General features: G+C 32.1%; 5 protein-coding genes across 5 annotated transcripts; 3 read left to right on the top strand and 2 right to left on the bottom strand.

Annotated features, from left to right (window-relative positions):
* Positions 1-17,324: 17,324 nt before the first annotated feature.
* LOC108328597 (WUSCHEL-related homeobox 3) lies at positions 17,325-18,849 on the top strand. The gene is made up of 2 exons (XM_017562478.2): positions 17,325-17,826; positions 18,245-18,849. Exons 1-2 carry the CDS (start codon positions 17,464-17,466, stop codon positions 18,488-18,490), a joined length of 609 nt encoding a protein of 202 aa, XP_017417967.1. The 5' UTR covers positions 17,325-17,463; the 3' UTR covers positions 18,491-18,849.
* A 3,678-nt stretch (positions 18,850-22,527) lies between these two features.
* On the bottom strand, positions 22,528-27,161 carry LOC108328293 (putative respiratory burst oxidase homolog protein H). The gene is made up of 14 exons (XM_017562139.2): positions 26,664-27,161; positions 26,238-26,403; positions 26,098-26,146; positions 25,888-26,001; positions 24,983-25,795; positions 24,586-24,681; positions 24,397-24,512; positions 24,212-24,314; positions 24,012-24,100; positions 23,775-23,940; positions 23,493-23,630; positions 23,259-23,387; positions 22,913-22,991; positions 22,528-22,825 (listed from the first exon to the last, which is right to left on the bottom strand). The coding sequence occupies exons 1-14, from the start codon at positions 27,028-27,030 to the stop codon at positions 22,716-22,718; spliced, it is 2,535 nt and encodes an 844-aa protein (XP_017417628.1). The 5' UTR covers positions 27,031-27,161; the 3' UTR covers positions 22,528-22,715.
* Positions 27,162-37,260: 10,099 nt separating this feature from the next.
* On the top strand, positions 37,261-37,893 carry LOC108327422 (centromere-binding protein 1-like). Its single transcript, XM_017561126.1, has one exon. The coding sequence runs from the start codon at positions 37,261-37,263 to the stop codon at positions 37,891-37,893; it is 633 nt and encodes a 210-aa protein (XP_017416615.1).
* Positions 37,894-41,743: 3,850 nt separating this feature from the next.
* Positions 41,744-44,267, top strand: LOC128193298 (laccase-17-like). Its single transcript, XM_017556252.2, has 6 exons — positions 41,744-41,899; positions 42,005-42,156; positions 42,235-42,479; positions 42,563-42,691; positions 42,789-43,763; positions 43,877-44,267. The coding sequence occupies exons 1-6, from the start codon at positions 41,795-41,797 to the stop codon at positions 44,005-44,007; spliced, it is 1,737 nt and encodes a 578-aa protein (XP_017411741.1). The 5' UTR covers positions 41,744-41,794; the 3' UTR covers positions 44,008-44,267.
* A 22,415-nt stretch (positions 44,268-66,682) lies between these two features.
* Positions 66,683-69,208, bottom strand: LOC108318708 (laccase-17). The gene is made up of 6 exons (XM_052873984.1): positions 69,051-69,208; positions 68,794-68,945; positions 68,471-68,715; positions 68,259-68,387; positions 67,187-68,161; positions 66,683-67,073 (listed from the first exon to the last, which is right to left on the bottom strand). Exons 1-6 carry the CDS (start codon positions 69,153-69,155, stop codon positions 66,943-66,945), a joined length of 1,737 nt encoding a protein of 578 aa, XP_052729944.1. The 5' UTR covers positions 69,156-69,208; the 3' UTR covers positions 66,683-66,942.
* Between the last annotated feature and the right edge of the window lie 2,881 nt (positions 69,209-72,089).

Genomic DNA, 72,089 nt, shown 5'->3' with positions numbered 1-72,089 from the left:
TGTGTTGTTGTGCCTTTGGGAGGCATAATTATAAACCTTCATTTTATTTTTTTGTTAGTTTTGTTATTGAATGTTGAGTAATTGAAGGTGTTTTTGTCATGTGTGTTTCAATTTGATTATCTTAGAGTGTTTAAGTTTGTTTTGTATTTGTTTTGTTGTGTTTATTTGTTTGTTAGAGTGATTGGTGTATTTTGTGTTTTTGATTGTCTTAGTGTGCTTTGGTGTGAGTTGGTATACTTTAGTGTGTTTTCAAGTGCTTAAATCTGTTTTGACATGTTATGGTATGCTTTAGGATGTTTTGGTGTGATCTGAAATGCTTAAATATGATTTGAATGCATAAGCGTAGTTTTGAGTTTTAGAATAAAAAGCTTTGGAAATGTGCATTCAACTTACCATTCATGCATTCAATTTCATTTATTATGGTTTTAACATGTTTCTTTAATGCAAACATGATATTTTGGATTGATTTGAGTGTGAATAAGGGTCATATACCAAAAATCCGAACGTGAGAGGCAAAATTTTGTGCTGCAGAATGACGCCCAAGCACCCGTGGATCAGGCCAACATTTTCCCACTTTTGGCTGAGTAGCGCTTAAGCACCCATACCATAAGGGCGCCCAAGCATAGTTTAAGGACCATTTTCTTTTGCTTTTTGTTTTGAGTGTTTTGTTTCTTTGCTTTCTTTTGCACATTTCTTTTAGTGTGTTTTTGAAATTTTCTCTTCAATTGTTGACTATGAGATACTAATTTTACTTTGAGCTTTCTTGTTACAGTATAAGATATTATGAGGACTTAACAAGTTCAAAACCACGATTGGTCAACCTTTGAGGGATGTGTAAGCTGAGCAACCTGTGATTTGAAGATTTTGTTGCTCGTGTAGCATGGCTTGGGGGCCAGGCCCCTACTGATGGAGGAGGTGGAGTAGTTACGGAGTATAAGCTACTAGAGGAGGAAGATGTTTCAGATGAAAAGTGAAGCTAGTGTCCTACACCACTGAAGCTGCAAAGAGTCCATTTTGATCAGTTTTTTAGTTTTAATTTCAAGTTTGATTTGATTTTAGCTTTTAGTAATTGGATTTCTTTTTGACTTGCCTAGTGGACAGTTCTTGTGCAATTGGTTTGATGATTTAAGTGAATCATATGTTGTGCTTAAATTGAATGTAAATCTCTTGTGGTTGAGCTTGTTGAACAGAGATTGTGGTTGCTTTCATCTGTTTAGATAGATGCTTGGTTTTAAAGTTGATCATTACTCATAGCATGATCTTTATCAAAATTGGAACCTTGAGTAAACCAGTGAGATGTTGTGCCTCAAAGTTTATTGTTGAATGTTATTACATTGGAATCATAGTTGATTTTGTCTGAGTTTCTTTATTTGAACTAGTTGCTTGCTTGTTACAAATGATCAAGGTGATCTTGTTCTTCAACCTCTTCTACATTTTCTAGCCTAAAAGCCAATGCATAACCTTTGAACCTTAAAAATAAAACTTTCTCATTCCTAGAACCTTAATCCTATTGAAAAACCATTAACCTCCTTTCCTTGAGTTAAGATGAACATATTTGTTAGGATGAGGAGAATGGTTTAAGTTTGCAGAAGTTATGACATAAAGAAGCATTGAGAAAATAACAAGTTGAGTTAAAAAAGAATGAAAAAGAAGAAAAAAGAAAAGGAGAAATAAACATGAGTTCAATGAATAAAAGTTGGGATATAAGTTGAGAAGTGGTCTATCCAATTGTGAAGCAAAAAGAGAGACTAATGCTATATCATGAAGTAAATTGTTTGCTCTCTTAGCTCAAGGTGCCTTGTTATCTAGAAAAACCAATTTTCTTCTTAGCCCAGCCACAATACAAGCCCTAAAAAGTCCTTGTGATGTTAACTTGCTTGTGAATGTGTTTGATATTATTGAAACGAAAGACAAAGTTGATTTGTGTAACATTGTGATAGTTGACAGTAAGACACTCATCCTTATACACCATTGTGCTTAAGTGAAACACTTTCCTTGGTGAGGATTGGTTCCATGCATTCAATGAAAACATTTTGTCATGTTTGTTGATCTATCATTTGCATCTATCTTATGCTTTTTGAAGTGAGCACCATGGTTGAAGTTTAGCTTGCTAAAACCGTATCATCTCTTGAATGTAATTTCCAAGTTGAGCAAGCATGATTGATTTTGTTTATTTAATTTAAAACTGTGTTTGAGTTGCTAGACCATTGTAATTAAATTGTTTGCTAGATGAAGTATTTTTGCTTGAGGACAAGCAAGGTTGTAAGTTTGGGGCAGTTTGATAATGTTAATTCTTACCATTATCTAAGGTTCATTTTAGAGACAAAATCAGCTCCCTTTTAGCTTATTACTTGCTTAAATCCTCTTTTTTATCTTATTTTTTAGTGTTTATTTATATTCTGAGCTACACTAGTATAAATTCATCACTAATCCTCTTATTTTATAGCTAATATTGTGCTTGGAAGAACCTCCACCAATGTATAGAGCTTAACCAACCATAAGATCAAGCAAATCTGCAAAAAAAAAAATAGGAGAAAGATGCAATGCTGCTAGTATCTGGCGCCTAGGCACCCCTCAAGGGGCGCTTGGGCGCCCCTTTAGGGGCGTTGAGCACCATTAGCTTTAGAAATCTCGCGCCTGGGCTCCCTTGTAGGGGCGCTGAGCGCCACTTTCACTGGCAGATTGAGCTTATTTAACCCTAAAATGCGAAGAGGTTTGGGTCTTTGGTGGTTTGGAGGCGCGATTTCACTCAAATGAGAGCTTGAAGGGCTGCTACGGTTTATGGGAACACTCCCTTCTTCCTTTTTGGGTTCTTGTTCTTCTTTTAAGACCATTTTGTAAGCTTAAAGGCTCTCCATGGAAATGGAGAGCCAAACCCATCTTGTTGGGGATAGATGTAATCTTTAAATTCTTGTGTATTTGTTGAATGACTTGAATATATATTTGCCTTTTCTATCAATTGCTAGTATTCGTGTTTCCATTCTTAAAGCTTGCATGTAATAGGAATGTTCATGACTTGATTCTAGGGTTTCATGGGTTATGGGGACATAAGATAAAACCTAGAACTGAAATAAGAGTCCTTGTGGTTCATTGATTCTACGAATGAAAGATGATTCACATGTTGTTTTAAGATCCTATCTCATTAATGCGAATTTTGCTTATTAGATTTTCCATGGGATTAGAGTTTAATAAGAAAATATAGGCTCTTTCACCTAAGGGATTACAGTTAGAGTAATTTATTTGATTGACTTTAGTAAATTGATGGAGATGAGATTAAATTGGGTATACATAAGAGTGAATTGGTGAAAACTAACCTTAACAATGACATTTCATACCATTTCTAGTCTATTCCATATTCAAGTGTCTTCAAACATCAAAGTCCAACCTTGTAATTATTTGTGAAAATTTATCTTCTTTGCACTTGTTTGTCAATTGATGTGTTTCTTGAGTCTAAATGAGCTGCTAATCGTGCAATTAACTAGTGTTAGACGAATCTCTTGGGAAACGATACCTAGTCTTACAATTTTATATTACTTGAACGATTTGGTACGCTTGTCAATGAGTTAACAATCATCATCAAAATCTCTCAAGGCTTCAATCCTTCTAAATGGTAACAATCTCCTCCTTTTTTTATGATGATCAAAACATTCTTTGTTATGGGCTTTTTGTTGATACCTGCATGATTTTTACTTAGACATAACCAATATCATTAGTTTAAATCAGATCATAAAAAACATGTGTTGAAGTTTGTTTCTCTTTATTTTTTATCATAAGCAAAAAGGTTGTAGAGACTCCCCTAATAAGGATCTCCTCCTCAATTTAATCAATAAGCATAGTTTTGTTGACATTGAAAACAACATTACAAGAACTAAAATTCTACACTAGGGGAATCATCAAACTCATCATCTAAGAGACTTTCAATGTTTGTAAGTCTATAATATAAATTAGAAATAAGGACACAAAGATGATTATGTTGAGTTACTTGAAGATCAAGCAACTCTTGATGTCTTATTTGCTGAAGATTACACATTTCCACCTTTTAGCATGTGATGTTTGCAAGATGTTCTTCCACTGAGAAAGAAGAAATTAGAGGAGCATGGGAAGGACCATCATGAGATGAACCAGCTACATTAACAGGTTCAACCATCTCAGTATCTTTATCATCTTCATCATTATTGGCATCTTCTTTGTGAACGAAGATGTTGTCCCGCGGAACAAAACCCATTTACTTCAAGGTGTCTTCCCCAATCTCGTGTGCAGGCAAGACATGGGAGACTTTTTCGCTAGTAACATCTACGCCTTTAAACTCACTAATTTTTGAGACAAGGATGTCATATGGTAAAATGTAGACCAGGTATCTTTTGGCCTTCATCATCGTATTGATGATCAAAACAGGCCAATCTTTAGTGATGTTGTTGAGGAGCCCGTAAATTATGAGGAGGTCTTTTTCGTAGCTTAGCTTAGCTTTTCACACTCAATTGTATTAGTGAATTGTGCTTAATTCTCCATTATTGTCTCATTTTTACTATTTGGGCTTAATTTCAAGAGTAATTCTTATTTTCATTAATTTGAATTATTTGGGCTTAATTATTTCAATTACTATTTGCAGGACAATCACTGTTTGAAAGGTTGACAAAAGGTTTGAACATATTGCTGTTGACCGAACGGTCTGTCAAAGGCCTAACCGAACAGCTGCTGAGAACCTGCACTAAATGGCTGAGCACTACAGAACCGAACGGTCTGCCCATGTCACTACGAAACGAGTGCGAGAATGTATGACCGAACAGTCTGTGGAACTCGAGCTCAACTGTTGAACCGTATGGCATAGCCTTAGTGCATGAGTTTCCCTAAACCAGTCTGCATTGCTACACCGAACGATTTGTTTAATACTTGACCGAACGGTTTGTTGAAGACTTGACCGAACGGTTTGTGGATATCTACCGAATGGTCAAAGAGAGCCTGCACCGAACAATAGAGTGCTATTGTCTGAGAACGCATGACCGAACGGTCTTGTAATGACCGCACACCAGTTCGTGAACCTGCAGAACAGTGCTTAACCGATCGGTCTGAGCCCATAAGGACCGAACGGTCAGATGTAGTAACTACAGGAACAACAACAATGTTAAAAGCATATTCTGTACTTTTAGAGTGTGGCCACGTCATTTTCCTTTTTCCACAACAACATTGTATTTCAATCTCATTTTTTAGTGTAGCTTTGGGATCATTTTTTTAGCCATCTTTGGTAGAAGCCCATTAGAAGGGCATTTTTGTAATTTGGGGTATATATACCTTAAAATCACTTTCACTTTACCTAATTCTCCCAGTCGCCACTTACATTATCTGTCTTTGGGGAGCTTTCTTTCCTTCCAGCCACCACTTGCACGTTTCTTCTTTTAGGGTTGGGTGCTTCTTCTTCTTCCTCCCCTTGGGGAGGTTTTAGGTTTTGCTTTTACTCTTCATGTATTGAACTCATTCTCTTTACAATTTCAAAGTTCAAATTTGTTGCTGCAGTCAAGTTTCTTCTTCGTTTACATTTTCTGCATTTAATGTTCATCTGGTTTTCAATTGTTGTGCTGCTTTTTTACTGTTCTACGTTTTACTGTTCATTCGTTTTAATGTGTTGTTTCATTATCATTTGCAATTCTAGATTTGAGTTTTATGTTTGAGTTCATTTGGTGCATTTTAATTCACTACAATTTCGTTTCTGCCTGAGCGTTTACTGTTCCAGCGTTTTGTTTCTGCAACTTCGTTTCTACTGCTTTTTGATTATGCACATTTACTGTTTCTACAACTTTTATAGACCATTCGTTTTTAAATTAATATCGTTCAGTCTCTAACATGCTTCATCGTTAGAGACCGTTCGGATTTGTCTTGTGCATTTGTTTAGTTTTCATCTCAGTTCCATTCAGTCTTGCTTTAATACTGTTCAGCTTGTTCTTGTGTTGTTCAGCTTTAGTTTTCATTTTACTGTTTTAATAGCCTTCGTCTTTACTACTTGTAGAACCATTCGATTACTGTAGAACCGTTCGGCCTTGTTTGTATTGTTCAGTTTGCTTTTACCGTTCGGTTTCCAGCTTTTCCTTCATGCATTTCCATTTCCTTTCTTTAGAGACCATTCGGTCTCCACTTTAGAACCGTTCGGTCATGTAGGACCGTTCGGTCTGCATGTTTTTCACATCTCTTTCATGATTTTTAATTATATTTGGTTGTCTTCAATTTCCAGTTTTAATTTAGTTTAATTTTCATTGCAAAAACACTTTCAAACCCCCACTACGTGTTTAACCTAAGTCTCAAACAATATTTGGTCCTTGAGAGACGACCTAGGAGTCACTTCCTACTCTATACTGCATACTTAATTGCATATCAAATTTGTATGGGGTGCGACACCCATCACACTGTATTGAATACAAACTTCTTTTAGCCTTAGTGTTATACAGGAGATAGACTTTTGTTTGTATCATACGCTAGCTTCTTTTGCAAATCTAGTCTATTAGATGATTTTAAAGACAAATACTTTCTTTCAGACACTATTTATGATTTTCTAATTCATTTAGACACCTTGGTCAAGAAAATGTTATTCATAAACTTAACTTCAGACGTTATTAGTCTTTTTTTTAAAACATCATTGCTTTAAAAAGTTTTACATACACAACAATATTTAGTTTAATGTCCTTTGTTAAATTTTAAAACCTGAGTTGCTTAGATGGTCTACTATCTAGACGATCTTATCTTAACATTTTACAATTTTATAATTTTTTAAATTTTATAATTTTATAATTTCATAATTTCATAATTTCATAATTTCATAAAATAATTTCATAATTTCATAATTTTATAATTTTATATTTGAGAATTTTAGAATTGTAGAATTTTACAATTTTACAATTTTAGAATTTTAGAATTTTAGAAATTTAGAATTTTAGAATTTTAGAATTTTAGAATTTTATAATTTTACAATTTTATAATTTTACAATTTTATAATTTTATAATTTTATAATTTTATAATTTTATAATTTTATAATTTTATAATTTTATAATTTTATAATTTTATAATTTTATAATTTTATAATTTTATAATTTTATAATTTTATAATTTTATAATTTTATAATTTTATAATTTTATAATTTTATAATTTTATAATTTTATAATTTTATAATTTTATAATTTTATAATTTTATAATTTTATAATTTTATAATTTTATAATTTTATAATTTTATAATTTTATAATTTTATAATTTTATAATTTTATAATTTTATAATTTTATAATTTTATAATTTTATAATTTTATAATTTTATAATTTTATAATTTTATAATTTTATAATTTTATAATTTTATAATTTTATAATTTTATAATTTTATAATTTTATAATTTTATAATTTTATAATTTTATAATTTTATAATTTTATAATTTTATAATTTTATAATTTTATAATTTTATAATTTTATAATTTTATAATTTTATAATTTTATAATTTTATAATTTTATAATTTTATAATTTTATAATTTTATAATTTTATAATTTTATAATTTTATAATTTTATAATTTTATAATTTTATAATTTTATAATTTTATAATTTTATAATTTTATAATTTTATAATTTTATAATTTTATAATTTTATAATTTTATAATTTTATAATTTTATAATTTTATAATTTTATAATTTTATAATTTTATAATTTTATAATTTTATAATTTTATAATTTTATAATTTTATAATTTTATAATTTTATAATTTTATAATTTTATAATTTTATAATTTTATAATTTTATAATTTTATAATTTTATAATTTTATAATTTTATAATTTTATAATTTTATAATTTTATAATTTTATAATTTTATAATTTTATAATTTTATAATTTTATAATTTTATAATTTTATAATTTTATAATTTTATAATTTTATAATTTTATAATTTTATAATTTTATAATTTTATAATTTTATAATTTTATAATTTTATAATTTTATAATTTTATAATTTTATAATTTTATAATTTTATAATTTTATAATTTTATAATTTTATAATTTTATAATTTTATAATTTTATAATTTTATAATTTTATAATTTTATAATTTTATAATTTTATAATTTTATAATTTTATAATTTTATAATTTTATAATTTTATAATTTTATAATTTTATAATTTTATAATTTTATAATTTTATAATTTTATAATTTTATAATTTTATAATTTTATAATTTTATAATTTTATAATTTTATAATTTTATAATTTTATAATTTTATAATTTTATAATTTTATAATTTTATAATTTTATAATTTTATAATTTTATAATTTTATAATTTTATAATTTTATAATTTTATAATTTTATAATTTTATAATTTTATAATTTTATAATTTTATAATTTTATAATTTTATAATTTTATAATTTTATAATTTTATAATTTTATAATTTTATAATTTTATAATTTTATAATTTTATAATTTTATAATTTTATAATTTTATAATTTTATAATTTTATAATTTTATAATTTTATAATTTTATAATTTTATAATTTTATAATTTTATAATTTTATAATTTTATAATTTTATAATTTTATAATTTTATAATTTTATAATTTTATAATTTTATAATTTTATAATTTTATAATTTTATAATTTTATAATTTTATAATTTTATAATTTTATAATTTTATAATTTTATAATTTTATAATTTTATAATTTTATAATTTTATAATTTTATAATTTTATAATTTTATAATTTTATAATTTTATAATTTTATAATTTTATAATTTTATAATTTTATAATTTTATAATTTTATAATTTTATAATTTTATAATTTTATAATTTTATAATTTTATAATTTTATAATTTTATAATTTTATAATTTTATAATTTTATAATTTTATAATTTTATAATTTTATAATTTTATAATTTTATAATTTTATAATTTTATAATTCTATAATTGTATAAATCTATAATTTTATAATTCTATAATTCTATAATTGTATAAATCTATAATTTATAATTCTATAATTCTATAATTCTATAATTCTATAATTCTATAATTCTATAATTCTATAATTCTATAGAATTCTACAATTTTACAATTGTACAATTTTACAATTTTACAATTTTACAATTTTACAATTTTACAGTTTTACAATTTTACAATTTTACAGTTTTACAGTTTTACAATTTTACAATTTTACAATTTTACAATTTTACAATTTTACAATTTTACAATTTTACAATTTTACAATTTTACAATTTTACAATTTTACAATTTTACAATTTTACAATTTTACAATTTTACAATTTTACAATTTTACAATTTTACAATTTTACAATTTTACAATTTTACAATTTTACAATTTTACAATTTTACAATTTTACAATTTTACAATTTTATAATTTTATAATTTTCTAATTTTGTAATTTTGTAATTTTGTAATTTTGTAATTTTGTAATTTTGTAATTTTTTAATTTTGTAATTTTGTAATTTTATAATTTTGTAATTTTATCATTTTATAATTTTATGATTTTATGATTTTATGATTTTATGATTTTATGATTTTATGATTTTATGATTTTATGATTTTATGATTTTATAATTTTATGATTTTATAATTTTATAATTTTATAATTTTATAATTTTATAATTTTATAATTTTATAATTTTATAATTTTATAATTTTATAATTTTATAATTTTATAATTTTATAATTTTATAATTTTATAATTTTATAATTTTATAATTTTATAATTTTATAATTTTATAATTTTATAATTTTATAATTATAAAACATATTATCCTTGTGTTATACTAATGTGAAGAAACTACAACATCCTTTAATTTGAAAAGTTAAAACTTTAGTAAAAAAGTAATCCTATCTAGGTCTATAACATCCAAAATTTTATATATTCAATTATCATGAGATTTGTCAAATCTTACAAAACAATCAACTCAAAAAGAACTTATAAGTTGTTATTATAGATATCTATAAATACCTTATAAAAATATATACAAGATGTTACACAACTATGAGATATTACATGAACCAAAAGTGTAATAGGTTATCCAAAAACAAATGAAACTAAAACACAACATCCTACTTTATGCCTTAACTTCATCTCCTCCCAACACCTGCTCTCCAGAAAGACATCACTCTAAGCTCACTAGGTGATCATTTCAAAAGAGAATAAATAAAACAGATGAAACTAAAACACAACATCCTACTTTATGCCTTAACTCCATCTCCTCCCAACACCTGCTCACCAGAAAGACATCACTCTAAGCTCACTAGGTGATCATTTCAAAAGAGAATAAATAAAACAGATAAACAAACACAGATAAGAAAGGATAAGCTAACATACCAAAAGTTCTTTCATACAATAAATACAAAAGTTAACATATATACAAGTTATATAAATCCATCTTGAGGCATACAACCATGTATTCTAATTACATCCTCAATTCAACCCAAAGCATAAATAGATTTATAACACTTAGCTTGACCATCTAGATATGTGTAGTGATGTCAGACTATGACAAGTTTTTGCACTTGTATTGGTGGAACAACTGACCCATCCCAAGCTACCACACAAGGCTAGTCCGTCTACCACCTATGACTAAAGAACACCAAACCATATATTAGGATCTTCTGCTACTCCTTACCACATAATTCATCCTTTTCTACTTGAGATTGGATAGTTATTGAAGTGTCAGGGTAATTTCCAAGATTGAGTCTTTACATAAATACATCACATTACTTTAATCATCCACGAGAACTTCCCCTTGGAATCCTCTTCACATCATACTTTAATCATATAATTAATTGTGTTGCCATCCAAAATAAATCGTTACATTTCACTCAATAAGTATTCAATCATTACAACATATCATGTATAAACAAGAAATCAAAAGCAAAGAAAATAAACATGACATGCGTCTAGGCGCCCAATGCCTAGTTCTGGTGCCCAACGCCAACCTAGCTCGCCATGCGAGGCATCTCCTCGCCTAACAAATTAAAAAGGATTAAAGTGCAGACCTAAAGTGGAGAGTTGGCACTCAGCGCCTACTTCCACCGTTTAGTGCCCCTAAGTGCATTTGCTCTCGGGTTTTGGTCTACTCAGTGCTCAAAGAGAGTACTCAGCGCTCTGAAGCCCAGTGACTCATTGTTTTGGCAACGCTAAGCTCCATATAGGGCCACTCAGTGCTATACCAGATGACATCAACTTTGAAACTAGCTTTGGTTGTCCCCAATACTCATCCAAATGACCAAAATGGCATCATAGACATTAAAATTTATCCAAAAACAAGTTTATAATTTAAATTGGATATCAATTTGGTGATTTGACCAGGAAACAAGGTTCAACTGATCAACCAATAACTTAAAACTCTGTATCACATTTTTCATGCTTTAAACCAAAATTCTAATGTTCAAAGTAGCCAACTAAGTGTTAAATAACTTCAAAGCTAACATCAAACATCAAATTTACATGGTTAATCATTCTTCCAAACTTTCACCTGTGACAACCCCTTTTTTCTTGACTATAACTGACAATTACACTAAAGTATTGACAAACCAAAAACATAAAACCTAATAAATTCATCAAAACAATAGCTCATGAATCATAGCTCATAAAAACTCAAACCAAAAACCCTTAATCTTGCAACTTAAGTGTTTCTTTCCATCAAAGTACAATTCAATAGCCTATTAATCCACTGTACAACAAATGTATCACACAAAATATCAAGGATCAATATCATTCAGCAAACATACCCTCATATCAACAATCAATTTACATTCATAAATCATCCAACAACAAAACCAGTGCATATCATCAAAATTAATCAAATTAAACATCAATTTCACCCCATTTCAAGCATGAACACAAACTCAAAACCTATAGACAAATTTAAAAAAAGATATTGGTTAGCTTCCCTTACCTTACAAAGGACCTAACTGATATACAAGAGCTAAGATGACTCTACTAGCTCAAAGACTCTATCTGCACCTACTACTTATAGAAATATAATCAGGGTATACCATCAGAACTACTGATCAATAGAGAGTCTCATAGAAGACTTAAATGACACATGCAAAAACACTACGACTTGCATGCAAAGGAAACGAGACAGACCAAAGAAAAAGAGTAGAAATCAACTTACTATTTTGGAGAAACTGATTGGGGATAGACTTGAAAATCTTGTCGCTGTGATCACTCAGCCGGTCTTTGATTTTCAAACAAATGAATGTAGAAGAAGAACTTTTAAAAAGAAGTAAAAAAACTCTAAAAAACTATTTTTTATAAAAATGATGTGTTTTAAAATAACAAAACTCATTTATAATGTATTAAAAAATGTTAGTTTTTTTCAAATGAATCTCAATGTTCTAAGGATTAATACTTAAGTATATCATTTGAAGATGGGTGAACACTTACACAAAAATCATGAAAATGAAAGAGACATGCTTAGCAAATATGTCCATTCATACAAAATATATAGAAATTCGGATCAGAAAAGTAAAATTTTAATAAAGTATATATATTTTACTTTTACATAAAAAATATAAATATATTTATTTATATTTTTAACTTATATTTTAAAAACAAATCTTCTAATTTTACTTCTATTTCATTAAAAAAGAAATTGTACGAAACAGTAAAATAATTTGGGTGGGAATTTTCTTTATCTTACCTACTATTAATAATTCTAATAAGAGAAGTTGCTTTTTTTCACATTACTTTTTATTTCTTTCATTTATGCTTATCTAACGATATACAGATTGCATATTTATTAGTTTTCTTATTGTATAAATTTGCCCTTAATTTTTAAATTTCATATACCCTGATAACTCTGTAATTAATTTTTCTTTATACAAATTGTAGAGTTTCAATTATTTAGCACACTACAGTTGAAATCACCACTTACTTAATATTTCAAAAACATACTATTGAACCACAGAAACTGGATAATTGGTAGGAATCGGACACTTTAACTGTAGTTCATATAATGTTGGTCGATATAACTCTTCATAAAACAAGTTTTGAGCCATTATTATAAACAGATATTGAGAAAAATTGTCATTTTTTTACAATTATTAATAAAAATAAATCAATTAAATATAATATTGCTATATAAATTAAATAACAAAATATAAAAGATTACAAAGAAAATATGCCAAAGTTAAGCTAAAGATAATGTTTAGAAGTGATATATTTCTCATTCACTTGAATTTTGGTTATCTGTCTCTATAGATCCTTCTATTTTCACTCAGCAAAAATAAAAAAATCAATGTATTTTTACTTACATAGATTTTAATTACTTTGTATCACTTATATTTACTTCTCATTTTTTTCGTACCTATAGAAACCCATACACACAGCTTTTACTTATTCAGACATTGTTCTCACAAGATCCAAAAAAATATAATGCCAAATACAGTGATGAACATGAAAAGGAACTTCCATAGTTCTCACATTAGAAATTTATCTCAGAAGATAAAAAAAATGTTAAAAGCATTTATGGACATGAAAAAGAACAAAATTTAGAAAACTTTACAATATTTGAAGAAATTCAAAACCATTCTTTTATACTTCTCATTCAAAATTGTTTATTTTTTTTAATATTTAATTCGGATAAAGAAATTTATTTGATTTTAAAATAAAATATTTCAATAAACATTACTTCAACTATCGAGAAATTGACCAAAATAATAACCATATACTTTAACATAAAAGGTTGAGTTGACATCCATAAATATAAAAGTAGTTCTATCGATATTGATTGACAAAAATTCTAACATTAAGAAATAGTTTTAGTTTATATATTCACAAATAAACAATTTCAACAAGGTCAATACAAATTCATATAAACTTCGACCAACATTAGTCAAATGCTTTTATTGACGTTGATAAAATGTTGTAGATAATACAAGATGAAACATAACCTCACATTATTAGTTGAGAAAATCCATATTTATGTTGATAATAGACAATATTATATTACATTAATTGAAAATAACATATGTTGATATTATTAACAAGAAAATTATTTTTTGGCAAAAGAATAATATGTTTACAATAACAAGAAAAATCAATTTAGAAAAGGTGTTGAAATTGATAAAAAAATTAATATCAAAACATTGACTTATACATATAAAAATATAATTTTGATGACAAGGATTTAAGTAATTACAATCAACTAACTTAAAAGATATGTTCATCAACATTGATCGAGAAAATGATGTTATTATGACAATATTTCTACTAACAACAAGTCGTAAGGTGATTATAAAGAAGAACACAATATTTTAAAAGGAGAAAGTATGAATATTTTCAATTTTTTAAGCTTATAATTTTGAAATCATCTAATTTGATTAATTACTTTTATAAATTCTTATAATTTTAATTTTTTTAATTACTTTTTAAGAAAATACATTTTTTCAGAAAATATTATATATATATATATAAAAGCTATTCCTTACATATTCTACATCTAAAGATAAGGTAAAACTTAAATCAACAATATTTGTAAACAAAATGATATATTGACAACAATTATTTTTATACTCCCACATGATAAGTAATGAAAAATTATATTTTTAATAATAAAAATGTATGATAATTGATCGTAAGCGAAAAAGGTACCACTCTTGATAATAATATAATACTGTATATTGACATTTTAAATCAAAAAATAAAATAAATATGATTAAAATATTATTATATAGAATATTAAGTGGAAGTATTTTATAGGTATTCTCATCAAAAATTATAGTTATAAAGTAATTTTGAGTACGACAATAATATATTTTTTTTGGACACTCAAACAGCTTATACTTTTATTTGACACATTTTTATTCTACTTTTTTATAAATACAAATACTTAGTGATAGTATCATTTTATTTTTATAACGAATTATTAAATAATATTCTTTAATACTAATAATTATCATTTGACAACTCCTTATAGAAATAAAATCATCTTAAAATTGTTGTATTTGAAAAGAAAAAAAGAAAGAAAAGAAAGTAAAGGAGAGAGTTGAAAACTTTTCAGACATCTTAGTACCCAGTTAGAACGAAAGTTACCTGATAAACACATTAGAAAAGTAATACTAAAGTGGGTGCATGAGATATAGAAAATGATTAGAAGTGACATTGCATAAGAAGAAAGGAAAAGAGTATATGAAGATGTATGTAAAAGGTAAAAGTATGGATTGGAAAAAGGTTTAGAATCTGATAACCGAAGAAACTAAAAAAAAATCAGAAACGGACAAGTACAGACTTTTGCCTGATCAATCATTTTCAAAATTCATGAAAGATTTAATGGCCCACATTGATTCATCATGTTGATTTAAAGCCATAAGACTGTGTAAGTTGAGCCAAGATATGGAATAGTAATAAATTAAAAAGCATTGACATTTCACAAAACAATAGTACACAACAACTCTGTAGCACAAGTAACGAAATACGTAATGAAGTATCTATCATGGTGAAAGAAGAAGAGGAAGAAGAAGAAGATGATGACGATGACGATGTTGTATGAGTTTTGTGGTTGACTTGGGTGATGCGGAGAGAGAATGATGACGAGAGGGAATGGAAAATGGACGGTGGAGATGGAGAGGAATGTTGACAGAGATGACAAGTCACCTTCTGAGACCAAAATGGGACAAGGCATTGGACACTCTGAAACATGCATTTATGGAGTCATAACTGTTGCATGCTTGCGTTTTCAAAATGTCAGCACTAAGGACGAAGCATGCATATGCACACAATGGGAGACCCCACTTCAGTGACTTGCCATTTTGCCAAGTCTCACCTTTGGTACCCCTGTCCCTAACACTGTCTTCATATCATAAATATATATACTATATATTTCCTTATCACACATTTCAAACCTCATTAATATCACTGTTACATTATTCTACCTTAATCACAAAACACAACATAAATTATTAAGAATTTAAGTATAAGTTTAAGTTTCACATTAGATATAAATAAAAAAGTAAAATATTGTATAAAAGTAAAAAATTTATTAATCCATTACTTTAAGATTTTGGATAGAAAATAATATGAATCTGTTATATAATTAGACTCATATCTCATTGATATTTGTGTTTCTTCGATAAACCTTCGATATGAAACTAACAGAAATCATAAAATTAAATCATATATAAAAGAAAGGATCTCTATAGATCCAACAAAAATCATAAAATTAAATCATATATAAAAAAAGGATCTATGAATCAATTTTCTTAAAATTTTAAACTAAAAGTGATACGAGAATTAAAACTTGGTATCATAATCTCTTCCTTACTACATCCTTTCAAAAAAATAAATAAACCAGTTCAATATTAGTAATAAAATTGGTTCGAAATAATCTAAATATAAATTTAAATGCCACGTTGAATAAAAATGTCAAATATATACACGGTATAAAAGAAATCCATAAACTTGATGTATTGAGATTGTGAATTAAAAATGATATAAATTCATCTCTCAAAAAACCATCAAAGTTATTTGTCTCTTCTGGCAAACTTTGGACAGGTGGCATCAACCATACAACCCAAACAGGAGGCTTTTTCTTTTTGGGTTTTAGTCTAGATATCAAACATAGCTATTTGGGCCATCAAATTGCAAAATGCTTGAGCCATGTTAAGAGATATGTTTCTGAACAAAACATTGAAGTTTATTTAAGATATTGAATTACAAGTGAGAGTTGAAACATGTGTGATTTATGGAAAAGTAGTATATTTTGTGGTCTTAATGAATGATGGATGTAATTATTGTATGTATTAGTTTAAGATTAGTTGGTTGTTGGTGCAAAAGAAAATATTTATTGCAACATTGTAGAGGTGAATAAATTAGTATTTTCACAGAATCCTAGAATAGATGGAAATAAACATGTGATGGGAGATGAGAGAGATAAAAGGTAACAATGTGTGTGTTATTTTTTGGTTTTTCCAAAGACAGTTAAATTTGTTTTGGCACAGTAATAACAGGCTAGAGCAACAGTGTTAAAGGAGGGACAAATGTGATTTGGAAGGAGAATTAATGGTGGTTAATTAGAAGGAGATAGAAGGGGCAATTTGTCCAAGATAAGAGTGTTCCTATATAGTACTGAATTAGCCTTACTTGGGAAGAATCTGGTTGATTCTGTTAAAAAATGTTAATAATAAGGTCATGATGAGTCACACAGCCAGAATGAGTAGTTCTCTCTTCATTCACTCATCTCTTTTCACACACTCTCTCTCTGCATGGTTTGAAGCCTCACTTGAATGCTCCTCTAAAAGGAACATGAGCATGAGACTATAGTACTTTTTACCCATCTAATTCACCACTCCCTTTTATACCTGTTCAACCTCTTTCCTTTTTGTCTCTTTCTCTCCTCTTTACTGTATCTTTCTCTCTGTCCCTCTATTTATACATCCCTCTCCTGTCTCAAGAAACTCATCAAAGAGAGAAAGAAAAGATGTCTCCAGCAGGTTCTTCAAGATGGAGCCCTACCACAGAACAACTCATGATCTTAGAGGAGCTCTACAGGAGTGGCATTAGAACTCCTAGTGCCTCACAAATTCAGCAAATAACCACACACCTTTCTTTCTATGGCAGGATAGAAGGAAAGAATGTGTTCTACTGGTTTCAGAACCACAAGGCTAGGGATAGACAGAAGCTCAGAAGGAAACTCACCAAGCAACTGCAGCTACAGCAACAACAACTCCAACTCCATCATTGCCAACTCACACCAGATATCACTAACCACTTTTTTGCTTATTCCCCTTCTTCTTCAACCCAGGATTTTCCCTTTTATAACCCACCTACCTTTCTTTTTCAGGTAATCTTCTTTTCCCCACCGTGCATGTACACACCCTCTCACTGATCTATATTTATCTTCGTTTCTTTCATATTTTTCTCTGATAACTCTCCGATGCCTCATGCATGGGAGTTCCTGGCTTACCATCTCCTACAATAAATTAATGTTTTTGATGTACTCGAGGTATTTCTGACCGATACAGAAACCAATTCATTCAACTTCTGATGTTTATTTAAGAAACCTATGTGTCTGCAATTAAAATCAGTGATGTAAATGCACAAAATGGCACACATGCATTAGGATCGGTTTTTTGGGGAAGAAGTTTCGGATTCATCTCCAAAAGGACATGATCTAAGTTTGAGTTATAATTGAAGTCAGGAAAAATATTAATTAAACCATATTTGTTAACTTTTTTTTTTCTCATTTGATATATGTTCAGGGAGGATCTTCAAACACATCTGAACAGGCATTGAATTGCGCATGGAATGTGCACAACCTGCAAAGTAATCTGGTGGCGAGGGAAGATGTGACCTTCTACAACAATGGTTGGAGTACACCTGTGGATGTTAACAATCAACCATCTTCATGTTGCACTTCTCGACCCCTCAAGACCCTTGATCTCTTTCCACTCACAACCACCAGAACTGATGAAGACTGCACCGCTCCACCACCCAAGGAACTCTAATTTTATTGTTCCATTTTCTTCTGCATGTTCAAGAAAGTTTCATGTTAATAACTATTTCTTAAGAGAATTAATCTCCAAACACAGTGTGCTTAATATTCTTAGGAAATGAATTAATCATTCTGGAATGTATCAATTACCAAGAGTAGTACTTAGTCTTGTACGTAGGATCTTTGGTTGTTGTTGCACCATGTGAAAGAATGATCAAAGCTCGATACTTTCATTCTGGTACAAATCCTGTGGGTATATGGTATATCCTGGTATGATGATACCAAGACATTGAAATGAACCCTGATGTCATTTATTTCTAAATGTTAATGTTTTTCAACCATCTTAAAAAGTTGTTGTTGTTTGTTTTGTCATTAGTTTGGTTATCGATCGGATAAATATATGTTCTGACCATTATGTTCAATTTACATGGAAACTTTCAAAGGGGAAATTTTTGCATGTTTGTATCGATATGATATGGTCCCAACCTGTTTTTTCTTTTAAGTCCATTTAATGTGTACCGGTGTTCTTCATTCATCAGTCTCGAATTGCTCATTGTGTATGCAAATGAGAGAGTCGATAGACATGTGGTAAATCAGCTTTTTGTTGAAGTTATAACTTTTTCGAGGAGTGAAAAGGTAAATGCCATTTTAAGCATGGATTACACCACATTTACAGCATAGAAAGAGTAGATATACACTGTCAATCGTTAAGATGACGCTGATCATTCGTGTTAACGTGGCATCGCTAATGTGGAAAACACTTACATGCAGAGGGAAACTGATAGGTAGCACATGCGAATTTGGATAAGAGTTGTTTTGAAATTTTGGTCTCGAAATTCACAATGTTTTTTTTTGTAATGTACAAAGATTCAAAAAGTTATTTGTTGTATATAAATAATGCTACTGATATTTTTTCATTCAATTATAATAATCATAATACTAGTTTACATACTGTATTTATTTTTTCATTTTTTTTTCATTATATACTTTCTTGGTTAAATTTATTTGAGCTTTGATTTTTTTTTTTCTTTTTTTTATTTATTTTAGACATAGGATTCCTCTTCCTCGGATAACATTTTCGTTGGTCTTGTAATACTCTGTGTCTTTTCTTTCTTTTGTCTCGTTATATACTTTGTTGTTTATCTCTTTCTTACACTCCTTTCCTATTTCCATTTCTCTGTTAGACTTTAACCATACATAATGATACTTATGAGAAATATCAATTAACTCACTTAAGATTTATTAAATATAAAATAAACAAATTAATTTGTTGGTATAATATATTAATTACATTAGATATAGTTCTTTTATGTAACAAAATCATGATTTCTTTTATTACAACATAGTAAACACAGAGAGAAAAATAACATGAAATAAATGATCTTGTTCTTAAAATATATAGAATTATATACAAAAGTGTGCATCATCATATTAGGATGTCTGACTGAGTTGTCTAAATTAGAACTACTTCTAATTAAAAACTATCATTTGTAGAATCGATTTGGTTACAAAGTTTTTTTTTGAGAGTTTTGAACTTAAAAAATTGTTGTACCCTGATACACTTTAGAACACCTACATGAATGCTTTTGGCACTTTCTAAAGTTTAGGATTTGATCATTGAAAAATGCATTGAATCTAATTTATCAAATTCAAACCTCTACAATGTTTTCTCTATAATATAAATATTTTTTTAAAAAGTAAGAATATAAAATAATCAATTTTGGATGTTATAATTTTTTATTTTATAATAATATAATTTAAGCTTTAGAAAAAGTTCATATAATAGTTATGTTATAAAGTTATTCAATTATATTATTCACTAAATAACTATTTAGAATAAATGTATCCGTTGGATTGAGTTATAAAGTTATTCAATTATATTACCATTTTTTGTTGTCTTTGCATGTAAGTTGAAAAACATACTAACATTTCATAATTCATCAAGATAAAAGAAGAGCAGAAGACAATAATGACGGTCGAAGATTGTAAGTTGTATTTACATGCTACACCTATAGTGAAGATAAATATATTTTTATTATCTTTAAGATATTAGTGTAATTATTTCTTATTGATTAATTAAAATAATTATCTTTATAATAATTTGCAAGATAATTTGTCATAGATAAAAAAATATTAGTGTACTAGAATGTTGTACAAACCTTAATTACATATTTTATTTTTGTTTTATTTAGAACATAAAATCTTGGTCCATTCCACTCTCTCTCGCCTCACTTACCATTTTTCACTTCTTTTCAAAATTTAAGCTAACTCCTATACAATAATCCTAATACTTATTGTGTAACATTTTCACACACACAAATATGCAAACTTTTGTCTGAATTTGTTAACATGCATGTCTTCGTCAGAAGCTAGCTTCTTTTGATAGACTTTTTTTTTTTCAGGTGCTGCTAGGTAACCTACATATGAGGTATGCCATGTTCCTTCTTCAAGTTTTAGTCTATTCATCAATTTTTTCCGTCAGACGAATGTTTTGGTTCCGGGTGAAGCTTATGGAGCAGATTTAACTACATCTTAATTTTTAGGATGAGTTACGCATACTTGTTTAAAAAACTTACTTTTTACTGGGCTGTTTTTTTTACCTTTTAATACACGATTATTTTTAAGTTCTTTAATTTTACCTTCGTTCTAGCAGTAGTAGGAAGAATGAAAGGTTTGAATTTGACTCCGGTCTAGAATGATAGTAATTAGAGAGAGTTATTTTTAGGTAATGTTAAAAAGTGGATATAAAGTAGAGGGTAGTTGTGGAGACTTTGAGTAGTGTGATTTTTTTGTGTACATGTTATGATAATACTTCTGATGTCTTCAAGAATCTCTCATTTAGTGTGTCTGTTGTGGCTGCAGTCTTTTCACAGCTGATTGTGAGGGTTATTGGGTTTGACTCTTTTCTTTATACTTCTTTTTCTTTGCATTTGAAATGTGCTCATCTATTCTGGGATTGGGATGATTTTAGTTTAGATCATTTATGTTTAAGGACATCTCTTTATTGTATGAACTCTTGCCACTTTATTTGGTTGAATTTCTTTGCAGATCTCATGGTCTTTCCTATGTGACTAAGTGAAGTATTTTCTTAGAGAAGAGTTTATTTTTTATGCTTGTTTAGTTCTATTTTTATTTCCTTTTTTTTTGGTTTGTTTGAAGTGCTTTATTTAAAGAATATTCCTGTGAAATTAGAGTTTTGATTTGGTTATTGTCAAATGTATGTTTAAGGGAAACTTTATTGCTAGCTTTCCCAATCTGTCCTACTGCATGGTTGTTAACTTTCAACTTATTTTCCAAAAGCAATTTAACTCACCTGTCCTTTTTTTCTGGTGGGTTTAAGGTGGGACATGTCCACCAGATGGTTGTGTTTTTTCCCTTCTTCACTTTTGGGTGAGAGTGGGTCCTCCTTTCCCAATATCTGCCAAGCAATTGATAGTCTTTGAAATTTGTTTTGCTATGCGCTGTCTTCCTTGGTTCTGAGAATCAGTTTCTGTGTTCAGTTCTTCTGTAGGTATAGGTGTGCTTGTATTTACAACTAACAGTTTTTGTTTATTGAAAGTTTGTGTTTATATCTCTGTTTCCCCCTTTTTATGATAACCAGTTTCAAATATCTAGTCTCATTCGAGATATCTAGTTCTCTCCATTTGAGAGAATGTGTTGGAACATTGCCTTATTATTGACATTATTTAATATCCAGTTCTATTAGTTTTTTCAAAAGTTGATTTTTAACTTTTACTAAATTAGTTTTAAGGCATAGAGAAAGTTTCATAGCACATAAGATGATCTTTTATTGTGAAATTCTCTATCAATAATTATTATTCTTTCTTTAAATTTTGTACCATAGTTCTCGGAAGTAAATAGGAAAACATGAAATTGATAATCATTTATTCTGGGCTAATCTTGAATGAACTAGAATCTACTTCTTACCTTTCCTTTATCCGGTTTTCATTCATAGATTTCGTGTTTTATTTACCCAAAGTTCTCTGTTAGATTGATGAACACCAAATTTTTTGTGCATGAAAAATTTAGAAGAGACTAAGAAAGGTGGACATAAAGGTTGAAAATAAGATACAAACACTACAAACAACTAAGTAAAACCAACACAAATTTTACATCTAAGTACATACAAGAAACTTACAAAAGTTTGAATCCAAATTCACTCCACAGTCTGTATAATCTTCTAATGTTTGATGAATCCAATTGCCTAATTCAGTTCTGATGCTGTGTGAATTTTTCCTTTAGAAGTTCTCCTTGTGAAACTGAAAGCGGGTAGATGTGTTTAGGCTGAACTCTTGGCAAAGGTTCTTCAATACCTTTGTAAGAGTAGGACTTCCACAGTAGAATACACCTGCATCAAAAACAGCAGATACTTTTTTCATTTCTTTCATTGATTTTTGTGCAGAATTTCACAAAAAAAGCATCACAACTTTGTTACCTATCCGAGAAGTTTGATGCGTGCTTGCTAATTGTGAGAACACTTTTTTCCAGTTTGGTCTTGCAAAATGCGTTCTTATCTGAGAAAATGATAACATCACAAAAGCTTAAGATTTGGCTGAATGGTGCAAAGCTTTTACAGTGAGAATAACACTTAGATACAATTATATAGGTGTTGTGAATGTTCTTCTTCAATGAGATTTAGGATAACATAAGATGACAATTTAATAACATGGAAAACTTCTGAGATAAAACTTCAATTCTAATTAGAATCCAGAACCAACAACACCTACTGTAACATTGTATCTAAGTTTTGTCTTTACTCTAAATGAGTGGTAAATCAATACCCGGCTTTCTGAAACTACATCAACTCCATTCTTAGCATGTTGCAACTTCTGAATCATGGCAATGAGTGCAGACCTTGCATCACCTTCCTCATAGACACTAGTCAAATAGTTATGCATTTCTATAATACCCTGCATCATTTAAACGGGCTAAAAAGTTACTAACAGTGAAATATATTATGTAAATGGAGGGAACAGAACCAGTGAAATAGTTATGAGTTTAGTTCTGAATCTCACATCGTGGTCATAATCTGCAATATCATCCATGACACCTTTAAACCATTCAAATGATGACTGCTCTCTTGTTACCCAATAAAAGTATGCTCTTTCAGGACCTTTCTTCGCTTCATCTGATTGATTTACCTGGATTGAGTCCTGCATATAGGTTCCCTGCTATGTTAACCCCTTCAATTGGAACTAATGTATAAAATACAAACAATAAAAATACATGCCTATTAAATTCAAATACAGACATGCTGCCAAGTCAACCAAAGAAGTATATGTAACCTTATCACTCACTTCTACAGGGGTTCCTAACTTTATGTGGTTCAACATATCTTTTAGAATACTGATCATTGGAGTGGCACCAATTCCGAGACCTATGAGGAAGAGGACATCATAGTTCTTGTAGCTTTGTGCTGGGGCTCCGTAGGGTCCTTTGACGAGGATCTTTGGATATCTAATGCTGGAAACAGTAGATAATATCAATGTTTGTAGATCATTTTGATAAGCTAAGAACAAAGAGTTGCTATTCACCCTTGTTTTGAGAAGCTTGAACTTGGTGCTCTAGTTTCCATCCTCATAAGGCTTCCCCTTCTTGTTTGTGCACTGTGAGGCTCACAAACCTGCATTTCTGAGTATTAGTAAAACAAGATTTTCAATAATTACTGCATTTCTGTGACCCTTTGACTAATTAAATACATAGGTTTGAGTTCACAGTTCAGACTAAAAACCACCTTTGTAAATTTGTTCTTAAGCTCTGTAGTCCAATCTCCCAAGGTTCGTACATGGACGCTCAAGTACTCATCTCCGGGTGCTGAAGTGATGGAGAAAGGATGCCTGTAACAAGAGTCAATCTGAGCAATTTTTTGCAGAAAAATATTTTCTATGATCACTGTTATCCAATAGTATTGGTAATCACCATTCAAAACTGGATATATCTGGACACTTGATAAAAATATACATTCCACTTTTATACTTGAATCCTGGGGGTTTGGTCATGTATAGTGCTAGGACGTTTCCTGTGTATACTATTGCCTGAAATTTCCAAGTGACAAGATCATTTCCATCCTTCAGCATGAAGAACAATGGAGAAGTTGTTGACACATACCTTTATGATGTTTACTCGGTGATCTTTACCTTTAAAAAATGGGTGAATTCTCTCAAAAGCATAGAGTGAAAGGGGAATTACAAGGTACATCCAAGTCTGCATTAATCAAAGATATTGTCAACTTATTATAAACATTTTCAGATTGTGGCCTACCAAAATTCAATGATGTAAAACTGGGCATGCAGTTTGAGTTGTCGTGTCAGAATACCAAGTATCTATATATACATCGACAAATGAGAAGTGGATAGTGTTCTATGACATATGTTATGAGCACTAACTATACCACAATTTATATCAGTTTACAAGTGAAAATCTGTTGAAACTGCATTTTAAGAGAAGACTTCTGGAAAATTGAAATAAAAAGGTGTAGTTTGTTGGTAGTTAGAACTAAACATACCGTCTTCTTTTGCCATTCCTTGGTGAGAAATAGATAGTAGCCATGAATGACGAGGAGTATGTAAACAACAATCAGCAAATGATGCGCATACCAAAAGGAATTGAAACCAGCCAATCGATGCAAAGGCGAAGGTAATTTGACAACATTTTTTCTGAAAGAATGTGTGGCTAGAGTGAAGGAAAAGGCCATTAGCAAGACCATTACAATTCCAGTTACACCAGGAATGCTTTTAACAAGGGTGATGTAATCAGGCTGCTTATAGTTAAAACCATCCCCAAGTATTGCCATGAACTGATCTTTTGGGTATGATATTAATCTTGGAAAATCACAAAAGATATGCACCATTACATGAATCAAAGTACCTATAACTACAGCTACTGCAATGGTCTTGTGAAAGTTTATATTGTCATCAAAAGGGATGATTCGACTTAGAAACGATTCTCTTAGCTTCGTAAGTGTTCTTCTGCACATGGTTAGGACAATAAGAGCCATGTTGAGCTTGAGAGTTTCAGCAGCTCCCTTTGCAAAGCAGACACAGTAACCCATGACTTGAAAGGCACCCGTTTGCCTGTATTGCTTGAATTTCCAAATATAAAGCACCAAGTTTATGACCAACCAAATTTCCACAACCCATATTATTTTCCATTTATCTAAGGCAAATTCTGTGACTTTGGATACGTATTTGCTCACGGGGGTTCTATACTTGCTCGGTATCATAGCTTTGCTCAAATTCATGGCTTTAGTATTATTAACTTTTTTGGGGCCATCTTCAGAACTAACCATTTCCTTCAGCAGAGTTTCTAGCTGCCACATCTATTTAAGAAGAAAAAAGAGAATGCAAAAGATGAAGGTCTATGCAGAACTCAAGAAAATAAGAGAGCAGTATGAACTTGTTCATGTCTAACCTCAATATATCCATTATGATCAGGGTCAAGCTCTTCCATTATCAAAGCTGCATACCCATCAGCATTTGTTTTGAGATTTCCTAGCTTATTTGTCGAGGCACTCAACACTATAACCTTTTAAACAACGGCATTTAGAATGGTGTTTCCATAGAGTGGAAGAGAGTGAAAAATAATAAAATAATGAGAAGAATGAGTGGTCTTAGTGCTTACCTCCTTAACCTCCTCTTCTGATAGCCTTCCATCCCCGTTCTTGTCACACCTGAAAATAACTGAATTCATTTATGCCACTCCACTCAATGAGAATGCAACATGCAAAAGGGATACAGATAGAGTGTTTGTGTGCTCTTTACATGTCAAAGAACACTTGAAGCCTTGATTCAAGATCTTTGCTAGTCATGTCCTCCCAGAATACTCTAGCTTCAGCCAAAGTTATTCCATTTTCTGTACAGATTTTCCTCCTCCTAGCCAAAGCCTCGTACAGTTCCCCGGCAAAATCCTTTGATTCTGGTCCCATGCCTGTGCACAATAATTTAAATTTCATCAGACAAACTAGTAACTGATTATGACAACTAAATACATTACAAAGGCCAAAATTTGGATACTGTTTAATAGATAGTTTGGTGTTGTTCTCTTCTAATAAAGGCATGCAAACTTAATTATACAAATTACTAGGGAAAACTCTATTTCTGACCGGAAAAAGGCACCAAAAACCTTATGGAACTGCATTCATGTTTTGTTCTATTGCAAACCCAACAAGACAAAAGAGGTAAATGTACCCATGCAGATTCCAAATTTGTCTTTTGAGAGTTTTCCATCAACTGCATGTTGAGTAAAACGCTTCTCAATGGACCTCCATGCATCTGCTTCCTTCCCAGTGACCGTTCTATCGAGAAACCGTAAACCCTTAATCCCTCTTGCTGCTCCTGATTCTACCCTCACCATCTTCCTCCCCCCATTCCCCTGATTGACATTCCTGTTCCTCACATTGCTCTGAGAACCTTCACTGGGAGATTTTAGCACCGGGCTTGCATTAGGGGATGGTTCATCATCCTCATCCCTTATAGACCTATCCGCGGGATGAATCTGAATGCTCTCAAGAATCCATGTTGATGATTCATCCTTGCCTTCTTTGTCTGATGACATCAATGACAAAGGAGTTGCCAAATTGATTATGATTCTGTAAAATTAATAATGACAAGGGCGTAGGACTTCAAGGTGGTGATGGTTTTGGATTAATTTTCAAGAAAGAGAGAAGGGTGTAACATGAAATTGGCAAAAATGGAATCAGAGATATATCTCATATATCAGTATATAAATGTTCTTTGTTGTTGCTTGCTAATAATAGATAAACACGTTGCTTGAACCACCTACTTATGTGTCCGGTCCAACCAAACATGTCCCATAAACGACAGTGAAAACAAACGAAAATACCTACAATACAAACTTTTTTTTTCTTTGCATGTTTTTTCCCTCACCAATATCACTTCTACTCTGGAAGGAAAGGTGCTCACTTTCACCACCTTTTCTTTATTTTTTCATTGCTACACTTTTTTTTTCATTCGTTATTTACTTCTACGTGACAAAGTCTATTTAGAAGGATGATTTCACTAAAGACAATTAATTAAACAATAAAACATAGATTAGAGATTAATAAAGTGGATGGATACTCTGCATGAATCATTTAGATTTTGGTGGTAAATAGCTGAATATAGTGTGTGGAGTACAAGGGGTTATTGTTTGTTTATAAGAGAAAAATGAAACATACCCTGAAAAAAAATGAATCATTGCTTAAACCCTATTTCGTTTTTTATTTGAGGTCCACTTGTTGAAATGAATGTTTTTAAATTATAAAATAACTATTTTATAGTAAATTCCCTCCTAAATTTTCATTTGGAATAAAATAAATATAACTGCTTGTAGAAGCTTTCTATCAGTAGACACCTTCCTTCCTCTAAAAAATGAATGTGTTAAAATCATATTTTTATATGTTTAACTATTTAAGCATTTTCATTTTTCTATATAAGAATTTCAATGATGAAACAAGTTTCAATCATTTTTGTAGAAAGTCTAAAAGTCAAATATATTTTCATTTATTATATAGTTTTTGGTAGTTACAAAATAAAAAATTAGGTACTTGCATCATGTTATTCTCAGCAAAGTCAAAAGGAAATTAATTAGTGAATCGTGTTTCATGGTGGTTCTCAACTTACCTTACCTGTGATTTATTATTTTATTATCATATCATTTTCTTTTCCATGGGATCTTAATTTTAGTGGTAACTAGTTGCAAGGGTCTTCAAGTGGGAAATTGACTTCTGGGTTTTATATTCAACTTTTCATAGCAATTAGTTAGAAGCTACCAATAGCACCAAAAGGTGCCGATTTTTCCACTCCTTATTTTTTAATTATGTTCTTAAATTGGAGAATGGACGTGCTTCGCATTATGCCAACCATGTTTGGTTCACCTCAAATTTACATTCTATTATATATATATATATATATATATATATATGTATATTTTGGACAATGATGATGCCTTCAACTGGTTAATGAAAGAATAGTTAACCTTAAACCCCACACAAAAATCTTAATTTATAACCAACGTAAGATAATCTTTCACTCATGCAACCAAAAAAAAGTTTAATTTACAAGATTAAAGACTCTTTGAATATTTAAAACTACTAAGCCACATGTTTTTTATTTAACAATTCATAGCTTTAAAACACCACCATCCTTTTTTTTCCCATATGAAGACAATTTACATGAGTTTCGGAAACAATATTAGAATAATAAAAGAAACTCTTTCAGAGGTCTAATATTTAAGAGTTTAAAATTATATTTAAAGGTTTAGTAAGTCATCTTTATTATCCTTATCTTCTGCCGCCAATGATAAAAATTTAAGCTTTAATTTAAGTTACTAAGAACTCCTAATTGTAGTCATGGTAAAATTTTGGTTCTTTTAGAACTCCCAGACGCAGAAATTATGTATAATGAGAGAATTTCTTGTTGGAAGTTACACATTGACTAGAGATAAGATCAAATTATAATATATAAGTGAGGTGCAAACCTCACCTTACAAGCCAGTTTTGTAGGGTTGAGTTAGACATAAAACTCACTTTCTAACATGGTATCAGAGTCCTGGTTGAAGCCTATCCTAACGAGTTATATGTGGGCATTCTATTCTTCTATTCCACCCGCTATCGGGTCGTTATCGGACCACCCAATTTCTACTATCATGCACGAGATGTCTATACCTCAGCGTGAAGGGAGTGTGTTGCAAGTCTCACATCGACTAGAGATAAGGCCAAAAGATAATATATAAATAAGGTGCAAACTTTAGGCTTAAAAACCCGCTTTCTAATATCACTTACAATAACTAAATAAATTTAAAATAATGATTCATTTCAAATATTTTATTTCTCAGTTTCATATAATATCCTATAGTTTCAGTACAATATTGAGAAGAAAAAATAATTTAACTAATGTACACAAAATTTGAAGAAAAGTGATATTTAAGATGGATTAAGTAGGCAGAAACTATTTACATGACTAACATGTTCTGAAATCAAGACTTCAATCTCACTGCAGTGTCATTTGCTAGCTTGGAGATAAATTATGCAACGAGATATCACGACACAATATAGAAATCAGTTAATTATGATGAAACATTGGCTGTCATAAAAGGAATATTTGCATAAGCCTAAAGTTTAACATCTTTTTCATCTTCATGTTTATATATGAAATTAAAAGTATTTATTAATTAACTTCTTTAACATAATAGATATATCAAATTATTTTGTAACTTTTAATACAGGTGACAAAATGAACTATAGTATGACTTCTTTTGATCACACTCTCATTGATCTTCCAAAATTAGAGGCAAGTCTAGGTGGACTGAAATCATCACCCACCAGTTGGTAACTTTTTTCTCTCTTTTATTTTATATATATAATTAAAGAAATATATTTAAGAGTTAATTGATGTATCTAATTTGATAAATTAAAAGAATCATTGTCTATATATGTTAATGATGGACAATTTCTAATGGGATACTCAGAAGATTCGTCATTAATGAAGTATAAGTTGTCTAAATATATAAAAGACGTAATACTATTTCTAATATAAAATCTTAAAATTCATGCGTTTTTTTTTATATATTTTATTCAATTTTTTATATCAAATATATGATTTTTAAGTCTTATTTAAATTTCTAACCATCTCTCCTTTTGGATATGAGTTGAGTTTTATAATTAAGAATCAATGTGAAATGTTAATTGTTTTTTTTACTGTATAATAAATAATAAAAACATGTATGTTTCATATTTACTTTACGAGAAATATGAAACTGAACAAATGAATTATCTGTTTGAGGTTTATTTTAAGTTGCTAAATAGCCAGTTGTTTTTATTTTTAATTCCATTTGGACTTAAAAAATAAAATAAATCTTAATATTGAATTTAAAAAATAAAATAAATCTTAATTTTGAAAGGATGTAAAGTTTAAAATGCCAATTCTAATTCATTTTTTATATAACTTTAATGTAAAAGAAACACTTTTTCATAAAATCAACTCTTGAGATATCTCTGTTTTAACACGGTATCTTTGTTAATTCCGAACTTGATGATGTCAACTATGCGAGGCTGGCACCAATCATTTTCTCCTTTCAACTTCCATTTCTGAGAGAAAAAAAGAAGTTATACATGTTGTTGAGTTCACGTCTTTCATTTTCGGAAATTTCGATGTTTCTTTAGTATTCAAGTTTAATCTATATTTTCTGCTACATCTTAATCTAATTATTTATTTATTATCTTTCAAGTAAGTAGTTGTAATGTATGAAAATAAGAACTAAACAATCATGTTTTTCATATATTATAAGAACAATAAATTAATGATAACTGTTAAGCTAGATTAGAACGATGTTATAATCAATGAGGTACACATGAATGTGAACCATATAGCTGATTTGTTAGTGAATTTTTTTTCTCTTTTTCTTTCTATAAACTAAGCTTGAACAATTAATTAAGATTTAATGCGAGACAGATATGAAAAACTTACGTGGTTGGTGGAACGAAATTAAATAAAAAAAAGTGGTTTAGTTAAAAAGTAGAAAGTTAAGCGAGAAAACAACGTTGACATATAGTGAATAGAATAACTCGTAATAATACGTTATATTACGTAATTAATATATATCACATTACCACTTTCTTCGTCATATTATTAATAACAGACACTAACATCATTAAATATAAATATGCATATGCATAATATATTTATTGTCCTCCAAGAATTTATTTCAATTATTTTTCAGAAAAAAAATTAATTATTATATCTATGGGATGCACTATCAAATATATATATATATATATATATATATATATATATATATATATATATATATATATATATATATATATATATATATATATATATATATATTGTTTTCTAACATTTAATAATTATGTGGTCTTGTTTCAATGAGGAGTAGATAAGTTAAACTATATGTTAAATCACTTTCCGAATGTTGTATTGATCAATACTGCTAGGTTATGTAAGAAAGGTGAGAAAGACAAAATAACATAATATATTTAAATCCTCATCACTCTTCTAATTGTTTCACTCAAAAATCCACTTATGTATCACACTTGTAGGTTTTGTTTTGTTTTTAGTTCTCTCGTCTTTTTCCACTCAAATTTTCTTTAGCGCTTAGCAAAGAACTCTAGTAGCTTAAGTGAAGAGTGACAAATTAATACGAAAAAAGTTGCAAGATCTAAATCTTAACTCAAGAAGTCAAAGAAAATACAAAATTCTAAAAAAAATTCAAATTTTTTTAAAAGACATAAAACAATCAAATAGAAAATAATATAAAACTACCAAAGAGAGTTAAATGAGACAACGCATAAACTCTAAAAAAATTGTCAAGAGAGTTAAATCAAAAGCAACACTATAGCATAATAATTGTGTTGAAATCTACAAATATTTTTTTTACTCTTGGATCCTTACTCTCTCTTTTTCTTTTCTTTCAATATATATTTATTTCCATTTAACTTGGATTCATTATTCTTTTTTTGTTTTTATTCTTTTTTCAATTTTGCAGTTGAAGACATAAATAAAGAAAACTAAATAAATTGAACTTCAAATACCAAAACTCATGATCAAGAAAAATAGTTAATTGGAACTACAATTAACATTAAAACATAAAAATAGATAATTTTTATAAGTCAAATGAGAAAATACACAATTTAAATGAAGAACACACAAAACACATAAAATTAAAAGCCCCATGGAATTGTATAAAATATTAAGGGTTTTACTCATAAAATTCTAAAAATAATGAACCAAACAAAATTTCAAAACAAAGCACAAAACAAAAACATTCAAGAAATTTTAGTTTTTTTAATGTGATAGAAAAATAAGATAAAAGAAAATATTCAAACTAAAGCCTTGTTCTAGATACCAAATGATATGATCTTGTCAAGCAAAGAGTACGCTCATTTCTAAATTTGAATCCTGAAGAGGCAAACCAAAAGTAAATTAAAGAAGAATGCAAAATAAGATAGGAATGGGAACATCATAATCTAGCAGATTGATAAGTCAAGTGAATATTCATCACAAAAGATTTTAATCTTTGGTAAGAATCAAAATTCTAATCCAAAAACCAAGAGAATCCTCTCTTAAAGAATGAAAATGCATAATGTGACTCAAACACTAGTGCAATAAGAGGAAACGACAGCGGTTATTTTTGACCTTTGGACGCGGTTCTTGAATCAAGGCATATACAGGCGAGGCAAAAAGTCTAGACTTTTATGCCTCGGTTATGAACCGAGGCATAAAGATGGATGATTTCGCTTCGGTTCATTGTGAACCAAGGCAGTATGTCAACCTCTACTACCTCGGTTGGGACCTGAACCGAGGCAGTAGGGCCTTTTTTTTTTTCGTGAGCCTTTATTGACAAGGTTAAACAGGTCTCGAACAGGGAAGAGGTCTCCGAAAGAGAAGAAACAATTTAGAGTTAATCAACCTTAAGAAAACAGTTGCACTAATAGCTGAGTTTCTTAGTTTGCTCCTGTGCTAGAAATTCTACTCAAATTCTTGAAATGATTGCACAAGAAAATCCAGTCAAATTCCCTTTCATAGAAATATCCAATAGCAAGAAATACCTTCATTGTTCTTGTCATCTTCATCTGTGATGAATGTTTTTGAATCATAGATGAAACCCCGTTCAAATCCCTAACCCCCAAATCCAGTCAAAACCCCGTTTAAATCCCTAACCCCCAATCGGATGACCAACAACCCCAAACCTCCTCCAACAGTCGCGAAGTCCCCAAACCTGCACCAATAGTAGCGACGTAGAGACGCTTTGCCGTGAAACTCCCTTGCGCCGCGGAGACGCTTTGTTGTGACCACGGTGCCTCCAAATCGCTTCCACTCCATGCGTGAACGAACCAGGAATAAGGAAGGAAAGGACGCCTCCTTGCTCGACGACGAGCCTCCACCCGAAATGTCGTTGTCGCCTCCTCGTGCCACCAACATTCGCGAATTCGAACCAGGATGAAGGAGAAGAAGAAGAAAACCCCATAAGTGAGAAATGCCTCATCCTCACAATAACCTGCAAAAAAAGGCAAGAAGCGAGAAAGGGAAGTCAGATCGAAAAGAGTAATAGGTGAAAGCAACCTTGATGGCGGAATCGGAGGATGCGGGGAGGGAATTGTCAGTTAGGGCATCAGCAGCCATGGCGAGCTTTCGCTTGAGAGGGTTGGAAGCGGGGGGTCTTGGAGGCAAGGGACTCTTGAACTTAGCGGGGGAAGGAATGACAAGATTGGGATCAGAGGGAGGGTCATTCTCTTTGGGCGGGTTTTGGCGGAGCTAGGAGAGGCGGTTGTGGTGGCCATAGTAGCGAGTGGAAGAAGCATGAAGTGCTTCATTTTGGGGCAGAGAGGAGAACGAAATGGGGAAAGAAGCGTGTGGAAGAAGAGTTCATTTTGGGGTAGAGAGAAGAATGAAATGGAGGAAGTGCACAACCCTTAGCTCGAGAGAAGTGGAGGCACCGTCGACTCCTTGGAGAAATCACCGGAGGTAGTGACAACGATAGCAGGGAGCACCAGCGGAGATGAAGAAAGTGCGAGAGAGAAAAGACGAAACGACAAGGAAGATAGAAACTGAAATCTGAATATGAACCTACGAAAGAACAACCAAAGCAATATCAAACCAAAGCAATATGCCTCGGTTCTTCAGATAACCGAGGCCTCAAAGCCTTTTGATTTCGGTTCCAAAGCAACCCGAGGTTGTTTCTCCTGGTCAGAACGCTCAAAAGGGGTTGCTGACTTGATGTGTTGCAGGTGTTTTGCAGGTGAGTCAAGCGTTTTACTTCAGTTCTGCTAGAACCCGAGGTAGTATCACCTTTTCACACAGTTTTCTGACCGTTTCAGACGAAAAAGTGGCATGGTAGGTGATGTTTAGGCACCGGTTCCCAGTGCAACCGAAGTTGTATCAGCGTTATGCACCGGTTCTGTATGAATTGAGGCCTATAAGGTCTCCATAATTGCAGATCTGCCACCGTATTTGGATATGCACCGGTTTGGTTTAGACAAATGTCTATTGTGCGAGTTTAAAGACACATTTTGTACTAGTGAAAAGAGGTTTACATTAGTTTTTGGTACCTCTCTATATATAGATAAATAAGTTTAAGAAAACTTAGAAGCCCTAAAATAAAGACCAAAGCCCAAAACACATAAAAATAACAAAAAACAAAAATTATAAACGCAGCGTCTAACGAAGCCCACTCATCCAACTAACACAAATTGGCATGCCTAGTGAATTTAACATTCTATAAAACTAAAATAAAATTACAGTTTATTTAATTTTCTAAATTATTCTTCAATTGTGCTTATGATCTTCGTGTTCTTTAAGTTTCCTCTTTCATGAAACATTATAAGATTCAATGATACATGATTTGATCTTTGACTTTGCCATAGATCATTTGAATTGCAAATGTTCTTCTTCAAGTTCTTCTCACATATGTTCAAGAGACTTCTCACATATGTTCAAGAGATAGTCACTATCATATTTAATTCTACAAATATAATCAATTCATCAAGATCCAAAAAATTTATCATGTTTCAAAGAGTTTTTAAGGTTTAAACATTTTTCAAGTAACTAGAATATTTATCCTTTGATAAATCTATATTAGTGATTTTAATAGGGTCCTTTAATAAATATCTCAAATTTGTATCAATATTCTTCATTAGCTTGGATCATATATATTTTCATCAAGAGTATAATCATTATTCTCAATCTCCTTGTTATCATTAGGAGTCATAATTATTTTCATTACTAACTACCTTCTTTTGAGTTAAGAGAATAATATTTGATGTTCAACAGGAGAAAATAGATAAAGAACAATATTCTAATATCCATTAAGGTTATCATGGAATCCATAATGGAGAAGATGATACTAATAGAAGAAGAAATACAATAAACAGTGTGAAATTGAATGATAATGTGATTCCATAAAAGAAAGTGAAAAACAAAAATTACAAGAAAAATGATGAAAAAATCAATCAAAAGAAATTTGAGATTTGAAATTCAAATAAATATCCAACAAGGAGAAATATTGAGAATATTTACTTAATATATATTTTTTATATATATTAGGAAATATTTCAGTTTTAGATATATCTTTCATATAAAGATAAAAATATATTTAATTATTATTTAGATTTTAAATAAAAATATATTTAATGAATAGGGAAAAATCAAGAAAAACAATGAATTTAGATTTTTTTTCATAAGTTTTTACATTTTTCTTTGTCGAATACTGATGTTTTAAAATATATTAAATATCTTTTTAGTATGTATTTTGAATGTTCAATATAGAGACAACACAAAACTAAGTTAACATAGAATTAGACAAGAAAAATAATGTTTCAAAATTAGAATTCTTCACCATTGAAAAAAAAATGGTAAATTCCTTATAAAAAATTGATGGTACTTTATAATTTAAAAGAAAAAAAAAAGTTTAAACCCTCGAATGATCCTCATATTTGTATGAGAATCTCAGTTGGGTCCTCATATTTGTATGAGAATCTCAGTTGGGTCCTCATATTTGAAACTGTCTTAATTGGGTCATAATATTTGTAAAAATGAGCCCAATTTTACTCTATCCGTTAAGTTGTCCCAGATGGCGTTAAGTTGAGCTGACGTGTTGCATAGATAATGTGTTGATGTGGATTTTTTTTATTTAAATAAATAGTGATTGACGTGGCACAATGCCTATTGTTTACTTTAATCGAATTAGGGATTTCATTTCTTTAGTGTGAGAATTAGGGATTTCATATTGGAATTAGGGATTTCATTTGCTCATTGTGAGACGAAGACGAAGAGGAACTGCAATCTTGGACAAGACGAAGAGAATCAAACCGATAGTTGATGTGAGTTAAGGTTAGTTAGTTTCTTTCATGTTTGGTTTTCTGTTTGGACGTATAAATCGTTCATGGGTTTTTGGTTTTACGAACAAGTGCGTCTTCGTTTATGGATGGGTTTTTGTGCTGTTGTGTATAACTATTTATAACGATTTGTGGTCCCTATTATGCATGTTCAATTGTGTTTTGTGTAGAGAATGTGGTCCCGATTTATTTTTTTCGAATAGTTTACAAGTAGTGGTCCCCTATCATCTGTGAGTGTTTCCTTAGTGGGAATGTTACTTTGTTCCCTTGTCCCCTGTCTGTGTGAGTTTTTGGTTAATGAGTGAGTGTAGTAATAATCATTCCCCCCCATAATGTATAGGAATTAAAAGCAACTTGTTGATATGGATGATGAACGTATTAAAGTTGTGGTCCACCATACTAGACATTTTGTTAGTGATGATAAGGATGGGAAGTTAAAATTTGATGGAGAGAGAGTAGAATGGTCTTGTGATCCAGACATGTGGAGCTATTTTGGCATAGTAGCTTCAGTGAAAGACTTAGGTCATATTGACGTGAAAGAACTTTGGTACAATAGAGGACGTTAGTTTGTGGACCCTGATAGGTTAGAATTATTAACTAGTGATAGTGGTGCCATGCATATGTTGAACATTGCAAGGTTAAATGATGAAGTTCATCTCCATGTGGTTCATAATACCATGGAACCAGAAATAATAGAAATGATTGATTGGGTTGATGCTCATGTTCATGATGAAGGTGATGTCGCAAGAGAAATGGTGGAGGGTGAAGTTGTTGGTGATGGTGAAGTTCAAAGAGAAATGGTGAAGGGTGAGGTTGTTGGTGATGGTGAAGTTCAAAGAGAAATGGTGGAGGGTGAGGTTGTTGGTGATGGTGAAGTTGAAAGAGAAATGATGGAGGGTCAGGTTGCTGGTGATGGTTAAGTTGAAAGAGAAATGGTGGAGGGTGAGGTTGTTGGTCATGGGGAAGTTAAAAGAGAAATGGGATATGGTGAGGGTGAAGACCAAGGTCATGATGTACAAGATGCTAAGGTCCATGATGTACAAGATGATGAGGTCCATGATGTAGAGGAGGCTGAGGTACATGAGGTACATGATTTTGAGCTTGAGGATTTAGGAGAGGATGATGATGTAGACGAGAGTGAGGATGAGGATGTACATGAGGCTGAGGATGTAGATGTAGATGATGCTAAAGAAGTAGATGAGGATGTTGATGAGGATGTTGAATGTGAGTATGTCAGTGAAGAAAGTCTAGTTAATGTTAGCATTCAGTGTGGCATTGAGACTTCTAAAGGAAATGTGAGAGCAAAACCTTCCACTCTAGTAGATGAGTGTTCACGGACAACTGATAATGATTCCATTGATGATGTCCGCGACTTGTCTGACATTGAGTGGCTGTCAAAGGAGTTGAATAGTGGAACAGATAGTGAGGACAATGATGATTCCATTAAGATCAATTTTCCCACTTTTAGTATGCCTAAAAGTTTGGGAGATTATAAGTGGGAAGTAGGAACCTATTTCGCTGAGAAAAAGAATTCACAGATGAATAAGGACTTATTCACTGAGTAATGGGAGAAATTTAAAATTTGTTAAGAATGACAAGAAGAGGGTTTCTGTAAAGTGTTTGGGTGGAAAAGGGAATTGCAAATGGTATGCGTATTGCTCCTACAAGTGTGGTGTCAAGGCATGGCAGATAAGAAAAGTGATTGATCATCACAGCTGTAGTAGAGATTTCAATGTAAAGTTGATGACTTCAAAATGATTGAGTGAAATGATGGAAAAAACTGTCAGAGAAAACCCTACTATGAAGGTGATTGATATTAGGGAGAAAGTGAGTAAGAAATGGAATATAGGAATTTCTAGAAATATGGCTTTTAGGGCAAGAGCCATTGCAAAGGATACTGTTGAAGGGTCATTCAAGGAACAATTTAAAAGAATTTATGATCATGGTCATGAGCTCCTGAGAACAAATCCAGGTTCAACAGTAAAAATCAAAGTTGAAAATACTAATGGTGAAGTAATATTCAAGAGATTTTATGCATGCGTGAAGGCATGCAAGGATAACTTCATTTGCTGCAAACCTATTATTGGGTTAGATGGATGCTTTTTGAAAGACAAGTATGGAGGAGAGTTACTAACACCAGTGGGAAGAGATGGAAACGAACAAATTTTGCCCATAGCATATGCTGTTGTTGAGGTAGAAAACAAAGACTCTTGGTTAACCAGATATTGGTTACCAAGGTAACTTTAATCAATAAATTAAGGTTTGTTTCCATTGATGATGACTACTTTGTTGTCAAATTTTATTCATCACAGGTGGTCAAGAGAAAAATTGTTTGAAGTCAAACACATTTCATAATTTGGAGAGCAATTTGTGATCAATGTTGACAAGATGGATTGCACATGTAGAAAATGGACAATTATTGGCATTCCTTGCACTCATGTCATTACTGCAATGAAATTCTTGAATATAAATGCATAAGACTACATTGGCCACTGGTTTAGGAAGTCTACTTATGAAGAGACCTACAACACAATGATTTATCCTATCAATGGTCAACATGTATGGGAGATTACATCATATCCAGATGTATTACCGCCAAAGAAGAGGACAATGCTAGGAAGACCCAAGAAAAAACGAAGACTGAAGGATTAGGAGTTGAAGAAGAATGACAGTGAATTAAGAAAAGGTGGGAACAGAAAAAAATGTGGCCTCTGCAAAGAACTAGGACACAACAAAAAATCTTGTCCACAAAGACCTCCACCAATACAAGTTTGTACAACCTAATGTACTCAACAAACAGATGTTCCTATTACTCAGGAATCCACTATGCTTACTACTGCCCAATGTACTGAAGCAACAGAAGTCACAATACCTCCAACAACACATGTTCCAATTACTCAGGAATCAACTATGGTTGTAACTGATGAATGAACTCATCTTTAATTTGTAGCAAATGTTAGCTCTTTCATTTTCAAGACACTCTTTTAAATATGATGTAATGTTCAATGTTCAAGGAACAATGTTTTATCAGCCGTCTGTAGTTGATGTATTTTAATCATGTAAGACAATGTTCTTATCAACTTTCTTTTGGTTATAACAGAATGTTTTATGTTCATTATTGACCACTGCTTATCCTTTATGTATTTTGATAATGTAAGACAATATTTTTATCAACTTTCTTTTGGTTATAAGAGAATGTTTTATGTTCATTATTCATCATTTATATTTATTGATTATTCTTGTATCATGTTCAAACTTATATTGCACTTGAATGAACATTATAATTAAAGAAATTAAATCACAAAGTATTAACCACTAATCACTCACCTTTATAAATAAAACAAAAATTAAAATTAAAAATACGAAATTATAATTTGTAAACTTGTTCTAACAAATCAACCAAGTTTCATCAACATCACTATTAAAATTACGTTAAAAACACATACAACGAAGACCATCCCCAATAACACCTTCAGCCACTTTTCTAGCTTCACAACACTTTTCTCTATAAAACCAATTTTCATCTTTCCAGCATCACCGTTGTCCATCGTCATCACACCCACTTCTTCATTTCTTGCACTTCCACTCCTTTCTTCTACATTCAACCCATTTCCTTCATTTGCTTCTTCACTGCATCACTGAAAGAAGTTGCAACCAAAGAAATCTTCACTCCCACCCTGTTCAAAACAACACACACTCCCTCGTCAAAAACCCAAAAAATTAAACAAACATTTGTGCTTATATTAAACTGACCTTGAAGTTAGGGCAACCCTAGAATTTTTTGCCCTTGTTTTTAGGGGTTTTCGCAACGCGAAACACTGCATTGAAACCGCAGAAGCAAGTGAGTTTTACACCCACCCTCCTAACACTACCACTGATGTGTTCGAAGTCCGAACCCAAACATTTGCAGGACGATGATGAACGAGACATTTCCGTAGCTGCACAGTGCTTCGAGAACCTCTTCTTCCCCACGACGAACACCACGATAAAACACTTTGGATGTGAGGGGATCCCTTTAAATGTTAGGGCTACGAAGGAAATGCAATATTTTTAATCCACATCACCCATTCAATTAAATGCACAATGCCACACCATTAAGAAAAATTACACATCAGCTCAACTTAACGTTGTCTGGGACAACTTAACGGATAGGATAAAATTGACTCATTTTTACAAATATTATGACCCAATTGAGGCAGTTTCAAATATGAGGACCCAATTGAGATTTCCATACAAATATGAGGACCATCCGAGAGTTTAAATAAAAAAAATGGAACTTGCAAAGAAATAGAGTGGAGCTTGAGAAAGAAAATTAGAAGGAATGATTCTCTTATTCTTTCACTTACTGTGTTGGATTGTTGAGTAATTGTTAGTTTTTATTGGGATTGATTGTAATTCCTTAGAGTCTTTAGTAGACTTTATTTATATATATTTCAATTGTGTATTTTCTATGATTTGATTTTGTTAAGTTGGATAGTTATATGAAAAGGTGGTTTAGTTTGAACCAAAGTCCAATCATACAACGACAAAGAAACGTGGGAACAAATTCTATGTGAAATATTTGAACTTAGAGTAAGATTTTAATTTGGTTATACAAGAAATTAGTCATTGATTAAGATTGTTAGAGTACACTTTCCTTTTCTTTTCTTTTTCTTTTTTTAGTGATAATTCCAGTTTCTCATTTTAAAAAGAAACACTGGGTTCTCTTATTAAAAAAAGATAAGCAATTTTAATTTATTTCTGCGTTTAGTATATATATATATATATATATATATATTTATATATATATATATATATATATATATATATATATTTATATATATATATATATATATATATATATATATATATTTATATATACTTTCTACGAGTTTTGTTTGAATTGAGGCTAAGACCTAAAAGTTTTTTCCATGCAGGCGTGGGCAGAAAGCATTGTTGTTCATCTACGAATCTGTCTAATAATAGAAGAGAATCGCTACATTTAAATTTGGCGTATATATGCAAATTAGATTTCTGTCTTCTCCGTTTTCGGGTAATAAAAAACAATAACATCAATGTCTGGAGTGGAACTCTGAAAGGGACTGGGATAGAAACATGGTTACTTTGGGAACAAGAACATTCGTTGAGAGAGTTACATGTGACCAATGATGTTCTGAATCTTAACTTGAGTTCCTTTCAGATGTAAACTTGCACAGTTATTAATGAGATTAACAACTATAAAATTGTTTCGTTAATGAGTTGGAGTTGCAGAAGAAGAGGGTCAAAGTAATTTGAATGGCTTTGACACTACTCTTAAGTAGTTCTAACAACTATTGTTGTTAAAATACAGCGACATTGATTCAGCTTCTCCTTCAATCAGATCATGTTGCTCCACCTAATCACATCCTTCAACTCATTCCTTGCTATAAATGTGCATTTCCATGTTCTCACATTTTCATCAATTCTCACTTCAAACTTTTACACAACATGGGTGTTTCGCTTGTTGGAATCTCAGTTTTTCTTCTGTCGTTGATCATATTTTGCATGTTTGAGGTTTCTCTGGCTGGCAGTACCAGACACTACCATTTTGAAGTACTTCCTCACAACAGTCATTACCATTTTGAACTTCTCATTGAATTGTTTTTTGTTTTTCTGTTGTTTGTGTGAGTGAGAAATTGAGTTATTGTGGTGACACAGATAAGGCACCAAAATGTGACAAGACTGTGCCACACAAAGAGCATGGTGACAGTGAACGGCCAGTTTCCAGGACCTCGCATTGTGGCAAGGGAGGGAGATCGTCTTCTTATCAAAGTCACCAACCATGTGCCCGACAACATCACCATTCACTGGTAAAAATAACTGTGTTTTGAGATCATAAAACAACAACTGTATTGATTTGAACATGATTGGCATTGTTTGAAAACCAGGCATGGCATTCGGCAGCTTCGATCCGGGTGGGCTGATGGACCAGCATACGTGACTCAATGCCCCATCCAAAGTGGTCAGACTTATGTTTACAATTACACTATCAGTGGCCAAAGGGGAACACTCTTTTGGCATGCCCATATTTCATGGCTAAGAGCAAGTCTTTATGGTCCTCTCATCATTCTTCCCAAACTCAATGCTCAGTATCCTTTTCCTAAACCCCACAAGGAAATTCCTATCTTGTTTGGTGAGCAAATTACCATACAAATCAATATCCTTTTCATAATTTGCATGAGCTATAATCATGCTTTCACATGATATCTTTTTCAGGAGAATGGTGGAATACAGATCCTGAGGCAGTCATAAAACAAGCCCTGCAAACTGGTGGAGGCCCAAATGTCTCTGACGCCTACACAATTAATGGACTTCCAGGGCCATTGTATAACTGCTCTCACAAAGGTATCACATTCTAATCAATCTAAATTTTACAACACAATTAAATAATCATCATCAGAACTAAATATCTTGATTCTTTGTATGATCTCATTGTTGACAGATACATTCAAGCTGAAGGTGAAGCCAGGGAAGACTTATCTCTTAAGATTCATCAATGCGGCTCTGAACGATGAGCTATTTTTCAGCATTGCAAATCACACAGTGACAGTTGTTGAAGCAGATGCAGTTTATGTGAAGCCTTTCACGACCAATACCCTCCTTATTGCACCTGGACAAACCACTAATGTTCTTCTGAAAACAAAGTCTCACTATCCCAACGCCACATTCCTCATGACTGCAAGACCATATGCCACTGGCCTTGGCACTTTCGACAACTCAACTGTGGCTGCCATTTTGGAATACAAAACCCCACTAAATACTCATCATTCATCTCCTTCAATTAAAAACCTTCCCCTCCTCAAACCTCTTCTCCCTGCACTCAACGACACTTCTTTTGCCACAAAATTCACCAACAAACTTCGTAGCTTAGCTAGCCCTCAGTTTCCGGCAAATGTACCACAGAAAGTTGATAAGCAGTTTTTCTTCACAGTAGGCCTTGGCACAACTCCCTGCCAGAAAAACCAAACTTGTCAAGGACCCACCAATGCAACAAAGTTTTCAGCATCAGTCAACAATGTTTCTTATATACAACCAACCACTGCTCTTCTTCAAGCACACTTCTTTGGCCAATCCAATGGAGTTTACACCCCTGACTTTCCAACTAAACCATTGCTTCCATTCAACTATACTGGGACCCCTCCAAACAACACCATGGTGAGCAATGGAACAAAAGTGTTGGTTCTTCCCTTTAACACCAGTGTAGAGCTTGTGATGCAGGACACCAGCATTCTGGGTGCTGAAAGTCACCCTCTCCATTTGCATGGCTTTAACTTCTTTGTTGTTGGTCAAGGTTTTGGGAACTTTGACCCAAATAAGGACCCAAAAAACTTCAATCTTCTTGATCCCGTTGAGAGAAACACAGTTGGTGTCCCTTCTGGTGGATGGGTTGCTATCAGATTCTTAGCAGATAATCCAGGTTGGTTACGTCATTAAATTTCATTTTAGTTCAAAAAGTATTTATTTTTTCATTGATAAATTATAAAAATATAAAAAAAAAGTAAGAAATGTAAGAAAATTGCATGTGTGCAGGGGTATGGTTCATGCATTGTCATTTGGAAGTGCACACAAGTTGGGGTCTTAAGATGGCCTGGCTTGTCTTGGATGGAAAGCTCCCAAATCAGAAGTTGCTTCCACCACCAGCTGATCTTCCCAAGTGTTAACAAACCCTAAATTTCTTCATTTTGTTTCATCATTCTGCCTCCTTTTTTGTTTCCCCATGCGCAATTGCTTCTAACCAGTTGCTTTTCATTAATTTTTTTTATTTTTTTTTTGCGTGAAAAGAGTTGAGGATTGACTTGAGGTTGAGTGTGATTTTTTCCCTTTCTTTAAGAGAAGAGATTTATTTATACACGGCGCCCCTTATCTACAAAATTGTAATTGATCCTTTTGAATGAAAATTCTTCATCAGAAGTATAGCACATTTGTTTCTTCCTTGTATTGTAAAAGTACACGAACCAAACACAAGATTGTTGAACATTGTTCTAGTTTCCTAATAAAGTGTAGAAAAAATTCATCATCAATTTAGATTTTTCAAAATCGAGCTTATATCCAATTCAAATCCCCCAAAATAGATTGGATCTAATCCATTATTAACTATTGAACTAATTTAGGGTTCTTAAATTCAATTTAAATTAGATTAAATTTATTTTGCCAATTAGATTAAATCTTATATTAGAACAACCTAATCTACCTAAAGTGAGATTGACAAGTAGCTTGTCATCGTCTTAACCTAAACTTAATTTGACTTAACTCAATCTAACTTATACATATGAATCTCACCTAAGCTTGACTCGACTTGAATTTGATAAAATTTGACTCAATTTGGACTCGACTTAACCTAGTCTCAGTTGGACTTGACCTAACCTAATCTTAGTTGGACTCAACTTGACATGGGTCCAACATAACTCGATTAAATGTGGTGCTAGGTTGATTCAACTTGACCTAAGTCCATACCGTGTCAATTCTACTTAATGTTAGATTAACCCAACTCAGCATGACATCGCTCCAACACATGCCCAACTTGACTTGGTTTGACCTGATCCAATCCATTTGGGTCCCTCCCAAACCTAATTCAACATAAAACCAAATAAATTTGGTTCAATCTTAGTCTAACCTGATTGGATTAGGCCTTATCTAAACTAAGCTCAACTCAATTGGGCATGGGTTTGATTAGACTCAAGATTTTTTTAATGAACTGCTTTACACATACACATCCATTCATTGAAATTGAATCTTATTTATTTTGTCCAAAGCTAATGATCATTTACACTATTTTTGTTTATGAAGACAAAACTTCTTTGATTAGAAAATTATAATAAGATAGTTTTAGAGCATATCATCTCGTGATCATATAGTTTATTTTCAACAATATATCCCCTGCTTGTTATGAAAAATATAAATAATGTTATGTTAAATGAAACATGTTTATCATTTTATCTTTATTCATATTCTTTGAACATGGTTTTGCAACATGTTAATGGTTGTAGCCTAGGAAAATAGAGGACAATTTTGATATTGGCATCAAAGAGATTTGTTGGTTGTGTTGTGAGTCAGAAGAAGTTGGTACAACTATAGTTTTCAAGGAACGACAAGGATTCTTGGCATCAAATTTTGCTCAACTTTTAATCAACATTTTATTTGTGATTTTTTTATACATTCCTCTAACTCTTTCTTTTCAATGTCTTAATGGAAAAGAATGGCCCTCATCTTCCGTTCAAGTTTGGGAAGAAGATATGTAGCTTGGTCTTGCAAAGAAATAAGTTTCCATGAATGGTAGACAAGGTAGAATGGACTTAAAAAATTGTTACATTACACTTATGCTATCGTATAACAAGATGGTCATACATGCATATATTATTTCTTCAAATCCACCTTCAGTATTTGAGGTTAATTACTTAATCTTTATATTTTCTCTTACAAAGCAACAATAGTTAAACAATTAAGGAAAAAATTAAATGGTAATAAGTACTACGAAATTTACAAACCTAAATGGAGGAAAGGAGAAAACCTCATTTTACGCAAGGGAAGGTGTGTTAGAGACAACAACATGAAGAGTCGAAGGTCACGACGTCGATGCCATGTGGAGAGAACATGAAGTGGAGAGAAGAAAATAATAATGTCAATGAATGAACAAAAACTAAGAAAGAAAGAACATGAAGAGAGGAGGCGTGAAAATGAAGAGAGGAGTCGTGAAAATGAAGAGAAGAAGAAATTAGGTATTAAGATTTTATGACACATGTGTCATAATACGTTTTGAATTTATTATGAAAATTTCACCACGTCGAATGTATTATGGCAAGTGGTGAACTAACATTCATAATAAGGCCTATTATGACAGGTCTTTCTAGAGTACATCATAATAATTCTCACTTTTATTACGAGAATGTCATCGGTCAGTTTATCATGAAAAGTAGATTTTGTTAGAATCGCTGCAACGGAATTATTAGTGTGGAACAAACCAAGAGGGGGGGGGGGGTGAATTGGTTATATACTTTTATTTTGCCTTTTATTATTTTTCTCTTAATTTTTCTTACTGAGCAGATAATTAAATATAAATGACAGAGTAAGGGAAAGAGAAAAATTGCACAGGTGATTTTATCCTGGTTCAGATCACTCGGATCCTACGTCCAGTCGCTTATCTCAAACAAGATAAACCTTTTTCACTAACACAAAACAGTTACAAATCTTAATCACAAAGAAAAACAATTTGTAAGAGTTTAGAAATACCACCTCTCTTGAAACCACAAGAGACGAACTTACACTTCCTTTGAATCTTCACAAAGGATGACCACCTCCTTCGAATGCTTCACGAAGGATGATTCTCTTCCAGGCCCTTCCTCGGATACACCAAGGATGAACAAGCTATTCCTCTGTCACCGAAGTAGCACTTCAGGACTTTGCAGACAAGAGTTTCCTTAGCTTCAACAATCTCACAGAGTTCTCAAAGAGTTCAGAGATCTTTAGCACAAGGGAAGAGTTGTTTTTGAGATAAAGAGTGAGCCATTTTATAGACTCAGCCTAATACTCTTCCATTCTTCAAAAACGGGCCATCTAACGCATATAATCGATTAACACAAGTATTAATCGATTAAAATGAGTACAACGGCTAGTTTTTCAAATCTGAAACCCACAACGGCTAGTGTTAATCGATTATTCTCAGGAATAATCGATTAACTAATCGATTATTATTAGCTTTAATCGATTATTACAATGGCAATTGGGTTTTCAGTGCCAGCCTCATTTTAATCGATTAAAACTGGGTTTAATCGATTAAGACGGCTTGTGGATGATTCTCAACAACAAGTAAATTAAATATAAATTACAAGAATCAACCCTAATACATATTTGAGCACTATTACATCAACTTTGATTATTATAAAAGCTTTATAAAATACAAAGATCTTCAATCTGTCTTTATGGATCTTGACTTGTGCAAATCTGTTCATCATCAAAACTTCATCTTTGATGTTTGCTAACATTCTCCCCCTTTCTGATGATGATAAAAAATTCTTCTGAGTTTAAAGCTTTTTAATAATATGAAACAACCATAACTCACGAAAGGAGAGATTAATAGAAAAATAACGAAATAAAGAGTTTAAACTATCTTCTCCTCCTTTTTGATCATAAGAAAAAAAATGGGCTCCCCCTTAATAAAAACAAAGTATGCATAGAAAAAGAAATGAACAACAACTTGTTATTGAATTTGAAAAAGAAGATGCATACAATCAGAAAGATAAACAACAAAACAAACAAAGAGGATCTAGAACTCATCACTTGCGTCACTATTAAAGTGCCTCTCTAATCCTGAAATCCTAGTGTCTAGATTCCTGAGATGAGTACATATTTCTTCGTGGCGAGTGTTTTGAATGTTCATCATCTCATTTTGGAGGCGAGCCATCTCAGTCATTTGTCTAGAGAGACTCTCTAGACTATATTCCTCATGCACTTGAGATGGGCCGGCAGCATGTGTGGGGTCAGGCATGGGGATATCCGCAGCTTCGTCTTCATTTTCTTGCCCACCAAGGGCATCCTCAGGGTGGATGTAGGAGAGTCCTTGTTTGATAAAACCCATTTGCCTCAGGGAGTTATCTCCAACCTTATGACGCGGAAGAACAGTCTCATAATGTTCATTTGTGACATCTACCCCTTTGTATTCACAAATTTGGGAAACAAGAAGAGGATATGGAAGAGGTGCAGCATCTAACCTTTTGGCCTTGAACATTATTGTCTGTATCAGGTGAGGCCAATTCAGTGGAATGCTCTGAAGTATTCCATACATAATGATGAGATCAGTCTCAGAGCATTGGGCATGATTTGACCCTCTAGGGCACAAAAGCCACACAATAAGGTAGTGCAAAAGGCGTTCTTCAATCTTGAGTCCACCAGCAAGGAAGAGACGAGCATTGTGTTGTCGAGGATTGTGGAGAAATGACTGGTACACCATTATCTTGTTGAATTGAGCAAAGTCATTTGGAACAAGTTGAGAATTTTCTAAAACAGGGACTTTTGCTACATTCGTCCAAATGTCATTGTCCAAGACAATGTCCACACCTTTCACCCTTGTTTGGAAGAACCCATCACGAACCTTTAAATTAAAATAGAAGATGCGAACAAGATCCGGATAGTACCTTCCACGGAGTTCCATTATGTGTTGAACTCCTTGTTCAATGATGAGATTGGGACAGGAGAAGTTGTAGGATGTGTACCAAGCGAGATCAATGAATTTCTATTTGATGAGCTTCCTTTCCTTCCAAAATTGTGAGAAAGACTGTTGATCTTGCTCATCGGAAAGCCACCCTTTTATGGTAGCATCTCTTCGGCGAACAGTACTCTCCGAAACTTCACTGGTCCTTCTTCTCCTTCTTCTTGAAGGTTCAGCCATGGAAATGGACGGAAAGCAAAGAATTTGGTGAGAGAAAGGAGAAGGCAAGAGGGATAAGCTCAAGATTGGTTCAAGTATGGAAAGTGGGGACCAAGTGGGGTTTAAATAGGCTCAAGAATGCTCCCCAACGTTTAGATTTTGGGATTTTGCCCGTTAATAGCCGTTGGCAACGGCTAGTTCAATGAAATCTGCAATATTTTTCGAAAAAAACAGTCTGGAGCGCATTTAATCGATTAAATTGGATTTTAATCGATTACATAATCGATTAATACTTGGAGTAATCGATTAATCCATTCGTAAATGTATGGATAATGCTTTTAATCGATTTAGACGCAGATTAAATACGTTAACCAATGAAAAATGCAATATTGAGTCCAAGAATGCCTATTTTACTATTTCTAATATGCCTGGATCTCTTTTAAGCTCAAAAAATCTATCCTTAGGCAATGCTTTGGTGAAAATGTCCGCTAATTGATGCTTAGAATCTATGAATTCCATTTCACAATCACCTTTTTGGACATGGTCTCTAATGAAGTGATGCCTAATTTCTATATGCTTGGTTCTAGAATGCATGATAGGATTTTTGGTAAGTTTTATAGCACTTGTGTTATCACACTTAAGCGGAATATGATCTAAATGAATATCATAGTCTTCTAATTGTTGTTTCATCCATAAGATTTGTGCACAACAACTACCCGCAACAATGTATTCAGCTTCAGTGGTTGATAAGGCTACACAGGCTTGTTTCTTAGAGTGCCAAGAGACTAAGGAACTACCTAAAAGGTGACAGGTTCCAGTAGTGCTTTTCCTATCTATCTTACAACCTCCATAATCAGCATCAGAAAATCCTACAAGACTAGGCTCAGCTCCTGAAGGATACCATAAACCAAAGGATGTTGTCCCCTTAAGATATTTAAGAATGCGTTTTACTGCAGTAAGATGAGACTCTCTAGGGCTTGACTGATACCTAGCACACACACATACACTTTGCATGATATCAGGTCTACTAGCAGTAAGATATAATAGAGAGCCAATCATACCTCTGTATTTGGTCTGACTTACCTCTTTACCTGTCTCATCTTTGTCTAAGTAGCAGGATGTTCCCATGGGAGTTGATGCTTCTTTAGCATTTTCCATCTCAAACTTTTTGAGGATTTCCCTGCAATACTTGGTTTGAGATATAAAGGTTCCTTTCTCCATTTGTTTGATTTGAAGTCCGAGGAAGAAGGTAAGTTCTCCCATCATTGACATCTCAAATTCACCCTGCATGGACTTAGCAAAATTCTCGCAAAGAGTTGCGTTAGATGAACCAAAAATAATATCATCTACGTATACTTGAACAATTAGAAAATGTTTTCCAATTCTTTTAATAAATAATGTTGAATCAATTTTTCCTCTGTTGAAACCATTTTCTACAAGAAAATTGCTAAGACGTTCATACCAAGATCTAGGTGCTTATTTTAAACCATATAATGCTTTCTTTAATTTGTAGATGTGATTTGGGTTTTTAAAATCCTCAAAACCAGGTGGTTGTTCAACAAATACATTTTCTTTGATATAACCGTTTAGAAAAGCACTTTTAACATCCATTTGAAATAATTTAAATTTCATTATAGATGCATAAGCAAGAAGTAGGCGTATTGCCTCTAACCTGGCAACTGGAGCGTATGTCTCATCATAATCTATACCTTCTTCTTGACTATATCCTTTTGCCACAAGCCTAGATTTATTCTTGGTGATGTTTCCTTCTTCATCCAGTTTGTTTCTGAACACCCACTTTGTTCCAATTACTTGATGAGTGTCTTTTTTGGGAATTAATTCCCACACTTGATTTCTTTCAAACTGGTTGAGTTCTTCTTGCATTGCGATACACCATTTTTCATCTTGAAGGGCTTCTTTAATATTCTTTGGTTCAATCTGTGACACAAAAGCAACATTCATACAATAATTTACAATATTACTTCTTGTGTTTACCCCTTGTGTGATATCGCCAATTATGTTGTCCAAAGATAATCCTCTAGGTTGTTGCCATATTTTATTTAAATCTTCATCTTGAGGATTGTCATGATTCTTCTCTTCATTTGTCTCCTTTGATGAATCTTCACTTGTTCCTGCATCAGATTCTTCTGACTCAAGAGGTTTTGCCTCAAGGTCCACAATTTCATCAAAAGTAACATGTATGGATTCCTCTATTGTGAGCGTTTTCCTATTAAAAATTCTATATGCTTTGCTTGTTAAAGAATAACCAAGAAATATTCCTTCATCAGCTTTTGAATCAAATTTTCCCAAATTTAGTTTTTCATTGTTTAAAACATAGCATTTGCATCCGAAAATTTTTAAATGGGAAACATTTGGTTTTCTATTTTTGAAAAGCTTATAAGGAGTACGTTTTAAAATAGGTCGAATAATCATTCTATTTAAAACATAGCAAGCAGTACTCACAGCATCAGCCCAAAATTGTTTAGGAACATTATTTTCATTTAACATAGTACGAGCAAGTTCCTCTAAGGTTCTATTCTTTCTTTCTACAACTCCATTTTGTTGGGGAGTTCTAGGTGAGGAAAATTTATGAGAAATACCATGTTCTTCACAAAAACTTTCAAATAATTCATTTTGAAATTCACCACCATGGTCACTTCTAATAGCTTTTATTCTTAGATCCTTTTCATTTTGAACTAAAACGGCAAACTTTTTAAATTCTTTAAAAGCTTCACTTTTAAGAGTGAGAAAGAAAGTCCAAGTGTATCTTGAAAAATCATCAACAATAACCAAAGCATAATAGTTTCCACCAAAACTTTTTATCCTTGAAGGACCAAATAAATCCATATGTAAAAGTTCCAAAGGTTTTAAAGTAGAAACAATATTTTTTGAATGAAAGGAATTTTTAACTTGTTTACCCTTTTGACATGCATCACACAATTTATCTTTTACAAACTTTAATTTAGGTAAACCAATTACTATATCTCTAGATATAAGTTTTTTTAATTGTTGCATATGTATATGAGCAGCACGCCTATGCCATAACCATGGGTTTTCTTCTTTAACAACTAAACATGAAATATTTTTATTTGATGCATTTTCTAGATCAATTAAATAAATATTATTATGTCTAACTCCTTTTAATGCAATTTCAGAAGAATCATTCTTAAAAATAGTGCAAGAATTCTTCTCAAAGGTTACCTTGAATCCTTTGTCGCACAGTTGACTTATGCTAATTAAGTTATGCTTTAGTCCTTCTACATATAGCACGTCTTTGATCATCAAGGTGTCTTTGCTTCCTATATCTCCTTTTCCAAGAATTCTTCCTTTGTTGTTGTCACCATAGGTAACAAAGCCTTGTTCCTTTTCTTTAAAATTTGTGAACTTCGTCTTGTCTCCTGTCATGTGTTTTGAGCAACCGTTATCGAGACACCACATGACTTTTCTTGATTTCTGTAATACCTGCAAAAGAAAGGAACAACCAAGCTATTTTAGGTACCCAACTTCTTTGTATGGGTTAGATTCAAATTACTTAGCAACCCAAACATATCTTCCACTAGAAACACCAAAACGTTTAATTCTGCATTTGTTTGAGGTATGGCCTTTTCTCATGCAGTAAAAACAGGATACAACATTTGTGTTTCTGTTAATCGTTCCTTTTTCTACCCATGCTCTGCGGGTTCTATATTTATTTTTAGGAACAAATTTCTTAACAGCTTTATTTTCAGAGATTTTACTACATTCTCCAGTGGTTGTATTTTCAGAAAAATATTTGAATTTTATGCAAGATTCACATTCATTATTAGCAATATATTTTTCTTTTTCATAATATAAAACTTTACTTTTCAAATTTCTGATTTCTTCTGCTTGATATAAAAATTTATTTTTCAAACTTCTGTTTTCTTCAGACAAATTTGTAAATTCGGTTTTCAAAGCATCATTTATTTTAGAGAGATTTTCAGAAGTAAACTTCAAATTTTCATTTTCTTCAAGAAGGTTGTCAAATTCAGATTTTAAATTTTTAAAATCCTTTTTCAGCTTTTTATGAGAAATATCTAATTTTTCAGATTCAATTAATAATGCAGCATATGTTTCATGCATTTCATCTTCATCAATGTGACTATCATTATCAGAATAGTGTGAACTACTTACTTGGCTGACATTATCATCATCTGTCATCAAACAGATGTTTGCTTCTTCATCTGAGTCGCTTGAATCTGAAATGGTCTCATTGTCGTCTTCCCAGGCAATGTAGGCCTTCTTTTTCTTGAAGAATCTTTTCTCCTTTTTGTCTTCACCCTTCTTTTGATTCGGGCAGTCTGCTTTTAGATGCCCCTTTTCTCCACAGTCGTAGCATCGGTAATTTGAGGAAGATACTTGATTATCTTTCTTTTCGTATCTAAATCTTCCTTTACCTTTAGACTTCATGAACCTGTTTAATCTTTTGATCACAAGACTTAAATTTTCCTCTTCATCTGAGTCTTCATCTTCCGATTTACTTTTGCTTCTCTCAACTTCCGACTTTAATGCCAAACTCTTCTTGTTGTTTTTGGCTTTTGCTTCTTCTTCATCAAGTCTTCCAAGATCTAGTTCATGTTCCCTCAACTTTCCAAAGAGTGCCGCCATAGTCATGGTGTTGAGGTTTTGTGACTCCGAGATTGCAGTCACCTTTGGTTGCCACGACCTGTCTAAAGACTTCAGGATTTTAATGTTAAGTTCATCGGTATCAAATGACTTACCTAGTCCAATGAGATGATTGACAATGTTGGTGAAGCGTTTTTGAACGTCTGAAATTGTTTCTCCTTGCTTCATCCGGAACATTTCATACTCTTGGATTAAGGAGTTCTTCCTTGCCCTCTTTACATCATCTGTTCCTTCATGCGTCACTCTGAGTACGTCCCACATTTCTTGAGCAGTTTTGCAGACAGAGACCCTGTAGAACTCATCAACAGTCAATGCTGATGCAATGATATTCCGAGCTTTTACGTCATTCTGAAATCTTTTATTTTCTTCAATGGTCCATTAACCACGGGGCTTTGGTTCCTGTGTATTGTTAGTAGGAATAGAAGAGCCAGACGCAATAACATCCCAAATTTCACAATCAATAGATTCAATAAATATTTGCATTCTTACCTTCCAGAATGCATAGTTCTCACCTGTGAATAGTGGGGGTCTATTGATTGATGCACCCTCTGCAAAGGTTTGATGTGATCCTGCCATTTGAATGACTATCAAAGCAAGCTCTGATGCCAATTGTTAGAATCGCTGCAATGGAATTATTAGCGTGGAACAAACCAAGAGGGGGGGGGGGGGGGGTGAATTGGTTATATACTTTTATTTTGCCTTTTATTATTTTTCTCTTAATTTTGCTTACTGAGCAGATAATTAAATATAAATGACAGAGTAAGGGAAAGAGAAAAATTGCACAGGTGATTTTATCCTGGTTCAGATCACTCGGATCCTACGTCCAGTCGCTTATCTCAAACAAGATAAACCTTTTTCACTAACACAAAACAGTTACAAATCTTAATCACAAAGAAAAACAATTTGTAAGAGTTTAGAAATTTTGATATTGGCATCAAAGAGATTTGTTGGTTGTGTTGTGAGTCAGAAGAAGTTGGTACAACTATAGTTTTCAAGGAACGACAAGGATTCTTGGCATCAAATTTTACTCAACTTTTAATCAACATTTTATTTGTGATTTTTTTATACATTCCTCTAACTCTTTCTTTTCAATGTCTTAATGGAAAAGAATGGCCCTCATCTTCCGTTCAAGTTTGGGAAGAAGATCTGTAGCTTGGTCTTGCAAAGAAATAAGTTTCCATGAATGGTAGACAAGGTAGAATGGACTTAAAAAATTGTTACATTACACTTATGCTATCGTATAACAAGATGGTCATACATGCATATATTATTTCTTCAAATACACTTTCAGTATTTGAGGTTAATTACTTAATCTTTATACTTTCTCTTACAAAGCAACAATAGTTAAACAATTAAGGAAAAAATTGAGTGGTAATAAGTACTACGAAATTTACAAACCTAAATGGAGGAAAGGAGAAAACCTCATTTTACGCAAGGGAAGGTGTGTTAGAGACAACAACATGAAGAGTCGAAGGTCACGACGTCGATGCCATGTGGAGAGAACATGAAGTGGAGAGAAGAAAATAATAATGTCAATGAATGAACAAAAACTAAGAAAGAAAGAACATGAAGAGAGGAGGCGTGAAAATGAAGAGAGGAGTCGTGAAAATGAAGAGAAGAAGAAATTAGATATTAAGATTTTATGACACATGTGTCATAATACGTTTTGAATTTATTATGAAAATTTCACCACGTCGAATGTATTATGGCAGGTGGTGAACTAACATTCATAATAAGGCCTATTATGACAGGTTCTAGAGTACATCATAATAATTCTCACTTTTATTACGAGAATGTCATCGGTCAGTTTATCATGAAAAGTAGATTTTGTTAGAATCGCTGCAACGGAATTATTAGCGTGGAACAAACCAAGAGGGGGGGGTGAATTGGTTTTGCCTTTTATTATTTTTCTCTTAATTTTTCTTACTGAGCAGATAATTAAATATAAATGACAGAGTAAGGGAAAGAGAAAAATTGCACAGGTGATTTTATCCTGGTTCAGATCACTCGGATCCTACGTCCAGTCGCTTATCTCAAACAAGATAAACCTTTTTCACTAACACAAAACAGTTACAAATCTTAATCACAAAGAAAAACAATTTGTAAGAGTTTAGAAATACCACCTCTCTTGAAACCACAAGAGACGAACTTACACTTCCTTTGAATCTTCACAAAGGATGACCACCTCCTTCGAATGCTTCACGAAGGATGATTCTCTTCCAGGCCCTTCCTCGGATACACCAAGGATGAACAAGCTATTCCTCTGTCACCGAAGTAGCACTTCAGGACTTTGCAGACAAGAGTTTCCTTAGCTTCAACAATCTCACAGAGTTCTCAAAGAGTTCAGAGATCTTTAGCACAAGGGAAGAGTTGTTTTTGAGATAAAGAGTGAGCCATTTTATAGACTCAGCCTAATACTCTTCCATTCTTCGAAAACGGGCCATCTAACGCATATAATCGATTAACACAAGTATTAATCGATTAAAATGAGTACAACGACTAGTTTTTCAAATCTGAAACCCACAACGGCTAGTGTTAATCGATTATTCTCAGGAATAATCGATTAACTAATCGATTATTATTAGCTTTAATCGATTATTATAGTGGCAATTGGGTTTTCAGTGCCAGCCTCGTTTTAATCGATTAAAACTTGGTTTAATCGATTAAGACGACTTGTGGATGATTCTCAACAGCAAGTAAATTAAATATAAATTACAAGAATCAACCCTAATACATATTTGAGCACTATTACATCAACTTTGATTATTATAAAAGCTTTATAAAATACAGAGATCTTCAATCTGTCTTTATAGATCTTGACTTGTGCAAATCTGTTCATCATCAAAACTTCATCTTTGATGTTTGCTAACAGATTTCACATATCATAATAAGTCCTCATAGAATCTATTTTTCCACTAGTGTTATCTCATATATACCTTCTTTTTCAAAATAATGATAACTTTTATCTTTTTAATCCCAAAGTTTATAAATTTATTCCACTAGTGTCAGCTTATTATGACATGTTATTATTCTCACTACAAAAAGAATATTTTTTAGGAAGGATTATTTTCCGGCAGTTTTATAAACCTCAAAAAATTTCTGGCGGTTTAAAACAAACCGCCCCTAACATTTAAATTTTTATTTTTAAAATAATTTTCAGTAACCTCTAAATAATTCCTTAATTATTCACACCCACCCCCTTACACCTTCATTCCTTTTGCACCTAATTTTGCTAAAAAAATTCCCTCAAACCCTAATACCTCCCCGTTGGCTTCATTTTCCTCAAACTACAATCTTCATTTCCATGTTGCCTTCATTTTCTCCCAAACCACAATCTTCATTTCGCTGCACCACAATCTTCATTACGCTGCACCACAAGCTTCATTGTTGGTTGAGCTCGTCTGGCTTCGTGTTGGTCTTCCTCTTTCTAGGCTGAGTGAGGTGTTCGTCTTCAACTTCAACTTCAACCTTTCTGCTCGATTCGTGGATTTTCCCGGTTAAACCTTTCGTCTCTCACCAAGGTATGCAAAGAAAAAGGTTTCTCTTCTTTTTAATTTATTTTCCAATCGGTTTCTACACCCACCCTCTTTTTCCCTTACTGTTCTCAAAATAGGGGAGAATGTTGCATTTCGTTATTCCATTTGGTGAAAGTAGTGTTTCAGTTTAGTTGAAGGGAGTCTTGTCTGATTGAAAAGTGTGCTTAAGTTACATGGTTAGGAAGCAAATTATTGTCTGATGTTTTAATTTGGAGATCTGGCATTTTGTTACATGGTTCTAGGTCATTTTTGAGTGATTTCTCAGTTCTAGTATCTGTTTTCTATTTTTGTTTCATTTTTTCTTTTTGCTATCGAACTTTTTGATTTTTTTTTAATAATTACTACTTGAGGTACTTTGAAGATAACCTTCATAGTTATGTTACTGGATCTCTTTTAGCCAAAATTGTAGTTGTCAAGTACTACTCCGGAGTGCTTTAGAATAGATTGATGAATTATTCAATTTAGATTTCTCTTCCTATCTCTCTTGTTTCAAAATGTGTGATGGCTTTGCCATTGTAGCTTTGCATGTTTTCTCTCTAATAAATTGTTTATTTCATCTAAGATATTTTAGTTAATATTTATATAGAAGTTTTAATAGTTGAGTTGCATTTAAATATTTGGTCAATGGAGCATGAATCATAGCATGAAAATGAGCAACCATGTATTTGTTGTTGAGATAATCTCATTCTCCCATGGGAGAGTGTGTTAATGGTGAGGATGATTTTGTTCACGAGGTCAAAAACTCTATTGATCCCATTATCATAGGTTTTGTTTGGAAGTGAGAATTTTGGACCTTAGCTTTTCATTTCAGAATGTCAAATGTCAAGAGCATCGTGGACGTGTTCGCAGTCTAGGTTTAGGTCCTTGCCTATCTAAAGTCTTTGGATTCCATGCTCGTTCTCATAGTGGATCATCTTCATCTACTCCTTCTAATGTTGAATTACAATTTCTTGTATCAAATTTACTTGGTTTGTTCCTTTTAAGATTAACATGTTAGGTATCATATTTCTCACTTTTTAAATAAATTTTTCTGTTATAGGTATCTTCATTGACTTCTTCTAATGTTGAATTACAATCTTAGGTTAATGAATATTTAATAAATATGTACTTTGTTTGTTCCTTTTAAGATTAACATGTTAGGTATCATATTTCTCACTTTTTAAATAATTTTTTATGTTATAGGTATCTTCATTGACATCACAAGTCAATGAAATGGAGGCAATGATAACACTTTTGTTGCAAAATCATCAAGGCTCACTACATTCACAATTTGCAATATTTCAACGATCATCGATAATAATTGTTAAATTTATTTGTATGATTTTTTTATTAAATATATTATCAACTAACTATTATGTTATATTGTAGGTATCTGATCAAGGGAGTGTGTCAAACAATGAATGTAATGAAGAAGAAGAAAATTAGATATTGTTATTGAATATCTTTGAGTCATATTTTTAGTATTGAACATTTGTATTCCATATTTGTATTGAACATCTATATTGAACATATGTAATGAAGATCTTTCTTTTTAATTTTTATGTATGAACAATTAGCTATATGAATGATATTAGGTTGAACAATGTCATTTATTTTATACAATATTATTCAATTTTAGTTCAATTTATTGTTTGTTTCGTCAATAAGACCACTTTTACAATAATCCAATTTTATTACAATCAAAAATGAAAAAAATGAATTGTGTACATTTCCGACGGTTTTAAAACCAAAGTTAACTAAACCATGCAAAATAGGAGCAGTTTTGAGAGAACCTCAGCTAGTTTCGGCGGTTTTTGAGTAACCCTGCTAATACCGGCAGTTTTCACAAAACTCCTGGAAATTCCGACGGTTTTCAGAAACCCCGCTAATAATGACGATTCTGGAAACCCCCCAAAAAAATGTGACGGTTTAGTAAAAAATCGCCAGTACTTACTTAGTTACGCAGGTTTTCCTAGCGGTTTTCCAACCGCAGAAAATGCGTTTTCTAGAGGTTAAAATTGCCGATATTTCCAAAGGTTAAAACAAGTAAATAAAAAGTGATGATAAATATTATTATATTTCTTTATATTTTTTAATTTAATAATTATTTAAGTCTAATCTATAATAACAATTTTTTTAAACATATACTTTAAACCAATGAGATTGTATTATATGTTTTAATAAGCAATATGTGAAGAAAAAGAATTAGGCTAGGGAGAAGGGTCAAGGCCTCTTATTTAGTAACCAGATTCCGTCATCTTGCTTTGGAGTTAGAGCATATATATTCATTTGTGCTCATTAATATGTAATATTATTAGAGTTGTTAGTTGGGTCCATTCCACATTATTTAACCCTGAACGGGCTTGGATCAAAAAGTTCACAAGAATAAAAGGTTCTTTAAAAGAATTCCCAAAGCTAAAATGCTTACAAAAGTTCTTATAGCTAGGATTAGTTTGTGAACTCTTTTTAAATATAAAAAATATTAACTTATTAAAATATATGATTGGATTTTTAGCTTACGGTTGTCTGTCTTAAACTTTTGTCTAGGATAAACTATATTGAATTTTTATCTAGATCAAACTGTCTTGACTTTCATTTTGAGTTTATTTGTCTGGACTTTTGATCTGGAGTGGTTAGTCACAACCTTTAGTTAAATTGGTCAATCTCGACCTTTGGCTTGTGTAGTAGGTCTCTCTTGACATTTGACTTGACACAAGCTTGTTTTGAGACTGTACGCAGAAATGTCTATCTCGAACTTTAGATTGGGTTGACCTGTTTCAACCTTTGACCTGGACCAACTAGTCTCGATTTTTAGCTTTGTGGGTCTGTCTCAACCTCAAGCTTGGGTTGTCTATATGGACCTTAGGCCCAATGCAACGAGTCTCAACCTTTGATTTGGTCTGACTTATCTCGACTTTAGCTTGACCTGACCTGTCTTGACCTTCGACTTGACTAGCCCGTCTTAACCTTTAGTCTAACTCGACCCGTTACCTTCAGCATGCCTAACTCAACTCAATCTTCATTTTAAACTGACTCGCTCCAATCTTTAGTTCATCTTAACCTTTGATCGGATTGGTTCGTCTTAACTTTCGATTCATCTAAAAAAATATATAGACTCTTCCTTTAATATATGTGACGTGAGAATAATGTAATTTTAAGACCTATTTTAAGAAACCATATTATTTGACTCAAATCACTTAGCAAAGTAGCTAATAATTATATGTCTTCTGATGACTATATCCCCGGACATAAAATTCAAGCTTAGAGGGAATTCCGTGTTTCCCATGTCTCCGGATGTCTCCGGACAAAAACTAATCCTCTTGTTACAACGACATCCTCCTTGAAAATGAAAAATTGTATTCAAATGCTCCAATTAGATCCTCAATCATTTTCAAGGGATGAGTTTGTAATAACATGTTTTTAAGTTAATTCAGAAAGTTATTCGACCCTTCGGAGTATCAGTAAGAAACCAAAAAGACTTTGAAATCATATGTTACGAACCAAAAACAAAAATGTAGGCTTCAACTTAAATTTTTTGAATAATAATTTTATTTATTTTTTTCTTATATATTGTTATTTTGGTTTTATTTAGGACTTTAAACTCGACATTTAATTTTTTTTCATTAGAATTGAGAGATAATTTGAAATAGTTTGAATTTAAATGAGATTTGAAGACAAAAGATTGGGTGAAGAAATGGTGAATGTTGAAGTTTTGGATCATGCGAACAAGATTTTTTAAACGTTATGCGAAGAAGATTTAATATAAAAAATTTATAAAACATTTTATAAAATGACAATAAAAATAACCAACTTGGTTGGTTAAATTTATTATATTGGTTATTAATACTTTTTCTTTTTAATATAGGTTTAATATATACTTTTTTCTATTTTCGATGATTTTGTTCCAGGCCATTTTTTTAGTATTCAAGGTGGTTCTAATATTTGTAATTTATCTTTATTTTTGGTCTTTTTCATAATGTCATCTAAATAGTTCATGGTTTTTAAAGTTTTTTAAATATTTTATTATCTTTTTTGTATTTTTTTAATTTAAAAAAGTTGTCCATGTGTTATGTCAATATTGTGTCATATGATAATGTCAGTGTCACATGTCAAGACAATATTAGCTCCACATACAAGTCAGTATTGGTGTCAAGCGTCAATATCTTCTACTCAATTCAGTTCCAATTTTGATTATTTTTGTTCAATTTAGTCCTAATTTTTGTTAATTTTATTCAATCTAGTTTCAATTTTGTCTTTCTCTAAATTGATATTAAATTTAATTTTATTAAAATTCACATTTTTATTAAATATTTTCATTATTATTAAACCAGCTCTAACTATATTATTGGAATATAGTTATTATATTTATGTTTGATTTTTTTATAGGTAAACAACAGGATTAGAGTTGATTAAAAAACAATAAAAGATTATTCTTCTAATTTTAAAAACAGTAAATTACAATTTTCCTTCTAATTTTAAAAATGAATTAGAATTTTTCTTATAATTTTAAAAATAATGAAGAATTTTTCATATAATTTTAAAATGAAGAAATTTTCTTCTAATTTAAAAGTAATGAAGAATTTTTTTTCTAATTTTGAAAATAATTAAAAGTTTTAAACTTCTAATTTTGAAAATATTTTCTTCTTATAAACTTCTAAAATAAAAAATCATGAACTGATGCATGGTACGCACTATTTATCTATGATTAACGGTTTAAATTGTATCATGACCAAATAGAATATAAATTACTAAAATTATAATTGAACACTAAAAAAATGAATTCCATATTGAACAAAAATCGAGAAAATAGGGATAAAAATAGTATTAAACCATGTATTTATATTGATTGAATTTTAGTTAAGCTTGTAGAATAGATATTTTTTTTCTTATAAAAAGACAGAGTCATTCCAACATATTATTATGGTTTTGAAATCAGTTATTGATGGGAAAAAGACGGAGTTAAGCTTGTACATATTTATTAAATATTCATTAACCTGAGATTGTAATTCAACACTAGAAGAAGTCAATGAAGATACCTATAACAGAAAAATTTATTTAAAAAGTGAGAAATATGATACCTAACATGTTAATCTTAAAAGGAACAAACCAAGTAAATATGATACATGAGATTGTAATTCAACATTAGAAGGAGTAGATGAAGATGATCCACTATGAACGAGCATGGAATCCAAAGACTTTAGATGGGCAAGGACCTAAACCTAGACTGCGAACACGTCCACGATGCTCTTGACTTCCTGGAACATGAGCCAATGAATCTGAATTTGATATTTCTTTTGATTGAGACGATGTTGTAGATTCATATGTTTGAAATTTTTTCCTACATACAACGTAATCAATGATGCCAACATTAAAAACATTACAAGAGACAAACTATATTGAGTTGGCAGCAGTATGCGTCTTTGGGAGAATCCTATATTGAGTTGTTCCTATATTGAGTTGGCAACAATAACTTATATTTAAACTTAAGAGGTGTGCAAAAACAATAGCAAGAACTGAAGCTACAACGTATAGTAAAATGTGGCCTAAAGTCCATATATGCATTAAGGAAAGACTTAAGAAAATTTTGCATGCTTTGGAGGGAAGGAAATTTACTTTAAGATCAAGGTATACTGGAATGTCACATTATTTTACTTTAAGATATCAAAATTTGGGTCTGAAAAGCCTAGCATAAGATCACTAAAGAGATACACCATGAATTGCCAACCAATTCTACAACTAAGCTCACGGTTAACCACCTTAATCACACATACCATGCATGAACCACTTGTATGAACTTATTCTGATTTATCATGTTAATTTAGATCAGTACTAGGTTAAGTCTTTCTCAAGTGTCAATTAAAAACTAAAGTGGATTCCAATTAAACATTAAAGAACTCTAAAAAGGAAAAATATGTATCTAATAGGTTGACTAAAGATACGCGTGACATATGGTTCTGCACTCAAAGTCCAAGAAAGAAAAAAAAAAACTCTACAGCTCCTAGCATGTATGTTCAACCAAGAAGTTCATATCACCTTACGTTCTCTCCTTATTTTTCTTATTGTTTCGTTAATGTTTGCTTAAGATCTGAAAATATTTCTTAAACATTATAACTACTTTTGACAATAACTAATAAGATTGCTGACAATAATTTTGGAACACATTCTAATTCTATTGAACTCCATAACAATGGTCTAGTTGTTGAAGTTTCCTATTAAAATTTATAGGATACATGTTTGGTACACTCCTCCCTTTTGGTGCATTTTATAAACAACCTCTGAGCTGATTCAAATTTGGCATTCTGAAATGAAAAGCTAAGGTCCAAAATTCTCACTTCCAAACAAAACCTATGATAATGAGATCAATAGAGTTTTTGACGTCGTGAACAAAATCATCCTCACCATTAACACACTCTCCCATGGGAGAATGAGATTATCTCAGCAGCAAATACATGGTTGCTCATTTTCATGCTATGATTCATGCTCCATTGACCAAAAATTTAAATGCAACTCAACTATTAAAAATAAAAAATAAAAACCTTTACAAATTTAGGACCCACTGATCCAGGATTAAAGGAACTTCTATATAAATATTAACTAAAATATCTTAGATGAAATAACAAATTTATTAGAGAGAAAACATGCAAAGCTACAACGGCGAAGCCATCACACATTTTGAAATAAGAGAGATAAGGAGAGAAATCTAAATTGAATAATTCACCAATTTATTCTAAAGCGCCATGCAGTCGTAGTTGACAACTACAATTTTGGCTAAAAGAGATCTAGTAACATAACTATGGAGGTTATCTTCAAAGTACCTCAAGTAGTAATTATTAAACAAAAATTAAAAAGTTCGACAGCAAAAATAAAAAATGAAACAAAAATAGAAAACAGATACTAGAACTGAGAAATCACTCAAAAATGACCTAGAACCATGTAACAAAAATACCAGATCTCCAAATTAAAACATCAGACAATAATTTGCTTCCTAACCATGTAACTCAAGCACACTTTTCAATCAGACAAGACTCCCTCCAACTAAACTGAAACACTACTTTCACCAAATGGAATAACGGAATGCAACATTCTCCCCCATTTTGAGAACAGTAAGGGAAAAAGAGGGTGGGTGTAGAAACCGATTGGAAAATAAATTAAAAAGAAGAGAAACCTTTTTCTTTGCATACCTTGGTGAGAGACGAAAGGTTTAACCGGGAAAATCCACGAATCGAGCAGAAAGGTTGAAGTTGAAAACGAACACCTCACTCAGCCTAGGAAGAGGAAGACCAACACGAAGCCAGACGAGCTCAACCAACAATGAAGCTTATGGTGCAGCGTAATGAAGATTGTGGTGCAGGAAATGAAGATTGTGGTTTGGGAGAAAATGAAGGCAGCACGAAAATGAAGATTGTAGTTTGAGGAAAATGAAGCCAACGGGGAGGTATTAGGGTTTGAGGGAATTTTTTTAGCAAAATTAGGTGCAAAAGGAATGAAGGTGTAAGGGGGTAGGGGTGAATAATTAGGGAATTATTTAGGGGTTACTGAAAATTATGTTAAAAATAAAAATTTAAATGTTAGGGGCGGTTTGTTTTAAACTACCAGAAATTTTTCGAGGTTTATAAAACTGCCGGAAAATAATCCTTCCTAAAAAATATTCTTTTTGTAGTGAGAATAATAACATGTCATAATAAGCTGACACTAGTGGAATAAATTTATAAACTTTGGGATTAAAAAGACAAAAGTTATCATTATTTTGAAAAAGAAGGTATATATGAGATAACACTAATGGAAAAATAGATTCTATGAGGACTTATTATGATATGTGAAATCTACTTTTCATGATAAACTGACCGATGACATTCTCGTAATAAAAGTGAGAATTATTATGATGTACTCTAGAAAGACCTGTCATAATATGCCTTATTATGAATGTTAGTTCACCACTTGCCATAATACATTCGACGTGGTGAAATTTTCATAATAAATTCAAAACGTATTATGACACATGTGTCATAAAATCTTAATACCTAATTTCTTCTTCTCTTCATTTTCACGACTCCTCTCTTCATTTTCACGCCTCCTCTCTTCATGTTCTTTCTTTCTTAGTTTTTGTTCATTCATTGACATTATTATTTTCTTCTCTCCACTTCATGTTCTCTCCACATGGCATCGACGTCGTGACCTTCGACTCTTCATGTTGTTGTCTCTAACACACCTTCCCTTGCGTAAAATGAGGTTTTCTCCTTTCCTCCATTTAGGTTTGTAAATTTCGTAGTACTTATTACCATTTAATTTTTTCCTTAATTGTTTAACTATTGTTGCTTTGTAAGAGAAAATATAAAGATTAAGTAATTAACCTCAAATACTGAAGGTGGATTTGAAGAAATAATATATGCATGTATGACCATCTTGTTATACGATAGCATAAGTGTAATGTAACAATTTTTTAAGTCCATTCTACCTTGTCTACCATTCATGGAAACTTATTTCTTTGCAAGACCAAGCTACATATCTTCTTCCCAAACTTGAACGGAAGATGAGGGCCATTCTTTTCCATTAAGACATTGAAAAGAAAGAGTTAGAGGAATGTATAAAAAAATCACAAATAAAATGTTGATTAAAAGTTGAGCAAAATTTGATGCCAAGAATCCTTGTCGTTCCTTGAAAACTATAGTTGTACCAACTTCTTCTGACTCACAACACAACCAACAAATCTCTTTGATGCCAATATCAAAATTGTCCTCTATTTTCCTAGGCTACAACCATTAACATGTTGCAAAACCATGTTCAAAGAATATGAATAAAGATAAAATGATAAACATGTTTCATTTAACATAACATTATTTATATTTTTCATAACAAGCAGGGGATATATTGTTGAAAATAAACTATATGATCACGAGATGATATGCTCTAAAACTATCTTATTATAATTTTCTAATCAAAGAAGTTTTGTCTTCATAAACAAAAATAGTGTAAATGATCATTAGCTTTGGACAAAATAAATAAGATTCAATTTCAATGAATGGATGTGTATGTGTAAAGCAGTTCATTAAAAAAATCTTGAGTCTAATCAAACCCATGCCCAATTGAGTTGAGCTTAGTTTAGATAAGGCCTAATCCAATCAGGTTAGACTAAGATTGAACCAAATTTATTTGGTTTTATGTTGAATTAGGTTTGGGAGGGACCCAAATGGATTGGATCAGGTCAAACCAAGTCAAGTTGGGCATGTGTTGGAGCGATGTCATGCTGAGTTGGGTTAATCTAACATTAAGTAGAATTGACACGGTATGGACTTAGGTCAAGTTGAATCAACCTAGCACCACATTTAATCGAGTTATGTTGGACCCATGTCAAGTTGAGTCCAACTAAGATTAGGTTAGGTCAAGTCCAACTGAGACTAGGTTAAGTCGAGTCCAAATTGAGTCAAATTTTATCAAATTCAAGTCGAGTCAAGCTTAGGTGAGATTCATATGTATAAGTTAGATTGAGTTAAGTCAAATTAAGTTTAGGTTAAGACGATGACAAGCTACTTGTCAATCTCACTTTAGGTAGATTAGGTTGTTCTAATATAAGATTTAATCTAATTGGCAAAATAAATTTAATCTAATTTAAATTGAATTTAAGAACCCTAAATTAGTTCAATAGTTAATAATGGATTAGATCCAATCTATTTTGGGGGATTTGAATTGGATATAAGCTCGATTTTGAAAAATCTAAATTGATGATGAATTTTTTCTACACTTTATTAGGAAACTAGAACAATGTTCAACAATCTTGTGTTTGGTTCGTGTACTTTTACAATACAAGGAAGAAACAAATGTGCTATACTTCTGATGAAGAATTTTCATTCAAAAGGATCAATTACAATTTTGTAGATAAGGGGCGCCGTGTATAAATAAATCTCTTCTCTTAAAGAAAGGGAAAAAATCACACTCAACCTCAAGTCAATCCTCAACTCTTTTCACGCAAAAAAAAAATAAAAAAAATTAATGAAAAGCAACTGGTTAGAAGCAATTGCGCATGGGGAAACAAAAAAGGAGGCAGAATGATGAAACAAAATGAAGAAATTTAGGGTTTGTTAACACTTGGGAAGATCAGCTGGTGGTGGAAGCAACTTCTGATTTGGGAGCTTTCCATCCAAGACAAGCCAGGCCATCTTAAGACCCCAACTTGTGTGCACTTCCAAATGACAATGCATGAACCATACCCCTGCACACATGCAATTTTCTTACATTTCTTACTTTTTTTTTATATTTTTATAATTTATCAATGAAAAAATAAATACTTTTTGAACTAAAATGAAATTTAATGACGTAACCAACCTGGATTATCTGCTAAGAATCTGATAGCAACCCATCCACCAGAAGGGACACCAACTGTGTTTCTCTCAACGGGATCAAGAAGATTGAAGTTTTTTGGGTCCTTATTTGGGTCAAAGTTCCCAAAACCTTGACCAACAACAAAGAAGTTAAAGCCATGCAAATGGAGAGGGTGACTTTCAGCACCCAGAATGCTGGTGTCCTGCATCACAAGCTCTACACTGGTGTTAAAGGGAAGAACCAACACTTTTGTTCCATTGCTCACCATGGTGTTGTTTGGAGGGGTCCCAGTATAGTTGAATGGAAGCAATGGTTTAGTTGGAAAGTCAGGGGTGTAAACTCCATTGGATTGGCCAAAGAAGTGTGCTTGAAGAAGAGCAGTGGTTGGTTGTATATAAGAAACATTGTTGACTGATGCTGAAAACTTTGTTGCATTGGTGGGTCCTTGACAAGTTTGGTTTTTCTGGCAGGGAGTTGTGCCAAGGCCTACTGTGAAGAAAAACTGCTTATCAACTTTCTGTGGTACATTTGCCGGAAACTGAGGGCTAGCTAAGCTACGAAGTTTGTTGGTGAATTTTGTGGCAAAAGAAGTGTCGTTGAGTGCAGGGAGAAGAGGTTTGAGGAGGGGAAGGTTTTTAATTGAAGGAGATGAATGATGAGTATTTAGTGGGGTTTTGTATTCCAAAATGGCAGCCACAGTTGAGTTGTCGAAAGTGCCAAGGCCAGTGGCATATGGTCTTGCAGTCATGAGGAATGTGGCGTTGGGATAGTGAGACTTTGTTTTCAGAAGAACATTAGTGGTTTGTCCAGGTGCAATAAGGAGGGTATTGGTCGTGAAAGGCTTCACATAAACTGCATCTGCTTCAACAACTGTCACTGTGTGATTTGCAATGCTGAAAAATAGCTCATCGTTCAGAGCCGCATTGATGAATCTTAAGAGATAAGTCTTCCCTGGCTTCACCTTCAGCTTGAATGTATCTGTCAACAATGAGATCATACAAAGAATCAAGATATTTAGTTCTGATGATGATTATTTAATTGTGTTGTAAAATTTAGATTGATTAGAATGTGATACCTTTGTGAGAGCAGTTATACAATGGCCCTGGAAGTCCATTAATTGTGTAGGCGTCAGAGACATTTGGGCCTCCACCAGTTTGCAGGGCTTGTTTTATGACTGCCTCAGGATCTGTATTCCACCATTCTCCTGAAAAAGATATCATGTGAAAGCATGATTATAGCTCATGCAAATTATGAAAAGGATATTGATTTGTATGGTAATTTGCTCACCAAACAAGATAGGAATTTCCTTGTGGGGTTTAGGAAAAGGATACTGAGCATTGAGTTTGGGAAGAATGATGAGAGGACCATAAAGACTTGCTCTTAGCCATGAAATATGGGCATGCCAAAAGAGTGTTCCCCTTTGGCCACTGATAGTGTAATTGTAAACATAAGTCTGACCACTTTGGATGGGGCATTGAGTCACGTATGCTGGTCCATCAGCCCACCCGGATCGAAGCTGCCGAATGCCATGCCTGGTTTTCAAACAATGCCAATCATGTTCAAATCAATACAGTTGTTGTTTTATGATCTCAAAACACAGTTATTTTTACCAGTGAATGGTGATGTTGTCGGGCACATGGTTGGTGACTTTGATAAGAAGACGATCTCCCTCCCTTGCCACAATGCGAGGTCCTGGAAACTGGCCGTTCACTGTCACCATGCTCTTTGTGTGGCACAGTCTTGTCACATTTTGGTGCCTTATCTGTGTCACCACAATAACTCAATTTCTCACTCACACAAACAACAGAAAAACAAAAAACAATTCAATGAGAAGTTCAAAATGGTAATGACTGTTGTGAGGAAGTACTTCAAAATGGTAGTGTCTGGTACTGCCAGCCAGAGAAACCTCAAACATGCAAAATATGATCAACGACAGAAGAAAAACTGAGATTCCAACAAGCGAAACACCCATGTTGTGTAAAAGTTTGAAGTGAGAATTGATGAAAATGTGAGAACATGGAAATGCACATTTATAGCAAGGAATGAGTTGAAGGATGTGATTAGGTGGAGCAACATGATCTGATTGAAGGAGAAGCTGAATCAATGTCGCTGTATTTTAACAACAATAGTTGTTAGAACTACTTAAGAGTAGTGTCAAAGCCATTCAAATTACTTTGACCCTCTTCTTCTGCAACTCCAACTCATTAACGAAACAATTTTATAGTTGTTAATCTCATTAATAACTGTGCAAGTTTACATCTGAAAGGAACTCAAGTTAAGATTCAGAACATCATTGGTCACATGTAACTCTCTCAACGAATGTTCTTGTTCCCAAAGTAACCATGTTTCTATCCCAGTCCCTTTCAGAGTTCCACTCCAGACATTGATGTTATTGTTTTTTATTACCCGAAAACGGAGAAGACAGAAATCTAATTTGCATATATACGCCAAATTTAAATGTAGCGATTCTCTTCTATTATTAGACAGATTCGTAGATGAACAACAATGCTTTCTGCCCACGCCTGCATGGAAAAAACTTTTAGGTCTTAGCCTCAATTCAAACAAAACTCGTAGAAAGTATATATAAATATATATATATATATATATATATATAAATATATATATATATATATATATATATATATATATAAATATATATATATATATATATATATATATATACTAAACGCAGAAATAAATTAAAATTGCTTATCTTTTTTTAATAAGAGAACCCAGTGTTTCTTTTTAAAATGAGAAACTGGAATTATCACTAAAAAAAGAAAAAGAAAAGAAAAGGAAAGTGTACTCTAACAATCTTAATCAATGACTAATTTCTTGTATAACCAAATTAAAATCTTACTCTAAGTTCAAATATTTCACATAGAATTTGTTCCCACGTTTCTTTGTCGTTGTATGATTGGACTTTGGTTCAAACTAAACCACCTTTTCATATAACTATCCAACTTAACAAAATCAAATCATAGAAAATACACAATTGAAATATATATAAATAAAGTCTACTAAAGACTCTAAGGAATTACAATCAATCCCAATAAAAACTAACAATTACTCAACAATCCAACACAGTAAGTGAAAGAATAAGAGAATCATTCGTTCTAATTTTCTTTCTCAAGCTCCACTCTATTTCTTTGCAAGTTCCATTTTTTTTATTTAAATCCTTGGATGGTCCTCATATTTGTATGGAAATCTCAATTGGGTCCTCATATTTGAAACTGCCTCAATTGGGTCATAATATTTGTAAAAATGAGTCAATTTTATCCTATCCGTTAAGTTGTCCCAGACAACGTTAAGTTGAGCTGATGTGTAATTTTTCTTAATGGTGTGACATTGTGCATTTAATTGAATGGGTGATGTGGATTAAAAATATTGCATTTCCTTCGTAGCCCTAACATTTAAAGGGATCCCCTCACATCCAAAGTGTTTTATCGTGGTGTTCGTCGTGGGGAAGAAGAGGTTCTCGAAGCACTGTGCAGCTACGGAAATGTCTCGTTCATCATCGTCCTGCAAATGTTTGGGTTCGGACTTCGAACACAGCAGTGGTAGTGTTAGGAGGGTGGGTGTAAAACCCACACTAGTAAAAAATTGGGTTTTTACAGCGCACATTATGCCACGGTTACAAGGAAACCGCAGCATAATGGTGCGCGGTGGCAGTTTTGTAAATAAATCGAACACATATGCCGCGGTTCGGATCAGAACCGCAACATATACTCCAGTCAAACGCCACGTGTGAATAAAAAATTAAATAACAGCGGTATATGCCGCGGTTGTCCAGAGAACCGCGGCATATACAACTGCCAATTAATTGCAGGTGCTGACTGGGTCAGAGAATTTCAAACGTTACTGAGGTATATGCCGCGGTTATCCAGAGAACCGTGGCATATACCCCTGTAACTTCTCAACTTCTCTGCCAGTCAGAGAATTTCAGAAGTTACAGGGGTATATGCCGCGGTTCCGCAGAGCAACCGCGGCATATACCCCTGAAATTCCCCATAAGGCAGTTGGGCAGACAGTTGTGTTCAGCACGTTACATGGGTATATGCCGCGGTTCTAGGAGCAACCGCGACATATTCGCCTATCTGAAATTAATTTAATATGTATTTGAAATATTTCGAGGTATATGCCGCGGTTGCCCGCTGAACCGCGGCATATAGTTTGAAAATAATTTCAAAAATGCCATTTAGGATTATTTATTTAATCAGTATATGCCGCGGTTGCTTGTGAAACCGCGGCATATAGCCCTTTTATACCGCGGTTAAGTAGGGAACCGCGGTAGATTCCCCCGTTCAGAGTTAAAAAACAAAACTTCGAATAGTGATCGTCTTCTTCGCGCTGCTCTGTTCGCGTTTTCTTCTCCTCCGACAGCCATCATCTCAGGTACGCGTTTCTGCACCGTTTAAACTTGAAATTATTCGGTCCTTTCTCATTTGTGACGTGTTTGAAACAATTTTAGCCGATCAAAAGCGTTTGAAACTCGTCATTCCCTCTCCGCTGCGATTTTGTTTTCTTTGCACCAAGCGTTTTCGCCGTTCCTCTTCCAGGTATTTATGCCCTTTTGCATTCTTAACGTGATTTCTTCATTAGTTTTTGCATAAAGCTATAGATTTGGTAATGTATGAAGTTTCTATAATTTTGGTAATGTATGGTATAATTTTTGCTTTAATTTTGATAATGCATGAAATTGTTATAGTTTTGGTAATGTATGGTATGATTTTTGCTATAGTTTTGGTAATGTGTGTTGTAGTTCTTGTATGAAATTGCAAGTTTGATTTTTAGTAGCTTATCTTTTTATGTAATATTTAGGAATATGGATCGAAATTGGATTAATTTACCACGTATTAGTGCTGAGTACGAGAGAGGTGTAGAGGAATTTATACAATTTGCGCAA

This window comes from Vigna angularis, chromosome 2 (genome assembly GCF_016808095.1).
Source record: "Vigna angularis cultivar LongXiaoDou No.4 chromosome 2, ASM1680809v1, whole genome shotgun sequence".
Lineage (NCBI taxonomy): Eukaryota > Viridiplantae > Streptophyta > Magnoliopsida > Fabales > Fabaceae > Vigna > Vigna angularis.
This window is presented reverse-complemented; position numbering and strand designations above follow the sequence as displayed.

What these genes read in the sequence shown, in the direction of transcription:
- LOC108328293 (XM_017562139.2), bottom strand. Translation starts at nt 27,030, where the DNA reads ATGTCATCAGACAAAGAAGGCAAGGATGAATCATCAACATGGATTCTT. An exon ending in CAAATTTGGAATCTGCATGG is followed by an intron (nt 26,404 to 26,663) that starts GTACATTTACCT and finishes TATTGTGCACAG; the next exon opens with GCATGGGACCAGAATCAAAG. An exon ending in CAGAAGAGGAGGTTAAGGAG is followed by an intron (nt 26,002 to 26,097) that starts GTAAGCACTAAG and finishes GTTGTTTAAAAG; the next exon opens with GTTATAGTGTTGAGTGCCTC.
- LOC108327422 (XM_017561126.1), top strand. Translation starts at nt 37,261, where the DNA reads ATGGTGGAGGGTGAGGTTGTTGGTCATGGGGAAGTTAAAAGAGAAATG.
- LOC108318708 (XM_052873984.1), bottom strand. Translation starts at nt 69,155, where the DNA reads ATGGGTGTTTCGCTTGTTGGAATCTCAGTTTTTCTTCTGTCGTTGATC. An exon ending in CCAGACACTACCATTTTGAA is followed by an intron (nt 68,946 to 69,050) that starts GTACTTCCTCAC and finishes GTGGTGACACAG; the next exon opens with ATAAGGCACCAAAATGTGAC. An exon ending in ATTCTTAGCAGATAATCCAG is followed by an intron (nt 67,074 to 67,186) that starts GTTGGTTACGTC and finishes GCATGTGTGCAG; the next exon opens with GGGTATGGTTCATGCATTGT.
- LOC108328597 (XM_017562478.2), top strand. Translation starts at nt 17,464, where the DNA reads ATGTCTCCAGCAGGTTCTTCAAGATGGAGCCCTACCACAGAACAACTC. An exon ending in CACCTACCTTTCTTTTTCAG is followed by an intron (nt 17,827 to 18,244) that starts GTAATCTTCTTT and finishes ATATATGTTCAG; the next exon opens with GGAGGATCTTCAAACACATC.
- LOC128193298 (XM_017556252.2), top strand. Translation starts at nt 41,795, where the DNA reads ATGGGTGTTTCGCTTGTTGGAATCTCAGTTTTTCTTCTGTCGTTGATC. An exon ending in GGAAATTCCTATCTTGTTTG is followed by an intron (nt 42,480 to 42,562) that starts GTGAGCAAATTA and finishes TATCTTTTTCAG; the next exon opens with GAGAATGGTGGAATACAGAT. An exon ending in GTATAACTGCTCTCACAAAG is followed by an intron (nt 42,692 to 42,788) that starts GTATCACATTCT and finishes CATTGTTGACAG; the next exon opens with ATACATTCAAGCTGAAGGTG.